Source organism: Zingiber officinale, chromosome 8B, assembly GCF_018446385.1.
Source record: "Zingiber officinale cultivar Zhangliang chromosome 8B, Zo_v1.1, whole genome shotgun sequence".
Taxonomy (NCBI): domain Eukaryota; kingdom Viridiplantae; phylum Streptophyta; class Magnoliopsida; order Zingiberales; family Zingiberaceae; genus Zingiber; species Zingiber officinale.
Window position 1 is genome coordinate 31,918,742 of NC_056001.1, and position 72,089 is coordinate 31,990,830.

At 36.4% G+C, this 72,089-nt stretch overlaps 5 protein-coding genes across 5 annotated transcripts; 2 read left to right on the top strand and 3 right to left on the bottom strand.

Annotated features, from left to right (window-relative positions):
• Window positions 1–22,299: 22,299 nt before the first annotated feature.
• On the top strand, window positions 22,300–30,917 carry LOC122015485 (pyruvate kinase 1, cytosolic-like). Its single transcript, XM_042572394.1, has 16 exons — window positions 22,300–22,522; window positions 24,862–24,958; window positions 25,070–25,167; window positions 26,441–26,596; window positions 27,343–27,420; window positions 27,510–27,641; window positions 28,196–28,276; window positions 28,589–28,657; window positions 28,736–28,825; window positions 29,545–29,689; window positions 29,771–29,859; window positions 29,963–30,058; window positions 30,158–30,225; window positions 30,304–30,403; window positions 30,481–30,537; window positions 30,625–30,917. Exons 1-16 carry the CDS (start codon window positions 22,454–22,456, stop codon window positions 30,775–30,777), a joined length of 1,578 nt encoding a protein of 525 aa, XP_042428328.1. The 5' UTR covers window positions 22,300–22,453; the 3' UTR covers window positions 30,778–30,917.
• Window positions 30,861–31,790, bottom strand: LOC122015486 (NAD(P)H-quinone oxidoreductase subunit T, chloroplastic-like). The gene is made up of 2 exons (XM_042572395.1): window positions 31,449–31,790; window positions 30,861–31,351 (listed from the first exon to the last, which is right to left on the bottom strand). The coding sequence occupies exons 1-2, from the start codon at window positions 31,757–31,759 to the stop codon at window positions 30,931–30,933; spliced, it is 732 nt and encodes a 243-aa protein (XP_042428329.1). The 5' UTR covers window positions 31,760–31,790; the 3' UTR covers window positions 30,861–30,930.
• Window positions 31,791–34,804: 3,014 nt separating this feature from the next.
• On the bottom strand, window positions 34,805–53,801 carry LOC122014740 (ran-binding protein M homolog). Its single transcript, XM_042571135.1, has 10 exons — window positions 53,154–53,801; window positions 51,427–51,573; window positions 51,026–51,112; window positions 48,514–48,559; window positions 45,554–45,630; window positions 40,506–40,665; window positions 39,597–39,665; window positions 38,584–38,643; window positions 35,687–35,773; window positions 34,805–35,225 (listed from the first exon to the last, which is right to left on the bottom strand). Exons 1-10 carry the CDS (start codon window positions 53,516–53,518, stop codon window positions 34,941–34,943), a joined length of 1,383 nt encoding a protein of 460 aa, XP_042427069.1. The 5' UTR covers window positions 53,519–53,801; the 3' UTR covers window positions 34,805–34,940.
• A 7,402-nt stretch (window positions 53,802–61,203) lies between these two features.
• LOC122016017 (auxin-responsive protein IAA25-like) lies at window positions 61,204–63,278 on the top strand. The gene is made up of 5 exons (XM_042573145.1): window positions 61,204–61,699; window positions 61,938–62,227; window positions 62,327–62,441; window positions 62,526–62,590; window positions 62,659–63,278. The coding sequence occupies exons 1-5, from the start codon at window positions 61,326–61,328 to the stop codon at window positions 62,679–62,681; spliced, it is 867 nt and encodes a 288-aa protein (XP_042429079.1). The 5' UTR covers window positions 61,204–61,325; the 3' UTR covers window positions 62,682–63,278.
• LOC122016016 (far upstream element-binding protein 1-like) lies at window positions 63,148–70,225 on the bottom strand. Its single transcript, XM_042573144.1, has 8 exons — window positions 69,849–70,225; window positions 69,627–69,740; window positions 69,145–69,302; window positions 67,870–68,055; window positions 67,653–67,748; window positions 67,511–67,582; window positions 67,286–67,402; window positions 63,148–64,438 (listed from the first exon to the last, which is right to left on the bottom strand). The coding sequence occupies exons 1-8, from the start codon at window positions 70,111–70,113 to the stop codon at window positions 63,347–63,349; spliced, it is 2,100 nt and encodes a 699-aa protein (XP_042429078.1). The 5' UTR covers window positions 70,114–70,225; the 3' UTR covers window positions 63,148–63,346.
• Window positions 70,226–72,089: the final 1,864 nt, after the last annotated feature.

A 72,089-nucleotide genomic window follows, 5' to 3' on the forward strand; every position in this document is an offset into this window, starting at 1 on the left:
ACCCTCATCCCTAGGTAACTCAAGCATTTTAGTTTCAAATAAATTACATATATTATGCTTTGAGTGTAGGGAGTATGGACATTACAAGAGCAAATGTCCAAAGAGAGTTAGGAAGACTCCACCGGCGCCAAAGGTCAAGGTAGCCGGAGTCCCGACACGCAAGGGCAAGGAGCACGTGGTGTGCTTCCAATGCAAGCGAAGGGGACATTATCGGAGTCATTGTCCGAGGGGGAGGCAACCTCACAAGGGCAAGAGACCGAGCACATCGATAGGGGGAGCTAAGGCAAACCCTAAGGTAACCTCTAAGGTTCATTTTTGCAACTCTAATAAAATGCATGCTAGGAATTTTATTGCACTTGTCGATAATAACAAGCATGATAACCTTAGGAATCAATACATGTGCTTAGGAGCCAAGCATGTTAGCCTAGATAAGAACAATTCTAGAAATGCTAACCCTAGAATTAACTCATCTAAGGCTAAGGAGAACCTAGGTAGAAACCCCAAAACAACTAGACACATGCCTAAGAATACCTCAAAGAAAAATGACAAATCAAAAATTGAGGTATTAGAGAAGGAGAATCAAGTCTTGAGGTCAAGACTTGATACTTTGGAAAAGGCTCTTAAGAACTTGGAGAAGTCATCTCTAGGGTTTAAGGGTCAAAAACCAAAGCCCAAGGACAAGAAAGGTTTGGGTCACAAACCTAAGTCCCAAGTGGTCAAGCCCACTTACCACAATGTTCCATTCGATTATGGAATAAAACCTAGGGCTAGGAAGACCATTACCAAGGTTACAAGGGGAGTCACCCCTATAGTTGACCTTGATGAGACCCAAATGACCAAGGCTTCAAAGCCTAAGAGGGTCATTAGGAGGGTTGCTAGGAAGTCATCCCTAGTGAATATTTAGTGAACCCAATGAGCTCAAGTAGGTATTGGGTTCCTAGGAGAATCTTCTCTACCCCATAGATGGGTTAGAGAGTGTCAACTCCAATAAGAAGGGTAGTTAACCCAACTTTGAAATTGACACTCAGGAGCATTTTCAAGGGTTTTGGGAACCTTTGAAAATGAAATGGAATAATCTTTATCATTCACTCCTTGGAAGAGTAAAGTGTGCCAAAGTGAGAATATATTAATCTTACTTTAAATTGACACAATTTGGAAAAACCTAGAGAAATATCAAATTGGGATTTTGATATTCTCTTAGGTAATCAAGGCAATCCGGGCCTTAATTTAGAAATGCTACTCTTGTAGAATTTTAAATGGTATAAATCAAACAAGAGATCAAGAAATGCCAATTTGGGTTTTGACATTTTCTTGGAGCACTTTTGGCAATCTAGGATTAGAATTTAAGTTAGCTAAGTGATTAAGGATACTTAGATAGGTAATCTAGGTATTTTATTTGTGTTAACTTACCATGGTTGTTTGCCATATGCCATGTCATGACATCATATTTAATTTATGATCATTTGAAATGTCATGATAATGCTTAGGTAATTATATGTCATGCTCTAGTTAAGTTTCATACTTTATGCCATGACATCATGACATTGACACATGTTTTCCATTTATGATATCATTTTATGTCATGTCATCATCTCTTGCATTAATAATCAATTGAATTGATTTAAGGATGAAAAACACATTTTGATATTGAGATCAAATTTGTGTTTAGAAAATGCATGAGACCTTAGTCTAAGATACCTAAACCCATATCTCACATCAAAATTGACATGGATGTGTTTGATACACTTTAGATGTGTGTGAGATATTAGGATCATGAGTTAGGATCAAGGTGCATAGTTCTTGTACCTAGATGAGCCTAATTCAAGAAATGGAGGATCATAGGGAAAGCTTGTGTACAAGTCATGTACATTTAGCCCTAAGATTATGGTCCTAAATTAAAAGGTTTAAAATCATTTTGAAATTGATTTGTAAAACCTTGATGAAGCCATCTTAGTGATAGCATTCATCATTGAACATTGTGATACAAAGTTGAGTTAAACTTGAACTATTTCAAAGTTTTTGAACTTTGTATCAAGATTAAAAAATGGAAACTATTTTCATAGAAAACTATTTTTCCTTGATAGTGTATGACATGAGGAATGTATCCTCAAAGTTTCATAATTTTTAGAATTTTCTGTAATTTTCTATGAGTTTCTGAACTTCTTCCGGGGAGAAAATCAGAAATCTCTGATTTCAGAGGCTGGATCGGCCACCAGACCGATCCAGGGAAGGCCTGATCGGTCTGGTGACCGATCAGTGACGATCCAGTGCGATCGGTGAAGCGTGGATCGGTCTGGGGACCGATCCAGGGGGCTTCTGATCGGTCTGGGGACCGATCAGGGCGTGCCGAATTTCTGATTGTTCAGCTGTTGGTCTGAAATTTCAGCTGGAAGTTGGGTTTTGTGGATTTCTAAAGGTTTGAAACTCTCCAAGACTTTGTTGGTGCAATGGTCGAGGGGGAGTTGACTTTTAGGGGGAGTTTTTACTCCTTGAGGATTAGTGATATGGGATTATCACTAAGTTGGTTGTTGAGTTTAGTATCAAGGGGAAATTAAGAGTTTCAATGAAAGGTATGTGACTTTCATTAGGAAGAAACTCTTGACCTTGATACCCTCCTTTTCTTTTTGATGTGTGTCAAAAAGGGGAGAGCGTTCATTGGAGAATTATTGGAGAACCCAAGTTAGGTTATCGGGTTAACCTAAGCTAGGGGAAGAATGTCAAGGAATGTTCGAGGAAGAACATTGGAATACTTTTTGATGTGTGTCAAAAAGGGGGAGAATTATTGGAGAACCCAAGTTAGGTTATCGGGTTAACCTAAGGGGAGAATATCCGGAGAATGTTCAAGAAAAGAACATTGGACATTGGAAGATGGTTGGAAAACCTAAGTTAGGTTATCGAGTTAACCTAACTTGATTTTGGATTTTGTCAAACATCAAAAAGGGGGAGATTGTTGGTGCAACCTTAGGTCAAGGTTGACTTGGTTGACCTGACTCGAGTTGACCTGACTCGAGTTGTGTTTTGATGTTTGACGATGTTTGACGAGAAGAGAGTTGTATTCTTGATGTTTGACAAGAATAGGTGTTCGGGAGATTGTAGGTGCAACCTTAGGTCAAGGTTGACCTGGTTGACCTGATTCGGGAAAAGTCCAAGCAGGGAGCTTGGCACGCGAAAAGTCCAAGCAAGGAGCTTGGCATTGGAAAAGTCCAAGTATGGAGACTTGCATGGAAAAGTCCAAGCAGGGAGCTTAGCACAAAGTCCAAGCAGGAGCTTGGCATTGGAAAAGTCCAAGTATGGAGACTTGCATGGAAAAGTCCAAAGGGAGCTTGCACGCGAAAAGTCCAAGTATGGAGACTTGGCATCGAAAGTCCTAAGTGGGATGTTAGGCGGTTGGAAAGTCCGGTAAGTGAAGCGAGCGGTGGAAAGTCCTAAGCGGGATGTTAGGCGGTGTGGAAAGTCGTGAGTGAAGCGGTGGGAAAGTCGTGAGTGAAGCGGCGGTGAGAAAGTCCTAACGGATGTTAGGCGTGTGGAAATCTGGTGAGTGAAGCCGGTGAAAGTCCCAGTGAGTGAAGCTAGGCAAGGAAAATCCGGATGGATCGGGATGATCGGACTTGGTGTTGGAAAGTCCAAGTAGGTCAAAGGATTGACGGACACTTGGCAGGAGTTCTAGCAGTCAAGGAGTGACCGGATGCTAGGATGAAGTACCAATAGGTCAAGGTTGACCGGATATTGGTTTGAAGTCTTGGGACTTGGTTTGGGCAAAACCAAGCTCGGATCGATCACCGACCGATCCGGTGATACCTGTTTGCTCGATCGGTCCGTGACCGATCGATATCAGCTCTCTGTTGATTCTTATCGATCGGTGACCCATCGGCAACAGAGGCGAAAAGAAGACAGCCGATCGGTCCACGCATCGATCTGATCGATCGGGGACCGATCGGAGACGATGTCACCGAATGAAAGCTAAGAGTAGGGATCGGTCCGTGGACCGATACCATCTGTGGCCCTGATCGGTCCACGCATCGATCGCCTGAAGGTTACGTACCGATCGATGCGGGGACCGATCGAGGGCCTGATCGGTCCCTAGACCGATCGGTGACAACAAAGCTTCACGCGCCTAGGGCGATCGGTGCGGGCCGATCAGAGTTCTAGCCGTTGCGACGCAGCTAGTTTCTTCACCGCCTTCTTCGCGGTATAAAAGGGTCGACGCTACTTCTTCTTCCTCTTCTCTTCAGCTACAGAGCTGCTGTTCTGGTGTTGAGCTCTGTTGAGTTCCTTCCTCGCAAGCTTCGCGTGAGCTTCCCCGACTGGAACAGCTGCTGCTGTTAGGGTTTTTGAAGCTGCTGCTTCATCCGGACTCCAGTCGACGAGAAAGCAAGATTGGTAGAGTGCTTGTGTATTCTTACTGTATTTCTTGCTTATTCTTTGTACTTGTACTCTTTGTTTGCTGTTGCAAACGTTTGTGGCGAGGTTTCTCCACCCACAAGGAGTTGATATTAGCCGGTTCTCCGAGGACTCATCCACCGACGGATTGATAGGGCTCGTCCACCTTACGGACACGCCGAGGAGTAGGAGTATCATCTCCGAACCTCGTTACATCGCTGCGTGTTGAGGTTTGATTTCTTCTTCTGTTTTCTTTCTACGTTGTATTTCCGTTGCACTAACGAATTGTAGGAAGAAACGCGAGCGATTTGGGGTCGGCTATTCACACCCCCCTCTCTAGCCGTACGAAGGATCCTAACACATACTTGGACTTTTCCCGAATCAGGTCAACTCAAGTCAGGTCAACCTTGACTAAAGGTTGCACCCACAATCCCCCAAGTTTCTATTCTTGTCAAACATCAAAATATAACTTCTCCATTCTTGTTAAACATCAAAATATACCTCGAGTCAGGTCAACTCGAGTCGGGTCACCCAAGTCAACCTTGACCTAAGGTTGCACCAACAATCTCCCCCTTTTTGATGTTTGACAAAAACCATAATAAAGTTAGGTTAACCCGATAACCTAACTTAGGTTTTCCAATAGTTCTCCAATGTTCTTCCTTGAACATTCTCTGAACATTCTCCCCAAACTCCAATGTTCTTCCTTGAACATTCTCTGGACATTATCTTCCTTTTTGACACACATCAAAAGGAGTGAATCAAGGTCAAGAGTTTCTTCCTAATGAAAGTCCCATACCTTTCATTGAAACCCTTAATTTCCCCCTTGATACTAAAATCAACAGTCAACTTAGTGATAATCACTTATAAAAAAAAACTTAATGAGCAAAAATTCCCCCTAAAAGTCAACTCCCCCTTGACCATTAGGTAAAACTCCCCCTAAAGGTCAACTCCTCCTTGACCATTGCACCAACAATGTCTTGGAGAGTTTCAACCCTTTAGAAATCTAAAGCACCAACTTCCATAGCTGAAATTTCAGACAACAGTCGAAAATCAACATTTTGGCACGCTCTGATCGGTCACCAGACCGATCAGGACTCCACTGGATCGGTCACCAGACCGATCCACACTACCCTGGATCGGTCTAGTGACCGATCCAGACTTCCCTGGACCGATCAGAATCTTCTCTGATCGGTCCACAATTCTCTGATAAGAATTTCTGATTTTTCTCCCGAAATTCAGAAACCCCTAAAAAATTACAGAAAATTTAAAAAATTGTAAAATTTTGAGGATACATTCCTCATAACATATATTATCATGGAAAAATAGTTTTCTATGAAAATAACTCCCATTTTTTAATCTTGATACAAAGTTCGAAAGACTTTGAAATAGCTCAAGGTTAATCCATCTTTGTATTAACTTGCTCAATGATGAATGCTATCACTAGAAAAGCTTCATCAAGGTTTTTCAAATCAATTTTGAAATGATCTTAAACCATTCAATTTAGGACCACAATCTTAGGGCTAAATGTACATGCCTTGTACACAAGTTTTCCCTATGATCCTCAAATTCGAATTAGGCTCATCTAGGTACAAGAACTATGCACCTTGATCCTAACTCATAATCCTAATATCTCACATACATCTAAGGTGTATCAAACACATCCAAGTCAATTTTGATGTGAGATATGGGTTTAGGTCATCTTAAGCTAAGTTTTCATGCATTTTCTAAACAACAATTTGATCTCCATATCAAATTGTGTTTCTATCCTTAAATCAAATTAATTGATCATAAATGCAAGAGATGATGACATGGCATAAAATAATATCATAAGTGGAAACATGTGCCAATGTCATGATGTCATGTCATCAAGTATGAAACTTAAATAAGGCATGACATATAACTAACCTAAGCATTATCATGACATTTCAAATGATAATAAAATAAATATGATGTCATGGCATGACATATGACAAATAATGTATGGCAAATAACATATAAAGGTATAGAAAATACCTAATTCTAGCCTTAGTTGCCATTTTTGATAATTTTGATCATTTTACCATAAATTCTATATTCCTAAGTGTAATAGACCTAAAATCATATACTAAAGATTTTTAGATCACTATATGCCAATTAGATTGATCCTAGAAAACTCCTCAAATGTGGTTAGCACATCCTAATCACTTTAGGAATAATTTTTAATTTCATTTTCAAGGCTTGAACACACCTTGAAAATTCCTAAAATGCCACCTTTTGCCATGAGTAGGTTAACTACCTATCCAATTAAGGTTGGCACACCCTAAACCATCTAGCGTGAAGGAATCACGCTCCTAGGAACCCAATACCTATTTGAGCTCATTGGGTTCACTAAATATTCACTAGGGATGACTTCCCTAGCAACCCTCCTAATGACCCTCCTAGGCTTTAAAGCCTTGGTCATTTGGGACTCATCAAGATCAACTCTAGGGGTGACTCCCCTTGTGACCTTGGAGATGGTCTTCTTAGCCCTAGGTCTTGTTCCATAATCGAATGGAACATTATGATAAGCGGGCTTGACCACTTGAGACTTAGGTTTGTGACCCGAACCTCTCATGTCCTTGGACTTTGATTTTTGACCCTTAGACCCTAGAGTTGACTTCTCCAAATTCTTAAGAGCCTTTTCTAAAGTGTCAAGTCTTGACCTCAAGACTTGATTTTCCTTCTTTAATACCTCAAGCTTTAATTTTCTATTTTTCTTTAAGGTATTCCTAGGCATATGTCTAGTTGTTTTAGGATTTCTATCTAGGTTTTCCTTAACCTTAGATGAGTTAACTCTAGGGCTGGCATTTCTAACATTGTCCTTATCTAGGCTAACATGTTTGGCACCTAAGCACATGTATCAGTTTCTATGGTTATCATGCTTATCATTATTGACAATTGCAATAAAACTACTAGCATGTGTCTTATTAGAATTGCAAGAATGTGCCTTAAAGGATACCTTAGGGTTTGCCTTAGCTCCCCCCATAGATAGGCTTGGTCTCTTGTCCTTGTGAGGTTGCCTCCCCCTTGGACATTGACTCCTATAATGTCTCCTTTGCTTGCATTGGAAGCACACCACGTGCTCCTTGCCCTTGCGTATCGGGACTCCGGCTTCCTTGACTTTTGGTGCCGGTGGAGTCTTCCTAATCCTCTTTGGACATTTACTTTTGTAATGTCCATATTCCCTACACTCAAAGCACATTATATGTAATTTACTTGAAATTAAGTTGCTTGAGTTACCTAGGGTTGAGGATGGATATAAGCTCTCTCCTTCACCCCTTCCGGAGGTAGAGACTTCTTCTTCTTGCTCCAGTCTTGAAGAAGAACTCTCCTCCTCTTCTTCCTTAGATGTTGAGTAGCCCTCAACTTCTAATTCCATACCTCCATGATGTGAGCTACTTGGCTCACTTGACTCCTCTTCATGACTTGAATTGGAGCTCTCCTCATGGAACTTAGCCAAGTTGTTCCACAACTCCTTGGCATTGTTATATCCACCTATCTTACACAAGATATCATTAGGTAATGAAAATTCAAAGATTTTCGTTACCTCGTCGTTGATTATGGATTGGTGGATTTGTTCCTTCGTCCACTTCTTCTTCTCGAGAGGTTCTCCTTTTTTATTCACTGGAGGAATAAAACCTACTTGTACACAATTCCAATTTACTAGGTTAGTCATAAGAAAATACTTCATTCTTACCTTCCAATACGCGAAGTCGTCGCGATAGTAGAAGGGTGGAATCGTGACATCTTCTCCAAGTTGATCCATTCTCTAGCTCGTGCTCCCCCGGGTGTTAATCTGACGAAGAGCGACCTAGCTCTGATACTACTTGTTAGGACCTTCGGACGCGGCTAGAGAGGGGGGGTGTGAATAGCCGACCCCAAATTCACGTTTCTTTCTACAATTTTAGTTAGCGCAACGGAAATAAAAGATAGAAACGAAACAGGAGAATATCAAACCTCAAACGCGACGATATAACGAGGTTCGGAGATGATACTCCTACTCCTCGGCGTGTCCGTAAGGTGGACGAATCCTATCAATCCGTCGGTGGATGAGACCCCGGAAAACCGACTAATAAAAACTCCTTCTGGGTGGAGAAACCTCGCCACAATCTCTCTTGCAACAGCAAGATCGGAGTACAAAGATAAAGCAAGAAGCCAAGAACAATATAAATGTAAAAACACTAGTTTGCTTGCCTTCTCGTCGACTGGTGATGAAGCAACCACTTCACGGATGCCAACAACAGCAGCAACTGATCAGTTGGAGTCCAGCCGAGGGAAGCTCACACGAAACTTCAGCAGTGGAGAGCTCAACAAAGCTCAGATCGCAGGAGCAAGAAGAAGTCCACACCCTATAGAGGCCCTCCACCTCTTGATTTATATGAACCTGCGAAGAAGAAGACACAGACACAGAAATCTAGTCGTTGTGACTCAACGGCTAGACCTGGACCGATCAGGCTCCACCCTGATCGATCCAGGACGAATCTGATCGGTCAGGGGACCGATCAGGCCCTAAACTAATCGGTCCCCAGACCGATCCCAACTCTCACAGAGAGTTGGTTGCAGAGCCCTGATCGGTCTGTGGACCGATCAGGCCATAGGTGGATCGGTCCACAGACCGATCCCTCCTATTCCTTCTCCCAATCTGTTTGGTTACTGATCGGTCATCAGACCGATCAGATGACCCACAGTGAGAATCAGTGCATCACTGGATCGGTCAGCAGACCGATCCAATTTCCCAGCCTTAAACCCTAAAGCCTTCCTGATCTAGAGAACGAGCTACCGAGCCCTCTCTGACCTAGTCCTGAGAACGAGCTACCGAGCCCTCTCCGACTTCCACGTCCGGTCCAGAGAACGAGCTACCAAGCCCTCTTTGACCTAGTCCGGAGAACGAGCTACCGAGCCCTCTCCGACTTCCACGTCCGGTCCAGAGAACGAGCTACCGAGCCCTCTCTGACCTAGTCCAGAGAACGAGCTACCGAGCCCTCTCTGACCTAGTCCGGAGAATGAGCTACCGAGCCCTCTCCCACTTCCACGTCCGGTCTAGAGAACGAGCTACCGAGCCCTCTCTGACCTAGTCCAGAGAACGAGCTACCGAGCCCTCTCCAACTTCGTCCGGTCCAGAGAACGAGCTACTGAGCCTTCTCTGACCTAGTCCGGAGAACTAGCTACCGAGCCCTCTCCGACTCCATCCAGTCCAGAGAACGAGCTACCGAGCCCTCTCTGACCTAGTCCGGAGAACGAGCTACCGAGCCTCTCCGACTTCCACGTCCAGTCCAGAGAACGAGCTACCGATCCCTCTCCGACCTAGTCCAGAGAACGAGCTACCGAGCCTTCTCCAACTTCGTCCGGTCCAGAGAACGAGCTACCGAGCCCTCTCTGACCTAGTCCGGAGAACTAGCTACCGAGCCCTCTCCGACTCCATCCAGTCCAGAGAACGAGCTACCGAGTCCTCTCTGACCTCCCATGCCAAGCTCCCATACTTGGACTTTTTCCCGTGCCCAGCTCCCTGCTTGGACTTTTCCCGTGCCAAGCTCCCTGCTTGGACTTTTCCGTGCCAAGTCTTCATACTTGGACTTTTCCCGAATCAGGTCAACTCAAGTCGGGTCAACCAGGTCAACCTTGACCAAAGGTTGCACCCACAATCCCCTAAGTTCCTATTCTTGTCAAACATCAAAATATAACTTCTCCATTCTTGTCAAACATCAAAATATACCTCGAGTCAGGTCAACTCGAGTCGGGTCACCCAGGTCAACCTTGACCTAAGGTTGCACCAACACATAATTCTATTATGAAAACTCATAATATAATTCTGTTTTATAAAATCGTAATAGAATTTTATTATGAAAAATCTTAATATATTTTTCTTCTATAATATCCATCACATTGGCCTTCGTCCAAATATGAGCTACCTATCAATAATCTTCACCTTGGCTAATATTCATACATTTGAAGAATACAATTATCTGAACAAAACTCCACCTAGATCTCTGAATCTGAGCTTCCTTCCTCTAGCATCTAGATATATGGATTAAGTTCAAACAATGCTTGAACTTTTCTGTGGTCACTGACTTTGTTAGCATGTCTGCATTGTGAATCTTCTCGAGTTGAATTTCTATGGAAGCAATCAACTCTCTAATCTTGTAAAACCTCACATCAATATGATTAGTTCTCATATGATACACCTGATTCTTTGTCAAATAGATAACACTATGACTAGCACATAACAATTTGATTCCAGCTTACTGAATGCCCAGTTCTCTAGCCAACCCTATAAGCCATAAAGTTTCCTTCGCTACTTCAGCTACTGCCATGTACTCCACTCTGTAGTAGACAATGCAACAATAGATTATATAATAGATTTCCAACAGATATGTCCTCCTACCACAATCAACATATATCCTATCACTATAAGAAAACATGGCTTCAGAAACGGATTTTTGAAACAGAATTAAAATTTGTTTTAGATTTAAGTAAATTAGAGATTGATTTGCTACAAAATTACTAATTCATTTCACTTTAATAAAATATAATATTTGAAAAGAAATTAGAGACGAAATTTAAAATGAAATTGAAATGAAACTCTAAATAAATATTTATAAACAAAAATAAATATAGATTATAAACAGAATTTGAAACATATAATTTTGATTAAAAATTTTGTTTAAAATTTAATGAAAATTTTAAGACAGAAATAAAATCTGTTTAAGATTTATATAAATCATAAATAGATTTGATACAAAATTTTTAATTTGTTTCACTATAATAAAAAGATGAATTAATAGATAAAAAAATAAAAGTTTTATCAAGATTTCTATTAAAATAAATTGATTAATCCAAATTAATTAATTAATTCATCAAACATAATTTAATTAGTCAATAAAAAAATGATGATATTTTGTTCCCTTAGGTTTTTAATTAAACCTAGATTTTGTTTTTTTTTACCGTTCCTTTCCCTTTCCATGCTCCTGCCTCCCTATTCCCCGCCGCCTGCTGTCTTCCCTATTCCTTGGCGCGAGCCCTCCGTCGCCTGCCTCCTCACCACCACCTAGATCAATCCGATTAGACGAGGAAGCAATTTCTATCCTCTCCTGCCTCCTCCCGACTTCCGAGCCCTCTTCCCACAGAATCCTAGTCGCTTGTACCCACGCCCCACCCCACCCTAATCCTTTTCCTTGCTTCAAGTCCACCCCTTACCACCGTCGACCTCTTCCCCATCTTCCTCCCCACATCAACCGAGCTATTGGTACAAGCTCATCTCCGATCGAGATCTCTTCCCTTGGTTATTTGAATTCAAGGTTTTGGGAGAGCTCTCACACCTCCAAAGTTCCCTTTTTTTTTGTCTATTGTTTAGGTTTTTGGGTTGTTGAATGGCGATGGAGGATGCAACCGAGAGTTGTGACAGTTGGGATGTGGTGGATTTGGCTTGCATATATACTCGGCAGAAACTGCAACACTATTTATAACCAGTTCCTTAGCTACCACCATCTTTACTCCGATGCATGCGCCACCTTCACGTTGCGTTGTTGCCATTCCACGAAGTACCTACACCACAGGTGTCTGTGCTATTGCAGCCTATAGTCACATAAGTTTAGTATATGGAAGATTCCTATGAGTGATTCTTCTATAGAACTTCCTAAAGGTAAAACTGCACTAAATTTTTTAGTCTCCATTTTATCTCACTGCATTAGGAAGCATGCTAGATGGAAATTGTATAACTTTTTTTGGTTATCATTTTTTTTGGCTTGTCAGAGATTGGGGCAATGACTTTTTTTTGTTAAGTAATAATTTCCTTAGACATAAAGTTGATATTTGTTCTTGTTCTTGATCGTGCTAATGGATTACCTATATATATCTAAGGATTTTGAGCATGTTATCTATTTAGAATTGCTAAAGTCAAATTATATAACTATGCACCAAACTATTCATCTTTTTATTGACATATTTTCAATTAGAAAAATTTCACAAAATTATTGTTAGAAGGATATGGATGCATTATGATACTGTACGTCTGAAATAATTTTAGTATAGTTTTTTAAGGCTTGGAATAATTGTAGTATGATCATTAAATATATTTTTTTAAGGGTATGGTGCAATATATAAGTTATAATTTAATAGTCATTCTCAAATCTTAATTTATTTCATATTTTTATTTTAGATGGCATCCACATTATTGCATAGAGGAGGTAAGTGGATGAGGATACTTATGCAGGAGCAATATGTAAGTCATAAATTATTTTATTTTATTTTACATTTTGGAATGATATGTTTTTTTATCAAATGCACTAAATACTATGATTATTTAAGTAGCTACTTTTGATTCTAAAAAATTGATTATTTGTGTTTTCTTTCTGCTTTTAGTTGTGACTATTGTCTTATATTCTATTTTGTTATTCACACTAACCTAATGTTCATAGTTTTGTGATCTTTATTATTTTAGAGCCAAAATAGTCTTCATGAATAGATTTATTGATTCTTAGCATTGACATCTAACTATGAACTAATCAGTGGATTAACAATGATGTTAATTATGATTTTTGTATAATCTCAATTTATTTGTATTGAAAATTTGGGATTGCAAGACTTACTGGTTTTATATTTTGATTTGCTAGATTGTCTCAACAGACTTGGTTGGTTTGTTACTTTATACAAGAGAAACAATTCATCTCATGGAGTTCAAAGACATGCTACTAGCAAGAGGATGGAGGAAGAAATTATTGAATGAATAAATTTGAAGCTCGTTATCACAAAAAGTAGGAGAGGGTGGAAAAGCTTATCAAGGAAGGTAGACAAAGAAAAGAAAATCTCAAGAAGATGGTTCATAAAATGATTCAAAAGGTAGAATATACAAATCAATTTTATCTAGGAGGATCTGGTCCCATGGGCATCATGATCGACAATGTAAAAATTAAATTATTTATGGTGAGATTTAAAATCTATACAGTTACTTATTGTTTGAGTATTAATTAAATTTGCTTGGATGATGTAAATTTTTTATTTATCAATGTTAATTGTATGATGATTTTAGATTTAAAAATTAGTTTTTTAATATTTTTAATTAGCAATAAATTTAAAAAATAAAATTATATATGGATTTATATAATTAAATTTATAAATTGATTAAAATTATATTTGACATGTTATTTAAGACGATTTAAAGCAAAATTTAGAGACAAAATTTATGTTTTAAACTAATTTCATTGGTCAATTTAAAACAGATTTATAAATGATTTTCTAATTGATTTTTAAATTAGAGACGGAATAATTTTGTCTCCTAAATTAGCAACGGGGTTTTCAATAACGGATTTTAGAGACGGAATATTTCGTCTCAAACTTTTTTTAAAAACAAAAAAATGATTTTTAGAGACGAATTTTTTCGTCTCTAAAGCCTTGTTTTCTTGTAGTGTATAGTAGACCTCCTGTCATCTAAATCTCTTGTATAATCTTCATCTACGTACTGAGCAATTAAAAGATCTCCTGGTTGTCTACTGAATATGATATCATAATCAACTATATTTTTCAAGTATCTGAAAATCCACTTCACTGCATCCCAATGTGGTCAGTCAGGATTTGAGAGAAACTTGCTCACCATACTAACTGCTTGGGCCAAATATGGTCTCGTGCAAACCATGGCATACATCAGACAACCAACTACACTGGCATAAGGAACCTTTGACATCTCTTGGATCTCATCATTCGTCTTTGGACACTGTGTACTGGATAACTTGAAGTGATGCGCTAGGGGTTGCTTACCGACTTTGCATTCTTCATGTTGAATCTATCCAACACCTTCTCAACATAGCTATGTTGAGACAACTCTGTGAATCTCCATCCCAAGAATCTTCTTGGTCTCTCCCAAATCTTTCATGTCAAATTCCTTACTCAGTAGTCTCTTCAATTTGTTGACATATTTTATCTTATTCGTAACAATGAGCATGTCATCTACGTATAATAGTAAGAAAATTAGTGATTCATCTTCAATACTCTTCACATATATGCAGTAATCATACTCACATCTGCTATATCCGTTTGAATTATGTATAAATTAAAATGTTTGTACCATTGCTTAGGAGATTGTTTCAATCCATAGAGCAATTTCTTTAACTTACAAACCACCACTCTTGTCCAGACTAACTAAATCTCTCAGGTTGTGATATAAAAATTGGCTCCTCAAAATTTTCATGAAGAAATATCGTTTTAACATTCATTTGCTCCAGCTGCAAATTGTGATGTGCTACCAAAGCCAACACCGTTTTAATTGACGTATTTCTTACTACTGGTGAGAAAATTTCTTCATAGTCAATCTCCTTTCTCTATGAATACCCCTTTGCTACCAATCGAGCTTTGAACTTCACTTTCTCTCTAACATTGCTTCTTTCTTCTTGAATATCCACTTGCACCCTATAGTTTTCTTTCCTTCAGGAAGTTCCACTAGATCCCATGTTTGATTTTTATGCAACGACTCCATCTCCTCTGTCATAGCAGTCGTCCACTTATCCTTCTAAGAGTTGTGTATCGCCTCTTAAAAAGACATAGGGTCTCTGTTATTAGTGATAAGTGCATAAAATACTAAGTCTTTAAATCTGTATCTCGTGGGTGGTTTTACGACTTGTCTCGTTCGACTACTAGCTATAGTGCGATGCTCCGTGTACTCTGAGCTAGAATCATTTGAATCAATAGTCTCTAGCTCCACCTGCACAATATTTTTCTCCATGCTGCTATGTAGTGTTTCCTTTCCTTCTTCTTGAGTACGTTGTAGCATAGCCTTCTTATCAAACACCACATCTCTACTGATCACCACCTTTTTTGCCTTAGGATCACAAAGTTTGAAGTCTTTAACTCCTTTCTAATACCCTATAAAAATGCACTGCTTTGACTTCACATCCAGCTTTGATATTTCTTCACTAGATATGCGCATATAAGCTAGACATCTAAAAACTCGAACATGAGAGTAATCTACTTGATTTCTTGTCCATACTTCCTATGATACTTTGCCTTCTTGTGCTACCCTTGGCGATCTATTAATAAGATAACATATCATGTTAACTGCTTCCGTCCAAAAATTCTTTGCTATCCCTGCATTCAGTCTGAGACATCTTACCTTAGCAATGATTGTCTTGTTCAACCTTTTTGCTACCCCATTCTGCTAAGGTGCCTTACATGTTGTGCCCAAAAGAATGTCCAAATATCTCTATAATGACATGATATTATTCACTTTGGGCCTAGTCCCTCATGACTTTACTTTTGGGCTCTCCCAAAAAGACCTCATGCCAATGAAGATATCCTACATCCTAATTTTAACCCTACAATTTTTCTTAAATCTTTCCAATGTGGGACTTTAATTGAACCCCAACATTCCTCCCCTCAAACAAAGGACCATGTAGAGTACCCAACAATCCTCCCCTCAACAAAGGATCATAATTACTCTCATGGTCCAGGCCTTTCCGTGAGTATTTAGTCACCTTGACATGTTCCAAGCCTCCTCGCAAGCAGTTGGATCCGGTCAATCTTGACTTGCTTCGGGCCTCCTTGCAAGCATCCAGTAACCCTGACCTACTTGTCTCCCCGCAAGTATCTGATCACTCTGACCTACTCTAGGCCTCCCCGCAAGCATCTGGTCACCTTGACCTACTCTGGGTTCCCCGCGAACATCCGATCACCTTGACATACTTTGAACCTCCTCGCGAGCATTCAGTCACCCTGACCTGCTCCGGACCTCATCGCAAGCATCTAATCACCCTGACCTACTCCGGGCCTATTCTCAACTTCGTTCAAGGTCACCCCACATTGCATCTGGTATGAGCCATGACTATGATGTCATTTATTATGCCCAAAATGATGTCCACATATCTCCACAATGTCATGATATTATCTACTTTGGGCCTAGGCCCTCATGACTTTGCTCTTGGGTTCTCCCTAAAAGGCCTCATGCCAATGGAGATATCCTACATCTTTTTAACTACATGATCTTTCCTAAACCTTTCCAATGCGGAACTTTGATTGAACCCCAACACTATGAACCAAGAAATGCCTCATTATCCCATGTTGTTCACAAAATTTCTGAAAGTTTGAATCTGTGTACTTAGTCCCATTGTCTGACCTAAGGCATTTGATCTTCCTTCTGGTTTGGTTCTCCACTTCAATTTTTCAAAATTTAAAGTTTGTAAAAGTTACTGACTTGTGACACATAAAATGTACCCAGACCGTTCGTGAGTAATCATCAGTAAAACTCACAAAATATAAGTGTCCTCCATGTGATGCTACACTGGTTGATTCATAGAGATCCATATATACGTAGTCCATAATCTCCTTCATCTTGTTTGTTGCCATCTTGAATTGCACTTTGCTCTGTTTTCCAAGAATATAGAATTTGTAGAATTCAAGCTTGCACGTGTTGATACCCTTCAACAAATCTCTTATGTGAAATTCTAACATTCCACGTTCATCCATGTGCCTAGTGAGATCAAGTTCTTCCTTAACTCTGGTATATGTCTAATATCATATAGTGTTCTAATCACACCATCAAACATCTTGATTTTGGCATTCCCTATACTGATAATTATGCATGATGTATTGTTTCCCATCAACATTGAACTAGAATCCACTGCCGTATGGTGTCAAACCACTCCTTGTTTATAGTCATGTTATATGAATATGAAGAGTCTAAGATTCATGCATCCATCAGCTGCTCTGAACTTGAGATAACTGATAACATATCTCCATCACCTTTCTCTAAATTTTCCTCTTCAACTATGTTTGCAGACTTCGTCGAACTACTTTTGTTCCCTGTTTCTTTATCTTTGGGCAATCTCTCTTCATATTGTTGGTTGCTACTCGGAAAACCTAAATGTTCCACTGTACAAAACTTTTGTACAAAGGTCTGAACCTTTTCCTAGCTACCATGTGTTCTTTTAAATTAAATTTTGGATCGCCTGCGGAACTTAACACGTTTGATCCAAAACTTAATCTATTTGTTCTTTTAGGTTTTGACTTGGATCTCCTGCAGAACTTAACACGTTCGACCCAAGTCACCTTAAGTTATTAATTCCATTAAATATTAATTTCCATAATTGGTTCCCAGTACTGACGTGGCGAGGCACATGACCTTCTTGGATATGGGCGCAACCACCACCGACTAGACAAAACCTTTTATAGAAAGCTAATATTTAATTTCCTAAAATAACTTTAGGTTAACCGAAAAGAACAATCAAATCACAAGGAAAAGAAAAAACAAAAGAACACAACATCGAAAAACATATTCGAAATTCTAGAATCGCAAGCCTCTTGTATTTGGTATTATTTCCATAAATAACTAGTATGATGCGGAAAGAAAAATTACTAGTTATACCTTGTAGAAAAACCTCTTGATCTTCTACCATATTCCTCTTCTAACCTCGGACGTTGTGTGGGCAACGATCTTTCGAGATGAGAAACCACCAACCACCTTCTTCTCCTCCTAGCTAGGTTCGGCCACAAAAAGCTTAACCAAGGATGAAGAACAAAACACCAACCAAGCTCCAAGAGATGCTAGCTTTCTCTCCTTCTTCTTCTTCTTCTTCTCCAAGTAGTATCCGGTCGCCACAAGAGCTCCAAGCCTTTGAGAGATTCGGCCACCACAAAGAGGGAGAGAGGAAGAGGATGGCCGGCCATTCCAAGGAATAAAAGAGGGAGAGAAATAATAGAGGTTGTGTCTCATGAAGGCACCCTCACCCCTTCTTTTATATTCCTTGGCCTAGGCAAATTAGGAAATTTAATTACAATAAAATTTCCTTAATTCCCTTGACATGATTTAATTGAGAAAAATAAAATAAAATTTCCCCAATTAATCTCTAATGGCCGGTCACATTAAAAGAGATAAATTAGACAAGTTTTAATCAACAATTAAAACTTCCTAATTTGTTTCCGGAAATTTTAAAAATTAAAATTTCTCTTTAAAAATATCTTCATGGTTGATAAAAAAAAATTTCTATAATTTTAATTTTATCAACATGTGGATAATTTTAAAGAGAAAATAAAATATCTCACCAATCTACAAATAAGGAAAAAGATCTAATCTCTTTCTTTAATCTTTTATAGATATTTTACAAGAGAGATATTTTAATTGTAATTCTCTTTAATAAATTATTTCTTCCACATAATAAAAATTAAAATTAAAATTCTTTTTTAATTTAATTTGGCCGGCCCCCACTAGCTTGGGTTCAAGCTAGGGCCGGCCACCCCAATTTGTACCTAGGCCGGCCCTAGCTTGGTTCCCAAGCTAGCTTGACCGGCCCCCTATTGGTGGGTATAGAAGGTGGGTATAGGTGGGTATAGTACTCTATAAATAAGAGGCTACGATAGAGACCGAGAGGAGGAATTGGTTTTGGTCTCCCGATAAAATTAAGCATCCCGTGTTCGCCCCGAACACACAACTTAATTTTATCAATAATAATTCATTCACTAGAGAACTATTATTGAACTACCGCACCAATCCCAAATTACATTTTTGGGCTCCTTCTTATTATGAGTGTGTTAGTCTCCCCGTGTTTAAGATATCGAATGTCCACTAATTAAGTGAGTTACTGACAACTCATTTAATTAATATCTTAGTCCAAGAGTAGTACCACTCAACCTTATCATCATGTCGGACTAAGTCCACCTGCAGGGTTTAACATGACAATCCTTATGAGCTCCTCTTGAGGACATTATCAACCTAGTATCTCTAGGACACAGTTTCCTTCTATAATCAACAACACACACTATAAGTGATACCATTTCCCAACTTATCGGGTTTATTGATTCATCGAACTAAATCTCACCCATTGATAAATTAAAGAAATAAATATCAAATATATGTGCTTGTTATTATATTAGGATTAAGAGCACACACTTCCATAATAACTGAGGTCTTTGTTCCTTTATAAAGTCAGTATAAAAGAAACGACCTCAAATGGTTCTACTCAATACACTCTGAGTGTACTAGTGTAATTATATAGTCAAGATAAACTAATACCTAATTACACTACGACCTTCTAATGGTTTGTTCCTTTCCATTTTGGTCGTGAGCTACTGTTTATAATTTATAAGGTACTGATAGCATTATCTTCTGCATGTGACACCACATACTATGTTATCTACAATATAAATTAATTGAACAACTACAACTAAATGTAGACAATTTGACCAAATGTGATTCTTTATTCATAATGAATGTTTACAAAGCTTAGGCTTTCAGTATACACTCCAACACATATGACCTTTGCCTCCACACTTGTAGCACGTGATCACCTTCCTCCTTCTCGACTGAGAACGAGTCTTGTTGTCGTTACCTGATTCATATCGAGATTTGCTTCTACCACACTCTTGGTTACTATTTACCACAAGTTCTTCTCCATGAGAAACTTCATCACTTATTTTTTTCCTTTGGTGAAACCCTAGCAATGTGTAAGTCCCTTAACGGCGGCTAAAAGGGGGTGAATAACCTGAAATAAAAATAAAACCTTTCTCATATATTCAAGCTAAATTAAGAAACACTCGAAAAAAAGGAAACTTAATTAAAGAAAGAAAGAGACAGATCATTTACTTGGTTACAACTTAGGTAGTTGTTAATCTAAGGCAAGTAAAGTTCACTAAAAGTCTCCTTCAAGCAGAGAAGCCTCTTACAGCAGTTGAAGCACTCAATTACAAAGCTAAATGGAAAGAGAATTGATTACAAGTGTTGTTCAATATTTCTTAGGTCCAGGTATCTTTTTATATCCCTTGGAAAATCTTATCCGAGGTTGGAAGGTGCCTCCAACAAGGTGGAAAGAGCCTCTAGCGAGGCAAACGAAGATAAGGTTTTATCTTCGCTAACGGTTAATTTTGCCCAGTCTAAGGTACCTCAACCCTTTGAAGGCGCCTTTCATGGGTGGTTGAAGGCGCCTTCCTACAGAAAGGCGCAGAGGCACCTCCAACCACATTGAGGGTGCCTCCAGCAACTCCATAGTTACCCGTTGGCTCTTCTTCTGCGTCGGTCGCCTGAGTGATTTAGTCCATCCGGAATTGGGCTCACCCGGACCCATCTTCCAGCCTTCTCCTCGAGCAAGCTTTCACTCCGGCTTCTCGTCCCTGAAAACTCCCTACGTTCCCTTCTCGTCTGCCAGCTTACTCTTCCGCAGCACTTCGTCCCTAGGATGCACTGAGCCCGTCGACTCTCTCCTGCGTCGTCCTTCTCGCTAACTGCGTCTTTCGCTCAACTTCCTGTGCTCCTAAGTTCCAGCACACTTAGACATAGGGAATCAAACATAACAGAACCTAACCTGACTTGGTTGATTATATTAAAACTACCATTGGGTACTTACACAATACACCTGTGATCTCCTCTAATTTAAGAGTTTCCTTACCTCACATCAAAGTAGTAACCAAATTTTCATATGTAGGAGATGAAGACAAAGAATTCAACAACATATCATATTGTCTTCATCTTCGATCTTCATATCAACCCGCTTCAGATCACTCACAATCTGGTTAAATAATCTTTCCTAAATCTTTTCAATGTGAAATTTTGATTAAATCTCAACAAAAATATAGATATATATCGATAATTCTCTTGACTCACTATATGTGTTTGTTATGCAGATGTACGAAGAAATGAACCTTACATATAGGCTAGATAATTTCACTTTAGTTAAACTAGTTATTACCGTTCATTATCTTTATTATTTATATAGAACTAGATAATTTCGGTTCACATAGTTGGAAACTATACGAATAATTATTTCTATAAATTTTTGGATTATTTTTGTAATGAATACAAAATATCTCATTGGATATCTGACATTTCTATATAAAGAGTGATTATATGATACTATAAAATGTCCCTCGTTATGAGTGATAATTCTATTTTAAGTATAATTTCATTATTTACTAAACTTTATTAACCTAATCTATCTTAAGCAAGTTGGGCATATCCATTTTGCGTTGATTAAGTTATTATCCAAATTAATTTTTATATATCGGCAAAATTAATCTGACCTTGATCTCCATAGACCAAGATTGAGTCTAGGTGCAATTTCAAAAGAAAAATTAAGATGTATTATTTCGATATTTTTGACATCCTTTTTGAGATAATATAAATTTTTTTTTTTATTTTTTTGTCAAATTATAAATAAAAAATATTCTTATTGCAATTAATTTTTTTCTTCATTTTATACTATAATATATATATATATTTTACATTTGAATATCATTTTAAAATTCTTAACAAACATTTCAAAATATTAAAAAACTATAGCATATAAAAAAAAAGTCAAAATGCATGGTCAAATTTGTAATATGTTTAAAAGTTAAGGTAATATTGACTAATCGTCTATGGAAGAAATATGCAATTGTAAGGTAGAAAAGATAAAAAAAAACATTTTTTTTTTAAAATTTATATCGTGAAAAAGGACACTCTTTTATAAAATTTATTAAAGTTTTGTAGAATACTCTTTTGATATTTTTTAAAAGATGGGTACATTTTTTTAACAATATTTTTTTTTAAAAAAAAATTAAAAAGTCGGCCTTTTCTTTTCTAATATCCAAAGAGTGACGCATCCAGTCAGTATAAGTATTTAACTCTCCTATAATACTTGTTTATTATTATATCACGTCCATATTTTCCATCTAAATCTTAAATAGGTTGAAAATATCATAACAATTAAAAAATTATAACAGTTACCTATGTTAATAACTATAATTTTATAATTATTACTATAAATTTTAAATGAATAGGTCAAATTCACATTTCCGATCTATATATACTCTAAAAGATCAATTTCCGATCCATATATACTCTATAAAAACAACCCTTGGATAGTCACTGATTATGTAATTTATATAATCTGGACACCCGTGAGGAGACTTGTGATCACCTTTTTAGAAAGTGTTAACAATGCAGGTCCAAAATGAAATTTGCAGTCGTTGATAAATAAAAAGTAAACCCCGGTACTTTATTCTTCGCCATCGGGCATTTCTTCGCGTCTCTCCGATTTTCACGCCAACCGCTGCTCATCAGAGACGCAAAGTTCGACGATCGGATTCGGAACCCTAACCTGCCACAATGCACACCGGCCAGATGCTGCTTGAGGAACCTGTGCGCCTCGCCTCTGTGCTCGCGCCGCCCAAGATCGTGAGACCTCTCTTTCGATCTCCGTTTATTGGATTCCATCCGCACCTTTTCTGATCCATTTTCAGTTTCCTTGCTCGATCGTCTGATGAATTATATGGTTTTCTTGTGGCCTTTGTGGATCATACATCTGTCGTTGTTTTGTATGTGATTCTGTTGTTTGGTTTAGATTTTGTCTTCTTGTGGGTTTGTCAGTTTTTTTTTTCTTCCTCATTATTTCTTTTTGCCTATGTGTTATGTGCCGTTTAATGCTTGACTTTTAAGATATTGAGGTTTAATTTTCCCTGAGTCTTCGTCTCTATTTATATCCCTACTATAATTGTCGATTTTTTTGTAGTCCTTTTTTGTCCAACTATTGGTGGATTTATGGAGAAGGAAAGATGATAATTTTCGATGAGGAAAGTATATAAATTTGGTCAAGTTTATTCCGACAGGCATGGGAATTCGGATGCAATAAGATCATATGGATCATTAAAAAATTTATTATAGCTTAGAGGTTCCTTTTTTCTTATTGATGTTTATAATACAAGCACTTCACATTAATCAATTAAAGAGAATAGGGGAGGCTAACTGCATCTTAATTCTTATGGACTCGTCAAATTTATCAACCATTTTCTTTCCTAATCCATCTTTGAAGTTGCATAGGTATTGTTTTTTGAAATCAGTAGTTACGATGGAGGTGGAAGCAGACCTCCCAAAAGGCGAGATTTCTTAGTGATTGGATCAGCAGTCTCTTCTTGTGAAATCTCTTGGCTCCGGATCACAGCGGGTACAATAGAAAGTTGTTCCAAATGAAACCATAGGTCTAGTGTTGGAGACATCTTATGCAGTATTTGTGCCAATAATTTATCCTGACCGTTCATCTCTATGTATCTCCCTGCTATCATTTATTTTTTGTAATAGTTTTTTGGCCAACTATTGGTGGACTTTTATGGAGACGGAAAGATGATGATTTTTGATGAAGATAGTCAGTGCATACATGAAAAGTTGGTCATTGATTATTCCGAGAGGCATGGGAGTTTGGATGCTCTATAATCAGATGGGTCATTAAGAAAATTATTATATGTTAGAGGTTTCTCTCTGTTTATTTAGGGGCTGGATTGGTCACCGGATTAGTCCGTCCGAAAAGCTTGATACCTGGATTACCAAAATAAAAATAAAAATATCTTTTGCAATAACAAATTGTAGAGAAGAAGGGAGGCTAATTGCATCATATAGACATGTCAAATCTAACAACCAGTTTCATGAAGGAGGATCAAGGTCACATGGAAAGTGGACTGACTCAGTTATAGAAGTATCTGAAGGCCAACTACAGTGTTCCAGACACTTACTTTAAGTCTATAAAAGGAGAATCAAGGTCACATGGAAAAGAGTGGCTCCGATTGATTCACTGAAGCATTTAAAGACCTGACTTCCTCTTGAAAAATATGAGAAGACCAACTATAGTCCTCTATGAAGCATAGGGTGACAAGTTTGTCTGCCCTATGATCATGGGGATGACAACCAATACCTTCCTTTTTAAGCAGCAAAATCACCATAAAATGTATCAAGTGCTTTATTTACAAAGAATATTTGGGAAATTAGAGTTTATCCACCAACAATAGCCAAGTTGGACTTTTCCCTCTTGTTTTTGATGTATACTTTGCCCACTCATGGTTAATAAAGTTGACACTTTACCCACCTTATTGTCACTTATCTAAATGAGATTATGTTTTCTATTTGTGGTTCTATTTATTACGTTTCCCACTCTTAGTTAAGACCTTTTACTTCTATGTGTGGTATCTTCTATGTTTTTACACTAAATATAGTCATAAAAACGCAGGTGGATAGTGATGCTGATAACCTCATAGATTTATCAATGGTGCTGAAGTGATACATAAAATAAACATTTCTCAAATGGGAATACTATCCCTTTATGGTTTTACACCCAATATACTCCTAAAACACAGGTGGATAGTGATGCTGATGATGCCATAACTTTTAATCAAAGGAGATGGAGTGAAACATAAAATAAACAGTTCCCAAATGGGAATTGCGCTATCCCTCTACGGTTTTATGCCAAAGATACTGATGAAAACATAGATGGATAGCGATGCTGTTGATGTCATAACTTTTATTCAAAAGTGCTGAAGTGATTCATAAAATAAACAGGTCTCAAATGGGAATCGGACTATCTAGAGCTAGTGGCTAAATAGTACATTTCCTAAAAGATTGTTTGGGGACAATGCTTTCTTGGAAATCTAAGTGACAACTTACATGCATGAGTTAAAATTTTGACTAGCTCTACTGCACTTTTCTTAGTTGTTTGTTGTCATTGTATTAATTTTTCAATAAAATGCCAGAAGTTCTTTCCATCATTGACTAAAATTGTTGGGACACTTGGGCCAAGATCACGATCAGTGGAAACACTTGAGGCATGCCTCAAAGCTGGAATGTCAGGTTTGTCCTCTTTTTCTTGTATATATTGATTGGAGTTATGTTTTTATTATGTCTCATGATTCTCTTTCACGTGACTAAATTGTTCATGCTATACCATTTTTGTTTCTCAAGTTGCACGATTCGATTTTTCTGGGTCAAATGCGGAATACCATCAGGAGACTCTTGACAATTTGAGGATTGCTGTGAGCAATATCAAGAAGCCATGCGCTGTAAGTGAATACCCCACATCTTTTTTACATCTTTGGTAAGGCTGTCTAAAATATTGAAACATCTAATATTGAACTTATTAATCAAATCTACTTAAGAATGCTTGAGCAGTGCCTTTGTGGAAGCTTAAACATTAATGTAGAATCACTATGGAAATAAAATCATTTATTAAATTGTTACATATCATAGATTACTCACAGTGAAAAGTTACATCATTTTCTTAGGGAATTGTCTAATCTCCCTCTCTGGTTTATCTAGTTCACTTAATTGTAAAATGTGCAAGTGTAGCTATACTTTTCTAGCTTCGCCGTTTCTTTTGCTTGATTATTGATTCGCATTCTAGAACACACTATAACCTAGAGGCTGGTGGGGTATTCACTATGTATGTTAAAGCAGTTTTAACTCAAGAACCTTTCCCTTGTATTCTTCATTGATGATGGATCTGCAGCTCGAACGATTGTAGCTTATGAAGGCTTGGAGTGCATGGATGCCACGCATATCTATAAATAAACAATTTACTATTTTCTTGCATCAAAAAGTCTGTAGAAACAATCATCTTGCGTATGTTGACCTTCTTTAACTTGTTCACTTTAAGGCGAGATCTCTTATATGTTGTTGTATAGACATCAAATCATTTGAAATTATTTATATATGCCTTATTTAGTTATTTATTAAATGTTTTAGGAAACAACCTAGGTGGCCACAAAGGCATCTGTAGTAGGAAACCACATCCCATATTGCATGTGTGATATATGTGGTTGGCTAATATGCAGTCTTTTTATGATGACATATGCAGCCTACAAATGCAAACATCTAAAAAATATTGAAATTGTTGTTCTTTCAGATCAAATATCCCCTCTCAAATAATCAGAGCTTCTATGGTTCTTTACTCTTTCCTAGAACATTATTTTGTGCGGTCACTTAGCCACATGTGCCAGAAACTACATCAGCTTTATGTACCTATGCTTGAACCTGACTTATGTGGTTTTGTCCATAGGATATAACTCCCTTCTGGAATGCACTCTTAGTTTCAGAATTTTCAAAGCTTCATTTTGTCTTGAGACATGTGCCTTGCCTTGTTCAATCATAGTTCTTTACCTTTTTTGAACACGACAATATAATGTTAACTTTGTCTTGCACTTTACAGCAAGTTGTGCTTTTTTAATCTTCCACTAATGATAATTTTCTTTGCATTTGTTCGTCCTTGCTGCTACTATGATTTTATTGAACTATTTGAAAAGCTGTAACTGATCGTCTTCTGCCCTATCACTGTAGGTTATGCTAGACACTGTGGGTCCTGAACTTCAAGTTTGCAACACATCCGGTGAACCAATTGAGTTAAAATCTGGTAACAACGTCACTTTAACTCCAGATGGTTCTAGAGTTCCGTCAGCTGAAGTTTTGCCCATAAATATCTCTGATCTGGCAAAGGTAAGAATCAATTACTTTTTTGACATTTTATGCCTCGTTACTAGCATCACACATAAGTAGAAGATACTAGAATTTAGCACTTTTCTAAAGCAATTTGTTTCGTCCAACGTGACAAGAAATTGTACCAAGCCGTAAGCTTTTTTAGTAGTTTAGCAGAAAAGAAATTACAGACCTTTTTTCTCCCCCAATTTAGTCGTAGTAAACTATAACCTGGGAACATGCCATGGAAAATGGATTTTTTTTTAAATAATATTTTATAGACACATTTTGCACACTTACAAAAACACAAAGTTTCGCACATAATTTATAGTTATATACTACGACATTTAAATCTTGCACTATTTTAGAAGTATGCTTTGGAGCATTTGAATGAAAGATGCCAAAGGATCAAATTCTCTGAAATCAATTTTTCTTGTGATTAATATCAATTAAATCAAATATCTTGCAAGTGTACCAATTTTTTTTTTTTCAACATTGATAATCGAAGTAAAATACAAATGTTAAGAAGCTAGAGTAGTTTGTGGCATGGAAAATGTTGCTGCCAGAAAATTGATTTAGCACGTGCCATCAAACACCCATTAGAGGCTGGAGGTATGAAAATGAGGAAAACAACTACAGTTAAGCAATAATACTTTTTTAATTGCTACTATTTACATGTGTATAATCATCATTTTTTTGTTTTCCTAGTTTGCAGTGACTTTATATTTCCTTTTTTGGTTAATTGTGACTGTTCCTTGAAACCACAGGCAGTAAAAAAGGGCGATACTGTTTTTATAGGTCAGTATCTTTTCACTGGAAGTGAGTCAACATCTGTATGGCTTGAGGTGATTCTGTTAGGCTTGATTTTCCCGAGCATTTTCTTCTTTTACTTTTAAGAATCCTCCTGTCTAAAGAATGTGTAACTTATCGACAGGTTGTGGATACAGTCGGTGATGATGTAAATTGTCTTGTGAAGAACAGTGCTACACTTGCTGGGTCCATCTTCACCATGCACGTGTCACAAGTTTCTATCAATTTACCAACTCTTGGTAGTAGAGATAAGCAGGTTAGTGTCAGAACACAGAAGTACTGATTGTTCATATTGATAAATTTTCCAGTTTGGCCAGTTCTGCATAGCTTGTTTCTAGATAAATTTGACCAAGGTTGACAGATAATAGTCGACTCCAAATAGTTGAGATTTGAATGGTGTGATGACAAGGATAATGACGAAAATGATGATGACGACAATGCAAGAGAATTCTAATTTTCTTTATAGCCTGCATGGAGTCTATTAAAAAGACAACGCTAGAATAATTGCAAGTTCATGGTGGTTAGCTTAAAATACCATGAATTTAGATATTTGAAGTTTTTTTTTTTTACAAATGAAGTAACTTAATGTTTTCCAGTTTATCAAATCTGTTCAAAAGTCAATCCACTAGTTATGTTTATTCTTAAGATGGCATTGCCTCTGAAATCTTATCTAAGATGGTTGTGGTAACTGTTTTCTTTCATCGTGCATCATCAGATAGACAAACCTCCCTGTAAACCACTTTCATTCCTTTTTGTTTCCTGTAGCAATTTTTGATTGATTATTCAACAACTGATCTGGTACCATTTTAGGTGATTTCATCTTGGGCTTTACAAAACAATGTTGACATCATTTCCCTATCTTACACTCGTCATGCAGAGGATGTGCGTGAGGTGAGCTTCTTTAATCGCTTTGTTTACCCACGCTTTACAAGCATGGCACCAGAAATAATTGGAAATGCTGAGTCATTTTAAAAATCCTCTAAATTATGTCAGAATATATATATATATATATATAGTAGGGATTTTAATATGTATTTCAATCAGTGGACTATCTCAACAATTCATCCACAGATTTAAGTAGTTTTTTGTTGTTTACAGTTGATAGTTACATGGTTTTAACTGAAGATTGTAATGATTAGTGTTGCTTTGATGATTTTTTAATACCATTGTTATCTGAGCACCAGCTTTATCTGTTATTTGCAGCTTAGAGAATTTCTTAGATCTCAAAATCTCCACTACACACAGATTTATGCCAAAATTGAGAATTTTGAGGTAGTCACTTTTACCTTATAGTTTTTTTTATTCTTCTTTCATCTCTAATCTCTCTTATGTTTTTATTCCCTTCTTTAGGGTTTTGAACATTTTGATGAGATTCTCCAAGAAGCAGATGGTATAATTCTTTCGCGAGGGAACCTGGGGATAGATCTTCCTCCAGAAAAGGTTTTTCCATCACAAATGCAGCTGTTAATAGTATCTTAACTAAATAGCTGCATGATTACTCATCATTAGCACTATTTAAAAGATGATCTATATTGCTGATTGAATATGTGCATTGAAGGACCACATAATTTTTTCTTCAGGGAAACTGGAGCTAGATCTCCCTCCCAATATTTTGCGTTGTCCACATATCTATTTAATTGTAATGCTTTACATGTAGCCAAGTATTAGATATGCAAGGTACATATAATGTCTGTCAGCCAGCATACTGTTTAGGTAGGACTAACACGAGGTTGCTGATTACAGTCGAGTTCATGGACGATAATCAAAATAAGTCATGCCAGTTAATTAATTAATTAATCAAACTAGTCCTTTAAAAAAAGAAAATTATATATTCTGAAAAGGAGAAGAATATGATCATAACAAATTTAATGAATATTTAGTATATATATTGATATGTTATATAATTCACTCTTAGAGGAATCGGTACTTGTGAATATTTTTTGCACACAATCTATGCTTTGGTGTTGTGAGTGCTAAACACTTGTTGATTAGTACTAAACAATTTATTGTTTATATAGACTTTCCTTATATTATGCAACACAAAACTTTAGTATATGGATTGTTAGGTTGATTAAATTGACATGCTATGTGATAAATGTAGATCTATCCTTTTATGCTTGTACTAGATGAGTGCTCCAATTGCTTAAATATGTGTTCAGGTGTTTATTTATCAGAAGACTGCTGTTAAAAAGTGCAACATGGCTGGAAAGCCTGCGATAATCACTAGAGTGGTTGACAGTATGGTTGACAATTTGCGCCCAACTCGTGCAGAGGCGACTGACGTAGCAAACGCAGTTTTGGATGGTTTGTTACTATTTCTGATCAAATAAAGTTTGTTTGGTATCATTTTCAACTTCGATGAAATGGCAACATTTTCAAATCCAGGTACCGATGGTATACTATTAGGTGCAGAGACTCTGCGAGGTCTCTATCCTGTTGAAACCATAAGGACTGTTGGCCAGATCTGCTCAGAAGTATGTTCAGTATTACAAATCAGAATTGTGGCGACAGCAATTTCATAGCGCTATCTATTCCTTTATTTTATAAATTATAAGCAAACATCATCCTTTTTTGTAGGCTGAGAGTGTATACAACCAAGCTCATCAGTTTAAAAAGATAATACAATATGTTGGAGAACCAATGTCGCATGAAGAATCTGTTGCATCATCAGCAGTAAGTACATCTGAAATGCTGTTATTTAAAACTTGTAACTTGTAACCAATGTCAAAGTGCTAATGGATTCTTTCGCCTTTTGTTATCATTATAATCAAGGTGCGTGCGGCAGTTAAAGTCAAAGCGTCTGTGATTATCGCGTTTACTACCACAGGAACTGCTCCCAGGTAATTTGATCTTAGCAAGCTGCGATGCTGCAGTGACAATCTTTCGTATACCTGAATTCAAACGTTGCGCTGTTGCAGATTGGTAGCTAAGTATAGACCTCCAATGCCTGTTTTGGCTCTCGTCTTTCCGCAAGAAAAAATCGACTCGTTGAACTCAAATGCTCTAAGCACCATAAAGGTACTAAAGTTTTTTTTTTTTTTTTCTCTTTGAGCAAACAAGTTTCAGATCGTGTTGTTTCGAATTATTGTTTCCAGGCTAGGCAGTGTCAAGCATTAAGAGGCATCTATCCGATTCTGGCCATTTCTAGCTCGGTAAGTTATCGAGTGTTTCGATACATGGAAGGTGTAATAAGAGATCCATGAGCAAGGATCATAATGTTCTTGCTACTACGGTTGCAGGGGGAGATCAACCTCAAGGAGGAGGTCGCTCTGAAACTTGCTCTGGACTATGGCAGATCGGTGGGCATTCTGAAGCCTTACGATCGGGCAGTTATCTTCGAGAAGATCGGCGACTCTGCCGTCGTCAAGATCGTCGAGTTTGAAGATTCTTGAACAATTTCTGAACAATTTCACTCATCATCAACTACATTTTATGCTATGATTGCTCTTTAACAATAATGAGCTCACAATAAAAGTGAATGAAAAAGGACAAATTATTCACTTGGATTTACTGGATTTTACAGATTCATGTCTCTTTTTATGTTATTAATATGATTCCTTGAATAGAACAACAAAGATGATGCTGCAGATGGAGATGAGAATGATTACTACGTCGACGGTGAGCGCCGTCAAGGCCTGGTCGCTGAGCTTCATGTTCTTGCCGCCGAGGCGGTCGACGGTGTCGGGGATGGAGACCCAGTCGCGGACGTCTTGCTCGTAGGGGTCCTCCAGCTCCATCCTCATCTGGCGCAGGCGGCGGCTCTCCGCCTCCTGCGCCAGCGTCCAGTCGTAGAACCGCCGGCGCTCCTCGTCGCTCAGCACGTTGTAGGCCTCCCGTAGCTGGACGAACTTCTCCGACGCCGACTTCAGCGGAAGCGCCGTCGTGTCCGGGTGGTACTCTTTCGACAGCCGCCGGTACGCCGCCTTGATCTCCTCCATGTCCGCCTCCGCCGACACCCCCAGAAACCTGACGGCACGCCGTCGTCGTGTTTTCTTAGCCATGCTATCGAGGTGTTCGACAAATCGAAAGGAATAAGAGAGGAAGCGGCGTCGCGCCGACTTACTGATAGTGGGAGGTGGTCGCTGTGTTGATGAGGTCGGCGAATCTTTCTCCGAGGCGTTCCTCTTCTTTCTTAGTTGCAGTAGCATCGTTATCGCCGTCCGGCTTCTTGGTTTTGCCGCCGACCCAGCCTTCGTCGGGGCTGGACCAGTGGATTCTGGTGTCGACGCGGCGCTTGCGTGGGGGTTCGCCGGAGGAGGAGCCGGGGGAGTCGGAGGAGACGGCGTAGATGGGGCGGAGAGCAGGAGGAGTTGCGCGTGTAGCTCGACGGCAGAAGAGCGGGGGAAAGGAAGGCGACGCAGTGGATGCCGCCATTGAGAAAGGCCAATGGATTGTCGCTTGGGGGCGGCTGGGACCGGAATAAAATGACTTATTTTATTTATTTTTTAAAAATAAGATAAATAAAGGCAGATCGAATTGGATATATTGTGTGATGGATATCAAAGCGTGGGATCCGTACTCTGCATTTAGGACCATAAATATATAATCAACCAAAATTTCTATTTGTTTATATTATAGCTAAAATATTACTTTAAAGTTCACAATGTAGGATAGGTTCAGAGGTGTTAATTCGCCTGCCATGAGTTGAGTGAGTGAGTGAGTGAGTGTATGTGTGTGTGTATATATATATATATAGGAATGATCATAGTTTACAAAATCGCGATCCGGATCGTAGGATCGTACGATCCTAAGACCCAAAATCGATCCAGAATCGTGCAGAATCGAGTTTTGCAGCAGGATCGCAGCAGGATCGGTAGGATCGGAACAGGATCGGTAGGATCGTAACAGGATCGAAGCAGAATCGGAGCAGGATCGGTGGAAGCTTTGAGAGGTCATAACTTTTGACTCGGATTGAACCACGGGGCCTATAATATATCAAATCAAAGCTTGTTCAGAGATCTTTAATAAATTTCAAAGTTTATCATTAACCACCCTATTTCAAACCCAAAAAATATTATTTAAATCCTTTTCGGATGTCTAGAAGATTTTATCTTTTTTTATTATATTTTTTTCATCTTGTTAGGGTTTTAAATTATTTAAACATATATTTAATTATTTTTGAGTTAGTTTTTTATCAATAATATTATGTCATTTTCCCCCAAAAATAATGAATTTTTGGATGTCTATTGTCTAGTATTGTGTAACATCAATCAATTTTTAGAAGATTATTTTCGACGTTCATATTTGAATCAATGGATCCAATAACTTTTGCTATGTACGTTAGGTGCTTTATTGGCCTTTAAATTGGATCATCTTATAAACCAAGGAAATATTTTTGACGTTGAATGTGTTATTATTATTGTGTTAATAGAAATTTTATATTCTTTCATTTTATGATATGAAAATATAAATATTATTACTATGTGAGAATAGTAGTTAAATTACTAGTTAATTTAAATTTGTACATGTAGTAATGTAATCTAAGGTGTTGAGTGTAAATGATTGCATATATATGCAAAATTAGTTATCTATTTATATGTAAATGAGTTTTTAAAGTATTTTTTCTAATTATTAATCATGTATGATAAGATTTTAAGGGTTTTTGGTAGGATCGTACGATTCTACGATCCGATCCTGACCGATCCGATCCTGACCCTAAATCGATTCTACGTAGGATCGCGATTCTACAAACTATGGGAATGATATTTGCCGCGATAACTCGCCGCGATACATATCCGCGACATTGTTGGCAGCCCTCGTGGCCACCTCCACCTTAGCGCTCTCTCTCCGCGACGCGAATGAAATCCACTCGGGCCAAAACTTGTTCCTCGCGTGCCCTAACAAGCTCTCCCCTGCCGTTTTCTCTTCTCCCTCCCCAGCCCTAACTTCTTCGAAATCGCCGCAGCCCATTCTCCCTCCTCGCTGAAGCAGCAACGGCACCCTCCCCAGCCCCAACTCCTTCGAAAGCGTCGCAACCCCTTCTTCCCCCTCGCTGAAGCAGCAACGGCACCCTCCCCAGCCCCTTCTTCCCCTTCGCTGAAGCAACAACTGTTCTTCCTCAACGAGGCTCGTCTCCCTCAGCGTTCGGGAGAAAGGATAGGGGATCAGTCTGTGGACCGATCCACCTATAGCCTGATCGGTCCATAGACCGATCAGGCTATAGGTGGATCGGTCCACAGACCGATCAGTAATTCCCGTTTCCTCCTGATCGGTCCACAGACCGATCATTCGCGTCGCGGAGAGAGAGCGCTGAGGTGGAGGTGGCCACGAGGGCTGCCAACAGTGTCGCGGATATGTATCGCGGCGAGTTGTCGCAGCAAATATCATTCCTCATATATATATATATATATATATATAGTCTTGATGTCCTGCGCGATGTGCACAGTGCGCGAAAAACAATACTGTACGTGTCGTGTAGGAGATCAAGCTTTGTTTTTTTTTTTAATATTTTAAATTTAAAAAATTAATTAAAAAAATTAATATTTCCTTATATAAATTTCTAATATATTAATATATCCCCTCAACATATTACACTACTCAATAAATACTTAAATTAATTTTATTAAAAACCAAACACTATAATCTAATTGGGAAACCTGAACTCAAGAGGTAAAATCTAAAAAACAAAATAGCTTTGATACTATAACCCAAAACATGAATCTTAAATAGCTTTGATAATATAACCCAAAGTCTAAACCCTAGAAGTAAAATCTAAAAAAAAAAAAAAACTTTGAAACTATAACCCAAAGACTGAACCCTAAAAATAAAATTTAAAAAATTATTTTAATTCAAAAATTAAAAACAAATAATTAAAAAACAAATAATTATTTATTTTAATATTTTAAATTAAAAAATTAATTAAAAAAATTAAAAACAAATTAAAAAAAAAACTAAAACCAGTTGAATCCTGCGCGCGCAGTCGCGCACTGTGCGAGAGCGCAGGATATCAAATATATATATATATTTTAATAAAATTTAAAATTGAATTATATTAAGTTATTTTATTTCACATTAAAATTAATATATTTTAAAATTGACAACACCTTGAATGAAAAATTCTATAAATACTTTGAAGCAACAATATTAGAAAATATATTTTTTTCAATATTTTAGATAAAATTAAATGTAATATCTATTTTTATCAATTTAATATCTAATATAAAAAATTAAATTAATTTTATATGACAGAACCTTACTAAGTCCAATTAATCAATTATATTATACATGATCGACGACCTGACTTCTTATTCTGTCAACCAAGTAAATCAAAAAGTAATCATAGCGGTTAGCTTCTTAAGTTTGTCAACAAAAAAACAAAAAAACAAAAACAAAAAAAAATTGTCTTACAGTCTGGTTAAAATTCAAACCGTGGATTTAACTTAAAATAAATATAGATAACATTTTCTACGCTTTACCAAATTAGGAAGAGTTCCAACACAAGTTTTCATCATAGCTACCAGATATTGTACTTATTTACAATGTAATGTACATTGAATGAAATACAACTATGTATTCTTTTTCCTAGAGAATTGGCCAGATATTGTAACAGTGTGCCCTAACAGCGCTTGGATTTTCCAGCACTTTGTAGTTCAAAGTGAAGATAAAATGCCTCCCCTTGACCCTCCATCGCCGCCCTTCTCTCTAGACTGCACAGCGTGAGTTGTTTCAGGAGCTTCTCCAGGCATGAGTACATGCACCTGTTTGGATCCTTCAAGGCAGGGTTTGTGGATAAAACTGCAGCGTTTACTGCATCAGCTACGAACTCGCGCTGTGGCACATCAAGTAGATATCCAAGGCTTGATGCTGCTGGAACTTTATAGGCCAGCAATCCAACAATGTCCTGCCAGGACATGAAAAGAGACGTCGATGGCACACGCGTTAATGATATGAACTTTTGGAGTTAAAATGAAGCAGCAAATACCAAACACTGATTGTACAATCAGAAAATTTTATTGCTCAGCCTTTGTTTGTGTAAATATTATATCTTTTCACTATGGTCATATCTTAGTGTGTGTGTGTTTTAGTTTGAGGATCGTTAAGAGCATTAGATTAATAGGATATTAAATAGTGAGTTTAGTCCACATGGTTGCATCCAGGTTTATATATAGTCTCTTCTATGAGACTGCAAGAGATTATTTCCTTTCATCAAACTTAATAACTTAAATATCATTCTTGACTTTGTCAAACTCTGATTCATGATAAAGATAAATGTACAAATGGCATATATATATATGACCGAAACTATCAAAAGAATTATCAAATGAAAGGAACATCAACCTTTTAAAATTATGAGTAAGATACCTCAAGCAGATCAGCATAACTCTTTACTTCATAGAACTTGGTTATCGCAGAGCTACCATAACTTACTGCATCTTCTGACTGCCCTACCTACAAAGCAAACAAGCATATGTTAGTATCTCTACCAGCAAGGTAACTTCACATTTTTTGTTTGTGAACTATCTTTTTTCTACATACAAAGATGCCCAATCACCCAATGTAATGGTCAAGGTAATAGTATGGAATTAGGAAAGGGTCTAATCCGGTTTGACTAAAAAACTGAACCAAACTAAACCAAAATTATCAGTTGGTTTGGTTTTTATTGAAAATATTTAATTCAGTTTGAGAAACACCATCAAAAATTTTGATTTGACTTATTTCCTTAATTCAAACAAAACAACCAAAAGTTAAAGATATAATATTTTAAATTAGAATTTTAGTATTTGTCTAAAATTCAAAATTCAGTAATATGTCAATTTAAAGTTATAATTATGATATTTGGTTCAATATGATACTGTGTCAGGTAGAATCATACTGAAGAGGTTTGATTTAGTTTGTTCCAGTTTCTAAAAGAATTTGATTCATGTACTATGTGAAAAAAAAAAAACAGTAGTACGAGTTACCTGAGTAGGGTATGATTTGGCTCGAGCGAAATGAACATCCAGATGAGACACATTTATCAAAGAGTTTTAATTTTACCAAAAAATGCATATTCCACAGAAAATATACGAAACATAGTCCTGCACTTGCCCAAACACTCCTAAAACTTTTAAAAACACACTAAAAGCGAGAATAAGCTCCTGAGAGTATCATGAATGTAATGAGATCTCATGTTGTCATTCTCTGACCACAAGAAAAAAAAACACTATTTGAGGTACCATCAAAGTGTTTGTGTTTTTTATCCAAATTAAGAAGCATATAATTGAATTTTTGGAAGCACTGTGAATACAACAGTGGTCTCATAGTCATTTTTGACCAGTAGAATGTCATCAAGTTGAGCTTCTACTGGTCAAAATCAAGAAAAATTCGCTTAGATTCCTCAAAATACCACTAATGTAATACTGATGTCTTAGTATCATTTAAACTACCAGAAGACCATTGAAAAAAATATATTAATGGTGTTTCAGTCCTGAACATCAAAAAGTAAGGGCTTGAATAGATTCCTGGGAGCACAAGCACCGTAAATAGAATGATGTTCTTATATCGTTATTTTGATCATTTAAAGTTCATCAAAGAGTTTTTGAAAAATCACCACCATCAAGCTTGATGGCCTTCCTGTCCAAGAACTTTGCACATGATACACTGGTGGCCTTTCAGTTGTCAAAATGACAATATAATGTCACTATTACGTTCAAGGTGTTCCTACAAATCCATTCATCTATTTCTTGATTTTGATTACTAAAAGGCGATGGAGTGTTTTACCAAATTCACCTTGATGGTTTTTTATGATCAAAATGACAATATGAGAATACTATGACAATCACAATGCTCCCCAAAATAAACTAATATCCCAAATTTTGAACATTAGAACTTCTAATTAACACAATAACAGACCATTATCATATTCACAGTGCTCCCACAGGAATCAATTCATTTCCTTCTTGATTTTGATGACTAGAAGTTCATCAAAGTGTTTTCCAAAAGCACCTCCAAGGATCAAAATAACAATACAAGGTTCCCGTTGTTTTCACATTGATCATATGAATTCATTCATGTCGGTATATCTTGATTCAAACCATTGAAATGCTTCCAAGATTGTTTTGAAAAAAAACACGTGGTGACCTTTCAACAATTAAAGTGACAATGTGTCCACCATTATGCTCCCAAGAATCAAGTCAAATAACAAAGTATAGTGATCCTATTGACCAATACCCAACTTTAGATAAGCCTATACATAACATAATAATTTTTTTAAAAACAATTATTTTCTCCAACTTCTTTCAGTCTCTCTCCCCTTCCACAACAGGTAAGGTAGGTTTCAAAGTCACCGTGCAAAAGTTTAAAAAAGTATACAACCTAGCCAAAAAAAAAACATATTCAAAATATGACATCGACTATAGATTAACATTCTCTTCAATAATATAAAAACCAATTTAATGTATGCATGATAAAGAGGATAACCATAAAACTTTGTGGCATCTATATAACCTTATCAAAGCACTATGAATGAATAACTAAAAGTTGTAAATTCATGCTTAAGATTGTTTACCCAATGTAGAATATTCTTTAAGTCATTTTAGATTGCTTTCATGAAGCATCTTCTGCAGTGTTAATGGAAGCTACTAAGAAAATGCTTTAATTCTACTAGTCAATGTTTTTATACATCAGTTGACTATTATTAACAGCATGTTGAAAAAAAATGCTTATATTGATATTAACATGATAAGTAAAGAACATTTTTCATAAATACATTTTAAACCCCTTAATCCCAATGAACCCTACTACATAAGCATAAGAAAGTAAGAGGGAGCCTTTCAAAAATTGACTTCTGGATAATAGTGGCAATGGAAAATATTATGAATAAATCATCATACTACAATATTTGATGTTATATATAAGTATTATAAACAGTAATAACTGAAAGTATGTTGAATAAAAAATATTATATGTACTAATAGTGAGAAACACGATAATCCAAATACAATTGGAAAAAACAAAAACAGGCTTAATTATAGAAGATATCTTGAACAAAAAATAAGATCAACCTATGTTAGTAATTATATTGATTAGCTAAATACTAAATCAATACAACATATGAAGTAAAATATAAGAATAATATTGACTAGAAAGCCAATATGATTTTTCTTAAGAATTATCTAATGGAATAACCCCGGTATCTGAAAAAACATCAATGCTGACAGATTCTACAAAAAAATCTGGAACAAAACAGAACTATAGTAGAATATCCAGAATGAACTTACCTTAATATACTCAATGAACCTTTGAGAGCAAAGTAGAAAACAGATAACGGACAACTCATCCTGCCAAAAACAAGCTGGTAAATTTCATTTGCAAACTTATACTCAAATTACAGAGCTGCTAAATTCTACATCAACTAAATATGAGAAAGCTCCAATAAATAAACTCAAGATGATAAATCATGAACACAAAAAGTGGTAATTTGAATGAGCACCTAAGTAGATATCCAAATATGAACTTATAGCATAACAGAGTGTCTAATTATCATCACTTACTCCTTTATGAGGAATGTGGAATCCTGTAAAATAATGATTTTGCACCCTCCAAACTGTTTGTGCCAGCATACCAAGGATTAGCACAACTGTTTTAACCATTACTTTTAAACACTTATCCAAACTGGCTGATCCAACAAGTCTCCCAACCAGAGTAACTTTAGACTTGCAAATTGATTAAAGTGAATATTTAAACAGAAAAAAACCTGAATCCCACAACTATTTTCAGAAGCTTCATGCGAGCTTATTCCCCATCAGATTATAATTTTTTAATCTTCCTAATGAATCTCTTTACAGATGGTTTTATTGTAAGTAGTTGTCTCTCCACAGTTTTTTTTTTCTCGATCTCATTCATGTGTAAATAACCTATTAGGTTTGGTGTGAATGGATGACCAGTGGCTACAAGGAGGGAATAGCCTAAATCCCACAAATATAAATTTCAATTTCTCTTGAACATGCAAGGTCAAATAAAGTTGTTAGCTCATGCATCATGCTAACATGTGGATTTTGTCATGTTGACGAAAAAATAATAATAAATGAAAGTAACTCTAACACAAGTATTTTGCGTGGTTTGAACCTAGGTACTATTCCACCACCAACTGATTCGTAAGCTAAATCACTCCTGAGATTGATTGAGTAATTCCTTTTCAAGAGGTAGAAGACAAAGAATGTATCTTCTTTATAATTATAAACAATGAATCAAAGAAAGAAGATCGATGATATCAGAACTATCAATAGCATACCTGCACAACCTGAGGATACCATTCTTGAAGTTTTTGAAATGCAGAATCAATATTTCCATTCATGATTAGCTTCACAACCAAAATTATTGATTAGATAGAGAAACATAGATACACACTGCTCAAAAGAAATAAGAGCTTATCATTCAGTGCTCATTAGTTCTTTCTTGCAAAGAAACAAATCATTAATTCAGTGTTCTGTTTCATCCGTCATGAAAACTAAAAATAGCCAGCGCTTTAAAGGTAAAATATGGTGCCACAGCTTCTCAGAATAAAAAAAATCCAAATTAGGTCTTAATTGATGGCCTAATATATATTTGGTAGGGATTACATCATTTGGAAGGTTTTGTCCGTTCCCCCTTAATGAGTTTTACTACAAGACTACTTGTATAGAAAAATTCAAGGCACATAAACCTTGCTGGCTTCATCACTAAAACTTCTGTAGTATCATGTTTAAGAGATCAACATGGCAGACACTGTTAAAAGTTTACAGTGCAAAGAAGCAGAAATGACGGTGAGAATGCAGTAAACATGAATTGGTAGAGTTGATTAATAATGTCAGCGACATGGGAATAGAATAAAACCTTCATGAGAGTAGATTGATCCAAAGGATTTAAATATTGGTCATATGAAAATAACATTCATAGTTCAAGCCAGCATTGTATTGAGAATCAATATCACAAAAAAAGAAAAGAAAAAAAATGCAATCAGACATTACCAGAATACTCGAATATGGTGCTTCGCAGAAAAGGTAAATAACAATATCGTTTACCAATTTGAGCAATACTCTGAACCATGAAGTGGTAAATCATCCTAATATCACTCTATAGCAAGGAAACTAACAAGAAATAAAAACCATATATAATAAATAAAACCATAGAATATAATATTTTCCTATTACAAAGCAACTACCTGACGTAGTATATTTCTACGATTAAGTGCATAGATATCTTGATCACTAAAGCCATTCTCTGTGCTTGAGGACACTGAAGAATAGGTACTTTCACTTGCAAGGTCAAATGACTTCAATGTATCTTGGTAACCATAGTGTAACAAATAGGAACGAACAATCCTGACAAAGATCTCAATATTAGAATTGTGCTTGACGACACAGCTCAGTGTAAAAAGTAAGGGGTATAATATCCATATTGCATAAAGGAAAATTGAAGTTTTAAAATCTTTGGGGTATAAATCTACTACATATTTCAATAGCTAAATATTAGAAAATTATTTCAGAAGATGAACAATAAACCTATACAACAACAACAACAACAATCCACTAGGTGGGGTCGGCTATATGGATCATTTTACACCATTGAACTCTATCTCCTACTATATCATCTATACTTAAATAAATTTTATCTTGTTTTATTGTTACTAATCATGTCTTTTTTGGTCTTCCTCTTCCTAAGTGGAGCATTTATTGGTCATCTAAATATATGTCTGTACCATCTTAAATGTGTCTCTCGAAGTTTTCCCTCAATATATGCAACTTTGATGTTCTCGCTAATGTTCTCATTTCTTATTCTGTCCAACCTCGTATGTCCACACATGCACCTTAACATCTTTATCTCTGCAATACTCATCTCCTGCTCATATGCTTGAGTCATAGCCCAACATCTAGCTCTATATAACATAGCAGGTCTAATTGCGGTTTTATAGAACTTTATTTTAAGTTTTAGAGGTACTTTACATTCATATAAAACACCCGACGCTCTCCTCCATTTCAACCATCTTGCTTGTATTCTACGTAAGACATCTCTCTCAATCCCTTCATCGTTTTGCAAAAATAATCCTAAATATTAAAGCTCTCGATTTCGGACAAATCATCATCTCATATCTTAACAATTGTCTCATTAGGTCTAATATTACTAAACTTAAATTCCATATATTCTATCTTTATTCTATTAAACCTAAAACTTTTCCCTAGTGTTTCCCGCAAATATTCTAGTTTAGCATTTACTCCTAAACGTGTTTCATCTACCACAACAATATCATATGCAAACAATATGCACCACGGTACTGTATCTTAAATGTGTGTAGTCAGTTTGTCCATAATTAGTATAAAAAGATAGGAATTTAGAACAAATCTTTGATCTAACCCTATTTTTATTGGAAATGCTTCAGTTACTTCGCCTGAAGTCTTTACTCTAGTATTACATCCTCATACATATCCTTAATTAGTTCAATATATATTACGCTAACACCTCTCTTTTCTAGAATCGTCCATATAGACTCTATCATAAGCTTTTTCTAAGTCAATGAATATCATATGTAGATCTTGTTTTTGCTCCTGATATTTTTTAACTAGTTGTCTAAGAAGATGTATAACTTTTATTGTTGACATTCCACACATGAACCCAAATTGATTTTCGATCACTTTAGTTTCCTTCCTTAATCTTTTTTCTATTACTTTTTCCCAAAGTTTCATGGTATGACTCATTAGTTTAATATTCCTATAGTTTGCACAATTTTGTACGTCTCCCTTATTCTTATATATGGGAACTAGAGTACTTACCCTCCATTGATCAAATATTTTTTTCATTTTCAAAATCATGTTAAATAATTTTATAAGTTATTCAATACCTTGTTTCCCTAAGCACTTCCATATCTCTATCAGAATATCATCTGATCCAACGGTTTTTCCATTGTGCATTCCATTTAAAACTTGTTCTAAAAGTTTGAATTTTATGATAAAAATATAAATTTCTATACTCAATTGGCCTACTTAAACTATCTAAATTAAGTTAGTCACTTAAACCTTCATTAAAAAGGTGATGAAAAAACCTCTTCCATTGCTCTTTTATTTCTCTATTATTACTAGTACTTTATTACATTCATCCTTAATACATTTTATTTGGATAAGATCTCTTGTCTTCTCTTCTCTCACTTTAGTTATTCTATAAATGTTTCTTTCCCTTTTTTTATCTAATTTTGATATAATCGTTCAAAAGTTTCATTCTTTACTTCTAACACTACTTTTTTAGCCTCTTTGTTGGCTATTGTATATTGTTTAAATTTTCCTCGTTCTTACAAATATATAATTCCTTATAAGCTATTTATTTTTCCTTTACTTTCTCTTGTATTTTCTCATTCCACCACCAAGATTCCTTATTTAGTGGTGTATGTCCCTTTGACTCACCGAGTACACTCTTAGCTACTATTTTCAATTTTGATACATCTTATCCTATGTAGTATTAGAGTCACCATATATTTCACCAAATACTTGTACTCCTATATTTTCCTTAAATATATTTTGCTCCCCATCCTTTAATTTCCACCACTTAATTCTGGGAGTCATATATATTTTCTTTCTATTGATATTATGCTTGAGGCGTATATTCAACACTGCTAACGTATGTTGGGTAGTTAAGCTTTCTCTAAGGATGCCCTTGCAAGCTTTATAAATCTTTCTATCCTTCTTCCTAACCATAAGAAAGTCAATTTGCGATTTATTATTCCCACTTTTGAACGTGACTAAGTGTTCTTTTCTTTTCTTAAAAAAATATATTAGCTAATATAAGGTCATACGCTATCACAAAATCCAATATAGTTTTCCCTTCATTTCTCGTTCCAAACCCAAAACCCTCATGTACCCTATCATATTCCTTATTTTTCACTTTGACATGCCCATTTAAATCATCTTCTATTAAAATTATTTCATTTGGCGAAATAGTTTGTAATACTTCATTTAAATCGTCCCAAAACCTTGATTTGGTAGCTTCATCTAATCCTACTTATGATGCATATACACTAATTATGTTCATAGTTTCTTTCGTCACTATTATCTTAAGGGCTATAATTTGATCCCCTTTTCTAACTACTCCTACAACTTCATCCTTTAACGAACTATTTACAACAATATCCACTCCATTTCTTGCTTTATTCTTTCCTGTGTACCATAACTTAAAACCTGAGTTCTCTATTATCTTTACCTTCTCGTCTACCCATTTTGTCTCTTGTACATATAAAATACTAATTCTTCTCCTAATCATTGTATCTACTACCTCCATTGATTTACCAGTAAGGGTTCCTATGCTCCATGTTCTAAATATTAGACGATTAGTTTTCCTATCATATTTGTTATTATCCAACCTATGGTGTGAGAACTCTTACCTATTTAACACTACACCCAAGTTCTCACAGTGATGTAGTGGTCCTTGTCGATACATTACAGTCGGATCCTGCAACGCGAAACTCTTGCATATTTAGCATTACACCCGAGTTCTAAAGATGCAGCGGTCCTTGCCGAGACGTTACAATCGAACCTGCAACACGTTCCGTCTGGGGAACAACCTAGCATTAGCACAATAGTTTAATGGATCTATTCATTGAACATTTGTCATGGTTTTAACGTTGGCTGATAACCTAACGCAAATATCCTCCTTTATCCGAGCTCGGGACCGACCATGACTAGTTTGTCATGGGCGAAGTTATGAACAATGAACCTATGAGCTATGTTAATCAAACTACACAGGAAAGGATACAGGGGTACTGCACATCATTTTCTTTAAGATTGTACGCATCGGTATCAAGTGTTTGGCACTGATACAAATAGTCAACTCTCAATTATGGAAACTATGTGTTTAGAACTTAAATAAGCATGGAATAAATTGCCAGCAATATGATTTCACTTGGCTTTCTTGAAAGCCAGATCAGAAAACCTAAGACATTCCTAAAGGACATATGAAACACTGAGTTTAAACATTACTTATACATGAGTTCATCAGGTTCATGTTGCCAGAGTGGAGTATGGAGTTACATCTGATGCTATCATCGTGAATGTATCAGAAGAGGCATGGCAAAGAATCTGAAGTAGTCAAATGTGTTTACCATGCCAAGGTTAAATGTTTATACAGACTTGTACTATGATCGCTAAATCAAGGTAATCACAATGAAGCCTTGGAATCGTTGGATGGCACTAACTATTTTCAGTTAAACAAGTATGAAAGCTATTGGACAAAACACCTTTTGTCAGGCTGCATCTTAGGCAGTTTAGCTCCCATCAGTGACCATTCAAATCCTCCTACAACTTCAACTACAGATTAGCAATGTCAAATTTCAAAAAACAAGAACCCCATGACACTTCAGAAGCATATTGAACATTTGATTGTTGTACTAGTAGAATCATTCTTAAAAGGAACCAAAGAGGGTGAAGCTGGTTGCTCCATTGAGACTTCAAAGGGCTTTGTGTTAAATGAAACTCCTTGTGCAAGGTAAGGTACTCCATTTTAACACTCAGACTCTGCTTCCAGGAGCTGGTGAACTCAAATCCCCATTCAAAACATGTTATCAAATCTTTCCATAGTCTATGACAGGTAAGCAGATAGTGCATGTGGAAGAACTTCCAAAAAAGTTGTGCTTGTGATTGATTGTACCCAGAATGAACTTCAAATTATAAATAGAAGTTGTGATTTCATTCAGCCTTGGAACATTATCTAGCCTAATTTCCTTTTTGGTAGGTTTGCATATGTTAGCTATTGCTCTATGCTGAAATGGACATTAAATTTTACAAAAAAGAATAAAATCGAGAGACCATTTGTTTACATACATCCCATTCAGAAACCACATAAAAGATTATAAAATATCTGAATGGAGCAGCGAAGAAGGTTGTTGATGATGCCACACATTTAACAAATCAGATATCAGATTGGTGCTACAATGATAAATTTAAACAGATGAACAAATATATTCACAACCACAGAACAAGGACATCTATGCAGAAATAAAAGGAAAGAAGTAAAATAAATAGTAGAATGATTATTAAATGAATTCTTAAGGAGAATCAGAATTGCAGAGACAACTCTGGGGTTCTAAGATATAGAAGATATTTCAAAGACTACAATGACTAACACAAAGTTCACCGGCAAAAGTTTTTCACAATTGAAAGTAAATGTATCTCCTAATTACCTGTGCAAGCAACTACTTATCAGAAATGATTTCCTGTTACACTAACATACCAGTGGCTAATATTTGGTTGTAAGGAATGCTTTTCAATCACTGTCTGCTGTTTTAATCTCTCTTCCATTATATAGCCCTGTCCAGGAAAAAAACAACCTTAAGAAGATTAAGTCATAACAAAATGAAAGAATGAAGATGATCATTGCTAAAACAAGACAGGACTCCAATATAAACTACTGCAGTCATAAGAAATTTTGGAAGACAAGTTGCAGAATAAATTACTACATGTAACCTCACATATGCCCTAAAAGATCTCTAAACAAGCTGACTTAGTCATCTTATAATTGAATTCAGAGACTGGGTAGTATCAAACACAACCCAAATTGGCGTTGGCCCTCTATTGCCCTTAGCCAAACCCGGACCTAATCATAGGGTCCAAAATTAATAATAAAATGATATAAGATATTATAAAAATAAAAATATGAAATGTGAAAATATAAATATTTAAATACTAGTTGAAAATGACAAGACTGATTTATTTGATGTTCAAATTATCTCAAGGATAGAATTATAATTTTTCTATAAAAGAATAACTTAGTGGTTGCGCTCAGCCCCCATGTCATGTCGGATGAGAAATTTGGTCAAGAATGGCTCATGAGCCCAGCAAGCAAAACAACTCAGGCATGGCAAAACCCACGGCCCAATGAGCATGACCGAACTTTGTGTTGGGCTGACATATTGAGGCATGGTACAAGGTTCATGCCTGGCTTAGTTGACACACCTAACTGTATCTTCTCCATGATCGCCCCTAGAATCTTCTCCATGTGAAGGTGAATCCTAGTCGCAGGATCCTCTTCCAAGTGGCGTTCCAATAGGCAAATTCTCCAGGCAACATGATTCTTATTGTTAGCGTCTCCAAGCAATGGCTTGTCCAATTGACATGATTCCACTTTCCTTTGTCAGCAGAGCACTTGCTTCTCTGTGGTCTGATTCTTGTTCTTCGCAATAGAGTTTTGAACTCCTCACAAATCTTGAGCACCACCTATTATCAAGATCTCTTCAATAGACCATGCCGATCTGCTCTCCAAGCATCAGCCCAATCAATAGCGAAGCTTCATCAACTCACAAATCTGGCATCTCTGCTCTACCTGCTCAACTTTGTCATCCTAAGGATCTGCTAGATCTGCCCTATCTTCTTCTCCACACAATCACCTTCTTCCTGGTTCTTCCTGGATAAATTCACAAAGCAGATTATTTCCAGCATCCTCTGGCAACTTCAGTTCTGTTTTAATATTTTCTGTGCTGACAATCTGGTGATTCATTCACTCCTGTTCTGTTCTGCAGTAGAACTCTTTTAGTTCTATTTAAGACTAGATTTAGTGTGTGTTTCCTATGAAGGAAGGAAAGGTGGACAGAAATAAGGAGAAGAATGTTGGAGCAATCCCAATGGTTCGTGGGACCATGTGTTTTGGTGTTTGGGCAAAGGGTTTAAGTTAGGTTTACCCTTGTTATTTGATATGTGTACTTGAGTTGTGCAGGACTGCAGGTGACACATGTGACTCAGGTTGACAGCTTCGGGTCCGGTGAAGGATGGAGCATCCGAGGGACCATGGACAAGGCAGCAAGGACAATGGCCGAGGGAAGCGACTTCGAGGCATACGCGAAGGATGGCATTGGAGACAAGCCGTGGGCTTGGATGCATCAGAGGGACGAGAGCCAAAGAAAGTAGGCTTGAAGGCAAGAGGTCAAGGCTGCAAAGAAGAGTCAAATGAGTCGTGAGGGTACGAGTGCATGAGAGATTGTACTCGGAGTAAAATCCTAGTTTTAGGGTTTTACTGTAGCGGCACTGTAGCAGTTGCTGTAGCCTACTATAGCAGTCGACTGGTGTATGGACCAGTCGACTGATGCACTGTAGCAGATAACCGTTGAGAGAGCCGTTGGGCTGGCATCAGTCGACTGGTGCAAGGACTAGTCGACTGGTAACGGGCAAATCAGGTTCTGATTTATTCCAAGCTCTATAAGAAGGAGCTTGTTATGGCCGGCCAAGGCGACGAAATTAGACTTGGTTAAAGCCTAATTAGTAGTCACCAAAGTGCTCAAGGTCTCTTGTGTCCAAGTGTTCTTGGTTGGTGTTGTGGTGAGGTTTCTCCACCCACAAGGAGTTGCTTGAGTAGCCGGAGTTTGCCGGGGGCTAATCCACCGAAGGATCGGGATCGTCCACCTTACGGATAGCCGCGGAGTAGGAGCATCATCTCCGAACCACGTTACATCGATGTGCATTGGTTTGCTTGTTCTTTTCTTTGTCATTAACTTTTGTATTCGTTATTAGTATTTGTATTTCCGCTTGCGCACTAACGAATACGTAGGAAGCGAGTATTTGGGGGTGCCGTCCATTCAACCCCCCTTCTAGCCGGCCACCGATCCCCCTACAAAGAAGAATTTCTTTAATTGCACTTTCCCTCCATTTCCTTGTTTCCTTTGGTGGAAATAGAGGGGCGGAAGGAAATGACAAGGAAAATCTTTCCCTAGTTTTCTGAAATTTGGCTTCTGTCTTATTTGGGCAGTGTGCAATGGAGCTCAAAAATCTAACTATAACAAATTCAAAATTGTTTTTTAAATATACTTTTGATTTATGTTTTTTTAATCTTTTTAACAAATAAAATTTTAAGTTTTCCTCCCTCCTCCTTCCAACAAAACTCTTCTTCTTTCCTCTTTTCTGCAAAAGGTCATACGCTGACCCGGGCGGCCCCACACGTTCAACCTCATAGCCATCTGTAGAGAGGTAAACCAGGAAACTGAGCAGGTCACCACATAAGAAGGTATTTCCTCTCTAAGGATACCAAAACTAGGAAATATTTCCTAATCCAGTTTTTTACCCTATCTTCTTCTTTAGTTGTTTCCTTCCTTGTAGGAAGCAAGACGAAACAACAGACAACTTCAACAAGTTTTCATATAATAAACGGCCTCTATGATTAAACATTAGATTTAGCAAAAACTACAGAGAAATGTTTGCTTGTACCTCGATGTCAAAATAGAATGGTGTCCTCCCCAAGTTCACAGTTACCCTGCACGATGCAGGTAATACAATAGAAAAATTAAAAAAAAATTGGAATACATTACTCTGCAAGTTAAGAAAAAGAACCAGATATCAGACTAAAATAAGATGATGACAAGTCATACAAAATAAAGTTAGAAAGGAATATTTCCTAAAGTTAAGGATAGTTATCACCAAATATTTTTTTGGATTAATACAAAATAATCAGTTATAGAAGCATCATATGAGAAGTCAAACATTTTTTTAGGCAAAACACCTAAACAGTTTTGGAAAGGTTGGCTATTACATATCATTTCCTTCGTCCTTCATTATGGATCAGTAATCTCAGTTCAGCCCAAGTAAACTCCTGCAGGTGCAAGTAATCCCTCTTCTCCTGCTCATGCATGGGACTAGAAGATTTCGGAAACCAAGATCTAAAAGATCATTGCAATATAATTTCATAAAAGATGCTTCCCTAGATAGAATTTGGCCAATCTGTTCAATATGTGGCAAAAATCTTGGCTTTTAGAATTTTTGAAAAAGAGAATCCTATACACAAACCAAAAGTACTATGGATCTTTAAGTATTTCCTTTTCTTGTTCATATTCCTGAAGCTTATTCACACTGTAAAAGTACAACCCATATATGTCCAATTTTTAAGTGGTCCAGACAGATGTATGCCATGTTACTATTACCCAATCTAATTCATACTGGAAAAAAGAGAAATCCCATATACATTCATGTTCTAAAAGTAGTCAGGATCACCACATATGGGGTCACCTATGCATGAGACCACATTGATACAACATTTACAAATGTTGTCGTCGTCTTAAGTAGATGGGATCAGGCAATCTATGCAGAATATATGTTAACACCAAATAACCAAAATTGGGGTTGATCCAGACAAGTTTTGATTGAACCAAATCAAATAAAAGCCACATTCTTACTTGCACTGGTCCCGTCTTAAACAATGACTTTTATGATGCTTTTTTACTCCGAGAAGGATTAGTTCCTGTGATTATGAAACAATTATATAAACTATTTGTCTCGGTTTGATAAAATGTTAATATAAACACTTCTTTTGTACAAGTACACAGTTCTAATTTTTAAAAAAGAGATCCAAGTGGTCTTAATCGATGTTAGTATTCCCTGAATTTTATTTATAGCAGAAAAGGTGATCTCCCAATATATCAATGTTCTAAAAGGTAATATATCCAGCCACCTATCAATATGAAGCAGGGGACTGCAACACATATAACAAATCCAAGCTGTATTTAACTAGGTTTAAAATCATGAGCCATGCCAAAATTTCAATCTTTGACCCGACGATACAATTTTAGTACCATATCGTGCTGTGTTAGTATGATTTAAAAATTAATTAAATTAAATTATTAATAATCTGATGATTAATTTTCCTTAGTATAAGTTATAACTTTTAATTTTATCTTTATTTAATTAATCGTTTGCTTAATAAATAAATTAGATTCCTAATACACATTTGTTCTTCTATATATATTTGTTGATGAATTTGATCACCTCAAGCCTCAAAGTTAAAAATGCTTGCAACTAATTAAGTTTTAACCATAATACATAATAAATATTAATTAATGGTAATAATTAAATTATATAATTTTTATCAAACCAATACCTATGTTTTTGGAATGTCCATACCAAACACCAATACCAATATTGACGGCCATGCTTCCATGAATTTTATTAGTTAATTAGGGACTTTAGATTGCTTATCTCACTATTACCAAACTAGACTCTCCTTTACCCTCTGCTTGGAGGTGCGGAAGGGAAGGATGGTCTATTTACCTATTGTAAACTAATGAGCGGACAGATTAATAAATGCATCCACGGATAATTTTTTTGGGGTATTTTTTCATCTGCCCGAATCAAGCGGAATGAAACTTCCTTCCCGTCCTCGTCAAGCTAGATAGTGATGTAGCACAATGGACGAACAAAACACCCTCACCAAAAGGGGTAAACTCTCACACAAAGAAGACAAGTGAAAATTCAATTAATTCAAAATGATTAAACTACACAACTCTAGACTCCTTTTATAGCTTTGACTCAACAATAAATATGGATATAAATATGCTAAATAAGGAAAAAATTATAATTTAGTAGGGATTATAATGAATTCCCTATTTATAGAAATACTAGTTACCAAATAACAAATAAATCAAATCTCCCACTTTATTCTTCAATTTGTTTCCTTTTATTGCTGAAGTGCTAATTTGGAATTATCTTCAGTTTCTTTTCCTTCAAGTGTTGCCTATTATGATGATTTATTTCCTTCTTTGCATAAATAGAGGATTGAACAATATGCTACATGCCTATGAAGGAAATTATAGAACATTCATTAGTCCAGGGGTTTCACATGAATGTATGTGGATTAGGTATGTAGCTAGGAAAACCTAGTGACAGAAAAGAAGCAATGAATATCAGCAATTTTCATGTTTTAAATTGAAAGCACAAATGTACAGCATACTCTTCATTCTTGCTGTGAACAGCTATTGTTGGATAAAGGGGTCCTTTTATATTCTTTGCAACTGTTCCAATAAGCTTTGCATTCTTCCTGCACAAGAAGAAAGTTGTCGTCATAGCCAAGCCACTAATCCTCAAGAAGGCAGATGACAAATTGACATAATAGATGAAAAATTAGTTGGATAAATTATAATAAAAAAGATCAGAGAAAAAATGGCTCTGGCATGCCAAAGTATCTCTACTGCTATTAACAAAAAATTATTAAAGGCCATATGTATTCAAACAATGCATGAAAATCAACGAAATATTAATGAAATCATAGCTGAAAGAGGAATTTGCAAATTGAGAAATTATGTATTGGATAATGAAATGAATTTCCATGTTCTATACAACTTGTCGACTCACGTGAAGAAGAACTCGTGTGTTGCATAATTAATGCCAGCACCGACAATATCATTTGTCGTAAATGTTGGCCCAAAAGATTCTCCTTTTCCTTGTCCATGGTAGAGATATCCATCATCCCCATGGTAACCACAACTATTGGCTTCCCAGCTGCAGATGAAGTAATAGTTTATGAGAATCCAAAATGCACAATGGATATCACAAAAAGACTTATTTTCAGCAATACTAAACAAGCAAGGATTTCAACGAAATCACCCAAAAAGAAGTAAAAGTTCATTATGCCATAATAGGAAAAAAGAATAGGAGGTCATATAAAACACAGATGAAAATCAATAAGAATATGGTTGCAACTTGAACCTGTAGCAGACTGGTTATTATAAGAATTTTATGGATTACATATTCGTATTTGACACCTCGACCAGAATTTTAGCTATCTTCTTTGAATTTTCTCTCACACACTCTTTCACAAATTGACTTCCTTACTGGTGACTAAGAAGTAGATTAGTAAACAAGGCAACAAATTAAGGGAAAGTTGTCAAATCTATTAAATAAATGTAGGTTTTCCATGAGATATGGCCAAAACATTTAGAAAACAAGATGAACCAAAGGGCAACGTGTAGCTGTCATAAGATTAACTTTTTAGCCTTTTATACAATAGTCACACTCAGTATCTGATCCAAATGATAATAGTGGATGTTTCATTGCTTGCATCAGCAAAATAGTGTTCTCAACACCTATCAGGACATGTAGATGCATCTAGAACATTTGGGGGTCCTTTATTGAATGCAATATTTTTCTCATAATTTATTAAAACACTCAACATAAATCAGTTTGGTATATTTCTGGCTTTAAGATTAAAGAAGTCACTTTATATTATCAAGTTTCAATTTGCAAGACAAAGATGCTTGTTCATAGTCAACTCAATATTAAGGCTCATATAAAAATATAAAATTGAATAAAGATTATGGCATCCTAAATTGTGATTTTTTTTCTACACAAAAATTCAAGTTTATTTTGGTAACACTCTTATCAATTAGCACAAAAATCATTTACAAAGAATGTACACTGAGAAAACTTATCTTGAATATGACTAGTAAATTAATCTAGTACTAACGCTAAAAAAGATTGAGACTTAGATCAGAAATTTAATGTAAACTAGCAGCCATAAGCATTCATTACACTCTCAGTAACTCAACAAAAATAAAAATGTTATCTAACATGTCCTTTCTTTCATAAATATAATTATACATTATTTTCATTCTTTACAGTTTAGCAACGGTAACTGCCTGTGGATTTTTTCACAAGTCTTTTGTTCAGTATCAAAAACAATCATGGGCCCTGAGTCTATTGATTTTTCAGAGTTCTCTTACAAACACACTGAATGCAACTGAGGGGTGATGACTCTATAAGGTCTTGACCAGACGACTACAAAAAAAATCCTACGTGTTGGTTCTTTAATGTGATTCAAATCGTCATAAAATCTCTAGAATTGTTGACCATATTGCACTACCAGAAAGGTTTTCAACTGACATCTATAAAGTTTATTTGAAAAGGCCAAACAAGGAAGTTGGATAAGGTTCCAAATTCTATAATTGCTTTGTCATCTCGATAATAATTTGACTCGTTATGGAATTGTCAGAGTTTGAAGCTGCGTGATCCAGAAGATCTTAAAGATAAACTATCAGTGGTCAAATTAAACATAACAACAGTCGATAAAGTTAAGTTGATACCCAGGCTGCCGCCGCATCTTGAAGTGCTGCATAGTGAAGCCAATCGCGACCTGCCCCTTCTGCCCCGCATTCTTCACCGTCATCTCGAAATAGTAAGCCAACCTCCTCGTCGGCGCCGGACAGTCAGCCTGCACGACGCCAACGTCATGCCCGTGCTGTGGGATCTCGTTGTAGAGGACCGACATCTTGTCGGTGGATACAATGTGGAACAGGCCAGAGCTGTTGATCGTGTTCAAATGCGATGGCATCGGCTCCGCCGAATCCATCTCCTCGACCATCTTCCCCCACTCGTCGCTCGATCGCCAGCGAGACGCCAACCGGGAGAGATCAATGGGGTTGTTCATCGGTTCTTGATCGATCAACATCAGCAATTGTCCAACAAATCAATGATTTAATGCTTCCGATCAAATTTTCCGGGAAATACAGCAGCACAAACACGCGGCCACACCCGAATGCACAACCCTAGGGCCGATCGGGTGTTTGTCGATTGCTTTCCGGAGGCCTAGATGGATCGCCGGCGTTCGCCCTCTCGAAGTGGAAACCCTAATCTCGACGAGAGAGAGAGAGAGAGGGGCGGAGAAGGACGAACCAAGGCGGAGTGTGGAGCAGTAGACGTTGACGAAGGAGCCGTTCGCCACTAATAAATCGTTTGTTTGTTTAGTGACGGGAATGCCCTTATGCGTCCGGAGACGATGATTTTAACAACAACAAAAAAGCAATTTGTCGCTACAATTTATCGATTTTTTTTTTTGCAAAATAAATTTTGCTCTTTTAATTTAAGAGATGGATTATCTATTATAAAATAATAGCCGAATGAATTTAGAAAAATATCAATTAGATGTGAGATATTAAGAGGTTGTTCTAAGTGGAAATCGACTAAGTGATCTCGAACAAATTCAATCAATTGAAAAAGTATTTTCTATCAACTAGATAGTTAATCGACAAAGGAGTTGATTTATAAAATTTTGCTCAAAAACTAAAAGTCAATTAAATTCCCAAAGAGCTACGAGTCAACTGACCGGTCGTCTAGTTGAAATAGAACAATTGTTGTAGAGTTTGAAAATAAGACCATCCAATGGATCCTATCCACTTGAGTCAACTAAATGGTGTTAAGGGTACTCAAACAGATTTTAGTCAATTGGATATACATTGAGTCGATTGGGTAAAAATAGTTTTTGGAATTCCTATCGATTGGAATAGATTTCAATCGATTAGAGAAGTTCAAATAATATTTGTTGGAGCCTTGTTTCCATAAGATTTGATGGATGAATAATGGTAATTTCTTGAGGTACACTAAACCTTATCATAATTTTAAAAGGTATTAAAAATATATAATTGAATTTTTTTAATGATTTCCCTTGAAATTATATTTAGGACTGTTTAAACGCACTAGATGGCACCTACATTCCAATTAGAGTGCTCACTTTAAATACGACTCGATATAAAAATCGAAAAGGAGATATTGTCTTAGGCATATGCACACCTGATGCTTAATTCGTGTGTGTGTCTTCTTTAGCCGTGATGGTTTACTAATAGATAATACAGTCGATCGGAGATGCCATGAATAGGTGTTACGGGATAAAAGGGTTTGTAAGTTGCACTCGTTTGATTTAAGCCATACTCTATCAGTCAAAGTAGTTCTCAATATATCTCAGTGACTCAGTCCATGCATCAAAACTAGGTTTGGGTCCGGCCAACCATCAAAACTAGGTGAACCTAATTTGACATAGTGGGTAGTATTTATTTTTGATCTAGTTCGTCAGCTAATAAAGGACACAAATCGTCAGTCGGCATGTCCCATATCACCCGGGCATCAGTCATTTCGGGACCATAAATTAGTCATCGACGAAGGAGACCAATTCCGAGGCACCCAAACCCGACCTAGGTCACGTTATACATTTCAGGCTGGTTTAAATATGAATCGCTTGAGCCTTTATTGTCTAAATACCTGTTATCTGACAATTGTTGGTTGAACTTCGGACTGATCGGAAAGATTGGAGATTGCCTTTCAGCCAGAGGCACCAGCACAATGAGTCAAGGAGCAACAGTAATAGAACAGAATCAGAGAATGAGGTGTGGACAACATCCATACATCAAAGTTGCTAGTTGGGTCTCTTCCTCGAGATGGTATGATGGTTGAGACATGAGATATTATTATAAGATTTTAGGATCAAAACTTAATACGTCCGAGCATATCTTCTTTTATGTTTTGACCATTTGTATTAATGGCTAGTAGTCATTCGTATTTTACCTCCTCTGTGTTAGTCTAGAGACGGGTTGTCGGGGACGCTGGAAGCGAGCAAATCGCCTTTTTACCATAGAACTTGCTAGTTTGGACCTCGGGATTATAGTGCAACAGTAAAGGTACTTGGTTGTCTCTCAGATATCCATGAATCGATTCCCAGTTACGATATATTTATTAGGATTTTTTTCAAAATACGATGAATCGTTTGTACTTTTAGATTTATCTTAGTGACTAGTGAAACCTTACATGGGGCTAAATTAGTCATTGAAGAGCTAAATGACTGGATTAAAAAAAATTTATTAGTTTGGAGTGACGAATATAGTTTGATTTGGAAAAGCAATAAACTATGGAAGAATCATTTGTCATTCAGCCAAATCAGGGGATGGGCTGACTTCTCAATGTGTCCGCAATCGAGTTATTTTGATAGGTCGGGTGTGTATCAAGTCGGCTCATATCGGGTTGGCTCCTCTCGAGTAGGTAGTTATCAAGTTGATCAACACAAGGACTTCGGGACACCTGGTGAGAAATTGTTGGCCTCCGGTGAAGATCTCTAGGTATGGTGAACTGATAAGGAAAATTGAAAGGATTGAAAAAAAAAAATTAGAAGAGACATCAAGATGAATCTTGACGAGACTCCTTCAAGTTAAATTTTGAAGACGAGTTTGAAGGAGATAATTGTAAAGAAGTGAACGGTATCTTCCCATGTCCCTCTTGACTATCATTATTATCTTGTATAGGGAGCGAAAGTTGGAGAGGATTCTCAAATGACGTACCTCTTTCATCTTCACCGAAGAGTGTACCCTTCCATAACTAATGTCATCTTGTCCGTCCGTCGTGTCACATCCAAGCTTGGGAGTGGCTTGACCGGAGCTTAGTCTTAGGTTTGGTTGGTTGGACTTAGATGTGACTTGGATTGACTTGAATCGAGCTCGGTCATGAGATGACTGACTCGACCCGAGCTCAATCTGGAGTCGAACCGCCTTAGTTCTGCATTGACCAAGTGAGTCTACCACGTGGTCTCCGTGCGAGTCAACTTTGATTCAATCAAGAGCTGCCTGCTGTTGTTCAGATTTATCTTTGGTTCCTGTTTAACTTGACGCTTTGCAACTTCCTTACAAAGCTTGAAATCCATGCAAGAACAGATGCAGCAAATTACAAGTCAAAAATGCATAGGGCCCCTTCTTAGTGCACAAAGTAGAACATGGTCTACTTATAAGCTACTACACTGCATGAGATTAAAGCTCATATTCCTCATCCTTTTTCCCAAGTGCATGTAGTGTGTGCTTGAAATGATTGGCCAACATGGTGTTTTCCTTTTTGCTTCACTTCTTTCTCTTCTTTTCGATAGGAGGTGGCACTCATACTTCATGATGATGATCGAAGGCCTTTGTTTGCCCCCCATTTGGTGGTGTGCGATCCCCTTATGTTTGTTTAGCTTCAAATCTAAACTTATCTAGTCTGGGCGGAGAGGGAGGTTTTGAGAACATGGGCTTGGACTAGAGAGATCCAGAAGTCGAGTCACACAGGAGGTAGTCAGGAGACCGAAGTCGAATCAAATTAAGTTAATTAAACATAATTTTCTTAAAATAGATTTATGCCGACGATGTTTAGAGATTCAAGAACTAAACGCTTACTCAAATGCGGAGAACATGAAGGTGGAGGAATTACTTTGCTATCAAGGAAGAGCAAATCCCAATCGTAACATGTGCAATTGATGCGCTTAAGTACATTTACACACGAGTCAACTGAGTTTAGTACAATCTGAATTGTGGATTTGCACCTCCTTCTTCCATTCATATCCGAGCCTATTTCATTAGTGTTTCATTCATTTTTCCAACATGGAGCAACCCTATTCTGAACAAATTAAACTCGTGTTCCACCGAGTAGGTAAAGTGAAACATGCAATATATTCCATTTAGCCTTTAATTATGAGTGAGTACTTTAGTTTCTCCATTCACTCTTTTACTTTGTTTTGTTTAGTGTCTTTATCCACCATCCTGCAACTTTCTTCCTCGCCGGGTGAGCAAAAAACGGGAGAAGAAAGGATAGGACCAAACACTACACGTAAAGTGTTCAGCATCTCTGACTTAGTCGAAAACTTTCTGCCATTCATGCAGTATGTTTTATTTGTATGCTTAGAGCAGTAAACAAGTCAAGATTTATATGGTTTGATAAGATAATCTTTTGAAATAGTTATTCAAAACTTTTTTTTTTTTATAAAAAATTGGTTCATTTAAACATTATCGAGCTCTCATTTGAGTTTTTTTTATTATTCGAATTTTTTTATATTTTTAAACTTGTTTGGTTGACTAGTAAACTTGATATTAAAAGTTTATTTGTTCATTTGAGAGTTTGTTTATATATTTATAAGTTTTACAAGAACTTTATTAATGAACATGGTACATAAATTTTATTAATGAATATTATTTATAAATATTGTCATGAATATTAATAAACTGAACGCATATATATTCAAATTTATTCATATAATTGACCTTATGTATATTGAATAAATATAAATAAATTTTTACCAAGTCAAATATCAAATCCGCACACGAACTTTTTCAATCCTAATTATCTAGACTCATTATGTGATTTCAAAGAGAGAAACCTTGCTAGATTGGATAATTACTCGAAAAGATGAACAGTTCTATATATGCTTGGCAAATTAAAAGGTTGAGTGTGATGATGGTTGTAGGGCAGTTTAGACGACACCCCCTATTGGTGGGTGATCATTACTCTCATCACCTTTGCACTTTGCCACTCTTTATCTCATCATCACCTTCAACCTCATCTCATCTGTGATCCACACACAACAAGGAATATCTCTTTTCATTGTGCTTGAAGTGATTCATTCATTAGTTTTGTCATTTCAATTTACATGACAAGCCAAAGCTAAAGGAGGAGAAGACAAAAGGAAAAGGTAACTTCATCTTAGACTTATGGGGTTTTGTTTAAAGGGATGTACATGCACACTATAAAAGAATATACATACGAGGAACTAAGGACAAGATGCATACAATTGTGTGATGATGATCGTTTGTTGCATCTAGTTTTTTTTGTTAAGTGTATATCACATCATAGTCCTACTATTTTTTTTTTCTTTGGAAAGAAGGTGATATATAATAGTCAACATGCTAAGCCTTGTTCAAATATCAAAATTTATGGTACAAATAACTATCCCTAAGTGCTTAGGGTTATTGACCATCATCTCTCAAAATACAATGACCTTTAATTCAGTATTGGAACACCTTAAATTTCAAGCCCTAGTAAATTTTCAAAGTCCTTGAACTCTTTAGAGAGGAAAGGAGGAGAATTAAGATGAGAATTGGAAAATAGATATGGAGTGAGATGAAAGGATAGAATTGTTTATAGGGATGATGAGATGTCCCTAAGGTGTGTATAAATATTTTTGAATCTTTTTTATGTAAAATTTTCACAATTAATTGGGAATGCATAGTAGTACCTTAGGAACTATTCCTTTGGTTGATATGCATATGTAGTTCCAAATTGGTTGATCATGTGGATGTTGTTTAATGCTCTACTCCTTTGCTATCGGATAGTCAAATATCGTTTTCTTTGGATGATCTCGAGCATTGAGATTGTGTGTTAGCATTGTATGCAACCACTTTTGATTCAAAAATATCCCCACGAGTATCTAGTTGGTTAGAGGGTAACAGATTTACTACAATGAGACAGAGATCAAATCCCGACGGACACATAAGACAAGAATGAGATATAGTTTTGAAGAGTTAGCAATTGGTAAATGTACAAAGAAGAAATTAGTTTACAACAATTTACTCACAAAATGATCCATTTATATCTTTATACGACCAATTAATTAGGAAAACTAATTTCCAACAAGTGTTTACTTTACAATTTTAATCTAGAAAAATATTGGTGACAATAATTTTGTAGATCCTTTTAAGAACATAAAGATATTTTAGTTAGTCGGTGATCCATTAAGTTGTATGAGTGACAAAACAATGACAAATCATCCATACCCAACACTTAGATTATATTCTCAAAGGATCAAATTTGAAATCTAGTTCTCCCAAAAAATATTAGGTTTGATACTTTTCAATAAATACATGAAAGTAAATGCAATTTCATGGTATTACATGTTCATACTTTGGTTGCTCTTTCTCCATGCTTTGTTGACATTGTTTTGTTGCTCGACTAATGTAAGCAGCATTCATTTACTTTGCATTTGGAATGTGTCTGTGGAATTGAATGAATTACAAATCACTGTTGGAATTGGTGGAAATTAGCACTTATTGTTGATGATCTTCTCAGTTGACATAGGGTTTCCTCAATTTCCATTCTAAGCATGAGTTGACATAGGGTTTCCTTATTGTTAATCACTGTTGGAGAACCAAAGACTTTCCATAAACCACAAATCAAACATCTCAAAATGAAAAAAAACAGTCCATAAGAAACGATATTGATGTATGGAAATAGTCTCTTACAATATAAGATAAAACTACATATAATAATGGATACTTCTCCGAGATTCTTGTATTGACAAGAGATTCATGCATTGCTTTTTTTATTCTATCAAGTGATAGTTTGATCAATCACCAACATCTATCTTCTAAGTAGGAGATTTGTAACAGTGCATGAAGGATATCCATCATAATGAAGCTGAAAAGGCTTGTCGGTAGCATTCACGTGGGTTATTTAAACACATAAACAAAAAGGACCATACACACTAACACAATCAGACTGCTTTTGAGAATAAGAATTTAATCAAGATTTAAACCACTGCAAGTGTTGGATTCTCTGCATCATTAGCAAGCACACACACACATGCTTATCTCATGATTCTAACTTAACCACCACAATCAAAGCAGAGACACACCAGATACCATCCAAGATCTGTTCATCACTGCACAACAACATGCAGCAACAGTGTCTTCTTATAAATAAAAAAGAAGAGAGAGAGTGAATCATTAACTGTCATCAACAAGCTTGCAGTAATCCATCCATTCATCATCATGAAACAATCTGAGAACGCTTAAAAATGGCGAGGATTCAGAGATTAGCATTTCTGAAAAAAAAGTGTTTTCAGTGCTAAGTGTGTTCTTTTTTGGTTTTGAGGAAAAGTGGTGCAGACACAAGTACCAGCACGCTTCACCCTCTTGACCGAGCAAGTTTTGGTCTGTAGCAGCAATGATTAGTGCAAAAGATGAACTCTTCTTGTGTTCTTAACCCAACTTAATTTTAGAGCTTTTTTTGGGAGGAAAGGGAAGGTGAAGGTGATGATAACCGACAAATAGCAAGTGCTTTGGCTTGCGTAGATACTATCTCAATAGGAATTTACTTTTACTGCTATATTGGGAATTACTTTACATATTTAAAATAGATAGTGAATTTATTTCTATCTTTTGTTGAATTTTTTTCTTGGCTAGATAGAAAATTTGATAAGCAATGATTTTTTATTCCGATACAAAAATGTAGAATTCTTATACTCTTAAACTTTTTTTTCTCTACCTTTCCACCCAAGTAAACCTAAATCTTCATATCTTTTACCCAAGAAAGACAAATTTATATATATGAGGTTCAGGGGTTATTGGTTAATCTTAGTAGGTGTGGTGTCAGATGTTTTTTAGGGAAAATAATTCGAATATCCGGTCAAATCAAATATTTGATCAATTTAATCAACAAAGTTTGTGCTTATGGAATGGGAATCCTATAGAGGGGCCTCCATAGAATTTATGTAGGCTTCTTTTTCGACTAGTCTAATATATGTAGGACCACTTATAGGATTCCCCCTTCATGCTTGTGTGCATCCAACAATATCCAACTTTGCCTCTCTCCCTCCTCCTATCTTTCTCAAGTCGATATATATCGTAAACCCTAGTGAAGTCCTCACATCTTATATATATCTAGATAGCCATTTCTTTAGCTCTTCCCAAAACTTGGCAATGAGATCTACCATGAAGTCTAGTACCCAATTCAAACTTGATCACCCTCCGAGGCAAGAGGAGGGAAGCTTAAAATTTGAACTTCTCCCTTCTCAAGCCGATCTCTCATTGGCAAACCATGGCCTCGAACTCAGCCTAGGCATCACTAGTTCTACTACTGCTTCAGGCACAACTACAACCAGCAGCAAAGCTACTTGCAAGACATGGGCGATCTCCCCGTTACCTGAAACACTACTCCACAATGGATTCATTCATCCATGGAGCCTTGCCGCTCGCCAACACAAGGCAGTCTTGGAGCAATTAGCCCACCGAAAGCACGACCGCACTACGACCAGTTCTCCACCCTCATCGTCGTCGTCTTCCCTCTTACCAAGGTATACTAGTTAACTAATGTTATTAACAAGAGGAATTTAGATTGTTGATTAACAATAGGCAATTGTTAGTAGGGTTTTAAATATAATTAAGTGAAGGATTCTTTGGAGCAATCGGCCACCACATGAATATGCATGTAATCATTGCCAACTTCTTCCTAGATATATCCCAATCAATAATTTTTGAGATCATGCATGCAAATATTATGATTGTGTATTTTTCAAATTGTGTACATAATAGGGTTGATGGATCATTGTTGCTTCCGGTTGTCGGTTGGCCGCCGGTAAAAGCTCATCGAAAGAACAATGTAGACACTCTAAACCTGTGGAAGTTTGATCATGAGATGAAAGAAAGCAAAAGTGACCCGAAAAGACTGAAGTTGAAGGAGATGAATGACAAGGCTCAATCAGTGTTTGTGAAAGTGAAGATGGAAGGATACAGTGTCGGTCGAAAGGTCAACATTAAGGCTCACGATGGCTATCGATCGCTTTTGCGTGCCCTCAGTAAATTGTTTCATAACTTCCTCTCTGGTAAATATGTGAGATTAATGAGCATTTGAAGTTCAAGTGCATACATAAACTGACTTATGTATATGCACTGTAAGTAATCAAAAACATTTTTGTTTTCAGTCAATTATTCAAAAAAGTTTGAGGATCAAAGTGAAGAGGATTTCAGTGATGACTTCATTCTTCTCTACGAGGATAATGAGGGGGATCAGATGCTTGTTGGTGATATCCCTTGGGAGTATGCATATGTTGAAATAGCTTAATCATTTACAGATAACATGAAGTAATGCATGCTTGAATTTTGTTTTTTTTGTTTTTGCAGGTTGTTTATCACTTCAGTTAAAAAACTTTTTATTGTTCAAAATTCAAACAAGGCAGTTCATGCAGGTGTATATCGAACTTTAAAGATTGCATTTAAGTAATGTATGGATGACTGCATATGCTAATTGTTGCAGGAGAGCCAAAGGAACCCACTTGAAGCAACTGTTGATGATCGTACTGATCTATATGGAGTTTGCAAAGAGGTTTTGATGAAGACTGATGGTCGAAAATCAATTTGTATCGTTGGTTAATCAATGTTCAAAGTTATCTGCGCTGCTTGTTCAATTGTTTGATCAAATAAAATTAGATAGAATGGATATACCTATGAAGTGTATCTATTGTAGGCATCATTAGTTCTACTAAACATCATCTATCATAAACTTGAAAAGACAAGTAAAAAAAAAAAGTAAACACTGCAAGGTCGACAACGAGTAGAAACGTTTACCCTCAGTACACACCAAAGGAGATAAGTTTACCCAGAATAGGGAGAAGAAGCAACGCTTGTCCTCAGTACACACCAAAGTAAACTACATTTGTTCACAAACAAGTGGAAAAAGGCACAAACCTGATAAGCTCTATTTGGCATGTTACAAAGTCCAACTGCCATTGTAAAAAAGATAGGCTAATGTCCAAGGCAATAGTTTTCATACTGAGTATTTAGCACAGACAAAATGATCTACTCTGAGCAATAGTTAACAAGGGAATAGCCTGGAGCCGCTTGGCACAGATGCCAAAAAGCTGAAATCATTTCCCAGCACAGATGTTGAAAAGTTTAAAATCATATATATGGTAACTAAAGATTAGCAGTATTATATAACTGCATCAGTGATGAGCATATGGAGCAGTAGAATCGTACTGATACCCAGGTGGATTTGCTGGCTGCTGAGCGTAACCTGGCTGGCTGCCTGCATCTGGTGGAGCACCATAACCTGAAGCTGGGGCGTTACTGCTGTAAGCTGCTTCTGCAGAACCACCATGATACCCATAATTAGTATTACCTGCAGCAGGGTCGCTGTAACCTGGTTGGGGTGTGGGGTACTGTCCATAACCAGAAGGTTGTGAGGCTGTTGGTTGAGGGTATCCCGGTGCTTGTCCAAAAGTTGCCGATGTTGTCTGAGCGTACCCATCTACAGCACCAGATACAGGTCCATAAGTCTGATTGTAAGCAGGCACTGATTGAGAAGCTGCATTGGATCCATAAGGATATTGCTGAGGAGCAGATCCATATGATGGTGCATGACCCTGATAAGTTGGATCTCCAAGTTGGTTTCCTCGTGGTGGCATACCATAAGTAGGTCCCTCCTGAGGTGCACCATAAGCTTGCTTGTTATATGATGGTTGTTGGCTGTAACCAGACTGGGGAGCAGTTCCTTGGCCATAGATATTTGATTGAGATCCCATAGTCTGCTGGTTATAAAATTGCTGACCTGGTGCTTGAGTATCATATCGGGGGTCATTATATCCTTGACCATAGTTTTGTTGTGTAGGAGTTGGATGCCCATAGGGAGCAGAATGCCCATAATTTGGAGGTTGAGACTGCCCATAGTTCATAGGTGCAGGAGATGGCCCAGACATCGGATTGGCCATCGGTGTTTGTGTTCTTGAAGGAAAACCACTGTGGCCATAATAATCATATCCGCTACTTGGAGCATTATGAGCAGAGGCTGATGATCTCTGGTCCCAACCAGCATTATTGCTAAAGCCACCTTGTGGAGCAAACTGCTGCGAGTAGCCACCATAAGGTTGAGGGTACTGAACTGACTGTGATGGTGGGTATGTACCTCGTTGCTGGTACTCAAAGCCTGCAGGTTGTGCTGGAGAATTTGCCTGAGCTCCCCAATGGGGCTGAGAATTTGAACCGCGATGACGATAACTTTGTTGGTTGTAACCTGATAGAGGTGATGGTCTAGGTGCCTGCTGACATCGTACTCAGTTAAGATATAAATATTAACAAAAACAAGGTGCAATCCCAATTACCACCAATTTGTATCAGCATTAAAAAAAAAATTGCTACTGAAGTACCAACAATGTAGGCATTAGGACAATGAGTTTACAGACAGTATAGTGCAGATATAATACAGTGAATCAATCTTAAACACTATCAATATAATATAGGATAATGCAATAAGGTGCAGACATAATGGTCAGAGTAAAGTTCTCCACAATTATAAATCAACTGAAAATTCATGAATAAGAAGAGATTGATTAAACAAATATTTAATCTAACAAATAAACAATTTTTGTGCACTGCACCATCCAGCATACTGAAGATGGTACAGCATAAGCAGCAAGCACTCTGAAATATCTATTTGTGGATACATTGGAGTTGACCACAAAAATAAAACACAGATGTAGCTCGGCAAACCATACTGCAACTATAAAAAAGTATCTAAACTAATTAGTGGTGATTTCTGTTAATGCTCAGTAAAAATTGAATCAATTAGTAAGATAGAGGGATAACTCACTCATTTTGGATCAAATTACAGATCAATGCCAAAATAAATCTGATATAGAGGAAAAGTATGAATTGAGATAAATAACTCCTCTCAACCCAAGGCATGAACACATGGAAGCTGTTGCAAGCTATAAACTACTTGAATTGTCACTAGAAGGATTGCTATTGTTGACAACATAAACGGTTGTGAGAAACTATAAGCTTAAGAACAATATGAGAAACAAATTTCTTCAAGGTAAATTAGCTATCCTTTCTGCAGCGAACATCCATTATCACTTTCTTAGTAAACTATTGTTGAGTGTAGTAATAAGTTTTTTATGGTACTATACACGATAGATAGGCACACATGAATTATAAATGAGCATAAGCAAACTAATACACCAAGACAATACCTTCGCCAAGTCATAATGTGGAGTAGAAAATACAGCTCCGAAAAAACTGCTAAAAATGATTCAATAAAATAGGTTAAACAATATTCCGTGTAATTTGCAGTCTACTTCTGTCAATCCAGACTAGTAAAATTTCAAGTTCTATCTGGCCATCAGACTTTGTTCATGAAGTCAACAACTTGGAAGATTATGCAAACAATAGCTTAATTCCTTAAACAAGATTGACTTTGTATTAAATATAACACACTGTAATACAATAGCTTAATCTCTCATGGAATTTGAGAGATTGAAAAGATTATTAGATTTTGTAGAATACACAAGACACTTCGAATGTTTAACAATTACACAAAAGCAAGTATTAAAAGTAAAAAAAAAATGATCATAACTTTAGTTTAGAGTCTTCGGAGACAAAATGACAGAATAACACTCTGTCTAAAGGATCTCATTGTCCGTGACTTCCAATCAAAACTATATTTTCATATGAAAAGGAAAATGTACCATAGCCCTCAATAATCTCAACTGCTAACAACTAAAACATGGCAAGGCATACTATGCATAGGATTTATCATTAAAAAAGAAAACTATAAACTCTGACTTAATGCACAAAAATAGTTAAATAGAATTAGTGTACCATATTGCACATTCCAGTAAATCATCTGAATATGGTCACTGGACAATGTTGATGTTCACGGAGCAAGATGTGGGTTTCATGTGACCAGGAGAACAAGATTCTACAACTTTTTCGTGTAATGGACACACATATTCTGCATATTGACCACCATTCTACCACTTATGACTAATAAGTTATGAAGACTTTCATGTTTCTTTGTACACGGTAAATGTGGGAGCATCCATGGTACTAAATAACACCAACATTACGATGATGCTTCTACAATATAAACTTGATCTCAAGTCCAAGCAATCTTACCAACTATAAAGCTTCTTCAATGGAAAGATTAAAGCCACTTATCTCTCTTCAGTGGATGACAGTGAGAAATGGAAGTTTTTTCTCTACACCAAGAGAGCAATGTAGACCTCAATTGAAAAGCATAGCGAAATCTGCATTATGAAAGCCAACCAATTCCAAATTGGCATCTTCAGCACAATTAAACCATTGCAATTGGCAGCAAGCAGGCTTTACATTGATCATGTAACTGTTAAGACTTTTCGACAAAAAACTCTCATTTCTCAAATTTCTCAATTAGAGTATAGTTCCAATCTCCATGAAAACGGAAAGTCGTTCTAAAGAGGTAGAGATGATCAAATAGAATAGCATTTACTTACAAAAGGTAACAACCAAGGGAAAGATAATACTTCTGGGCTATTATAAGAAAAAGGCTTTGCATGGATCTCATGCCTAATATTCATAACATAAAACTACAAAAAAAAAAACATAAGGGTAAAAGAGCTTGAGCTTCAATTCAGCAGACCTGAAGGGTACTTGCAAGATTAAGACATTTTCCTAAAGCACTCGATGGCCATTATATGTTTCATTGAACTGCAGTTCTGAATTAATTCCTTATAGTATATTCTAGCAATTCATACTTTTCTTACTGATATACAAGTCCAGACAAACAATGATTCCCAAGATAATAAAGTAAGAATTTATGTAAAATCCTCAACAATTATTCCAATTGAAGTCAAATGGATATATACTCTGGAACATAAGAAATATCTTAGAAAATAAATAACCACTATCACCAATCCCCGACTTAGAGGGGAAGCCCACCAAATATAAGTGCAATATAGCTAAATGTATAATAGTCTAGCAAATCAACTGATAGAGGAGAGAATAACGCATAGAAGATTTGATTCATTACTTGATCATTTCTTTGGCAGATTTAATACAGGTGAAATATAACTAGCGTATAATAGTCTAGTAAATCAACTAAAAGGAGAGAATACTGCATAGCAGACCTGATTCATTACTTCCTTGATCATTTGTTTGGCAGATTCAATTTGTCTTTGGTCTCCAGTTACACGAACAATTCTTTCTTTTGATGCATCACCCTCAGGTAGATGTTGTGGAATTAACTAACAGCAGAAGTAATAAGGTAGAAACAAACCAAGCAATTGGTTATCAATGTGTTAAAATTAACCACTATTAAATTCAAGGGAAATGATTTATTTTAATATCACTACCTGTATTCGAGCACCAGATCTAGTTTGTAGATTTTTAATAGTCTCACCACCCTTGCCTATGATTATACCTACCTATACCAAGGAAAACACAAACTAATCAAGAAAAGTTATCTAAAAATAAATGCATATGGACTACGTGTACCTTCTCATTTGGCACTGTAATTTCAAACTGTTCTCCACCAGATTGTAAAGTACCAAAACCTCTGGCCACAAGGGATGGTGAACCACCAGCCTCAGCCTAAGAAGAAAAAGATGTGGGATGCAATTAGGAAGCAATTCAAGAGTTAGGCATGTAGCTAAATTTATCATGATAATAGAACATAAGCCAAGATGGATTTGCAAATAATCACCACACAGACCTCAGCAATGACATCCTTTACGAGTTTCTCAGCCCTGTTAACGCTGTCCAGGGACCCAATTAGTTCCACTGGCCGACAATTAGAGCTTGGATCAGCTTCAGCATCTCTTGTTATCTGAATTTTAGCACCTGAGTTGTATTGCAGGTATCTTATTGTCTCACCAGATTTCCCAATAAGAACACCAACCTGTATATGATGTTTCATCAATAAATCTCATTCTCAAATGAGCACAATTAGAGAAACTCAATGTCTTTTTCCATGCCAAATCTCCAACTTGATGAAACTGATTGTTATGTAGTATATTATTATGGAGTAAAAAAAAGAACACATGTTGCTTTGCAAACCACTAATCTGCTATAATTGGACAAGCATCCATGTTATGTAGCACATTCAACCTGTCGACTATAAAAAATTGCTAAGATAAATCAAAAGAAAATGGAAATAATGCCACTCCATATCAGATTCCAATCAATCTATGAATGCATAACATAATGTTTAACATGGGCACATGATAAAGAGAAAAAAAGCAGTTACTTTCTGTGTTTGCCACAAAATGCAATCAGCTTGACAGTAATAATGTTATGCAAAGAAAATTTATCTTCACAAATTCATATTAAATATATGTAAAAAAAATAACCAACAGATGAATAAAGTTACTGCCAGGCATCACACAGCCCAATACAGATAGAAAACAAGAGGTTATTTTCCACTATGTCTGCCACAAATGCAATCAGCTTGACAGACAATGATGCCATATTTGATTCTAACTAAAATTAGCCAACATAGGGATAAAGTTAATATGGATCTCTCTTTCAGATTCATTATTGTAATGTTGGAGGTAGATAAATTAATTATTAGATTGTTTAGTATAGCAACATGTTCCATTGTTCTTATGAATGTCCTTGGATTGCCTCACTGCTGTTCCATTCTAGTTTATCCTGAATCCATTATTGTTCATTTAACTTTTCCTTTTACAAGCAACATGGTGTGATAACAACACTGATATCAACCATCTCAACTTATCAAAGAATATTGCAGGACACCCAAACCTAACCATCCATTCATATTACAAATGAGATGAAAAGCTAGGTCATTCCAAAACATAAGATGAAGTTATCTAAATTGACATAACATGCAAATTGAAGCTCTTGAACAAATTCAAATACACAAGAATAAACTAAGAGACATGTATTGAAAACATTTGAGATTCAGGACATTAATTGAAAAAAACACAATTTATAGGAAGATATCAAAAAAATACTAGGAAGGAAGTACCTTATTGTTAGGCACTTCAATTTTACGAGTTGTTATGACTGCATCTGCTGAAGGTGCATCGACACTCTCGACATTTTCTTCAGGCAGAACCTTACCATTTTCTTCTGGTTTAGTTTCCAATTCTTGTAACTCTTTGCCGGTGTCAGAAGCAACGGCATCTGTTAACAAGTGCCACCAGTTTGATCTTAAAATCAAACAAAGCTAAAAACAAACAAAGGAAATCCACCCTCCAATAAATGGAAGAATGTAGAAAGAGACTAAACAACCACAAGCAACCATGTCATTAACTCATCTATCAATCCACGTCACACTCCATGTTAGTAGTGTATATATCCATGATTTCATTATTTGAAAGTATACAGTTAAAAAAAAAAATCCAGGCCAATACAGATTCATGGAACCATTTCATTAAAATATCAAACAACCAGCCATAGAAGTCACTCAAAATTCAAAAACTACCAAAAGAAAAGAGGCAAACGAACCATTGACTTCTGCATCTTCACGTTGCATCTGGTTATCGGTTTTCACTTCAGCGGCCTCAGACACCTCTACCTTATGGTTGTCATTTTCTGTATCGTCCGTTTGTACGACATCCGCTGCACAATTAGTGTACCAATGAGATACAACCCGAAAAGAAGAACCACTAAGTAATCAAATCACGAAAGATCCAAAAAAACAGAATCCAGAGCCATCCACCGACACACCTTCGGGGATATCTCCCTCGCCCGATCTAGGGTCGTCGGCGGCAGCTAGGGCGGGGAAATCGGTTGCGACTTCTTGCTTCTTGAGCGGCGTCTCTTCACCGACGTCACGGAACTCCGGATCCTCAATTTTCCGCTTGTGGCTTTCGCCGACAGTTACGGTCTCGTCGGCTGCGGCGCTGTATCCGTCGACTTTCACTCCTGGCGAAGACTTGACTTCTTCTGCGGCGGCCTGATCAACAGCCAACTGCACTTCGGAATCCGCCATGGTAAGAGACGACTAATAGAGGCGGAGATCGAGCAGCGAAACGGTCAAACGGGAGAAGGTACGGAGAGGAACAGCGAATAGGGTTTTTGATCAGATTGGAAGGGGGAACTGCTCTCTGCGTTTTTATAGTACGGCGGGCTGGACCGGCTGGTTGATGGGCTTGGGAGCACACTAGTAAGATGAGCTTTTCACCATCACACAAAATTAAAAATTATTATAATTATTAAAAAGGCATCTTTTATTTAAAAAATTAAAATTACATCTTAATATATTATTTATTCCAAAAAATATTCTTATTTCTACATTATTATAATAACTATACAGTAATTGTTATAATATTTAATAATAATGGTGCTAAAATAAATTGATTCAACTTATTTAAAAATATTATAGATAGTACACTATTATATATATAAAAAAGATTTACTAACTTAGTCTAATTACTTAAACTTGATTGAAATGTGACAATGATTTTATCCAAAATCGTTTTAAAATGACTATTAATATCGTGTAGTAGTCATTTAGTGGATATTCATTTTGACCTTTCTAAATTGACGTTGATCGATTTTATACAAGGTTAACCAAGTGAGTAAATAATTTTTATATAGAAATGTTTTATTTATAATATTTGAAGATACCTGATAAAAGAGAGACGTTAGTCTGGGACCTTGACTATGCCTTGGACGGGACTTGAATACTGACTGATGAGTGTATTTGTACTCAAAGGACTACCACATGAATATAAGTCTTTTCATCATAAATGAGGAGTCTAGTTTATTAGAGAAGTGATAAATTTATAATAATATTGCAAGAGGTAATAATCTATCATTTTTATCCAAAACTTCCATCTATTAAGGTTTATTATTTTCTTCCAAAAGGGAAATATATTGATTAGGAATTTATTTCTCCTAATGCAGTGTAGAAGCTAAACCATGTAAATTTATCTAGATATTACAATTCCACTAATCCATAAATAGTTCGGTCTCATATGTTACCTATTAAATAAATTTAAAAAGCGTAGCGATGTAAATTCTTAATTTTAGATTCAAGGAGAGAGAGAGAAGGGTGAAATTAAGGTTTATTGGAGGATGGGTACTTGAGTAATGAAATTAGATGGCCTCCTAGACAACATTTGAGCTGGGACAATTTTTTTTTTCTTTTAGATCAAATTTTATTTTTGTTTCCTATGATAAACTTTGAGGCATGTGCACATTTAAGGACTTATTTGTTTAGAAAAATGTTGTACTTTTACTTTTTTAAAAGTATAAAGGTTAAAAAACTAAAATTTAAAATAAATATTTAGTATTAGTTTTTTTGTATGTTAAAAATTTCGGCTATAGAATTTTAAAATATTGATATGATTTGAATTGAAGGTATTTTCATTAAAAAAATAAATAGTTTTATTGGTGGAAATTTGTCGTAATTTTGTTGGTATAAGAGTTTAGTAATAGAATTATGATGAAAAATATTTTATCAGGAGATAATCCATTGAGAAATACTTACTGACGGAAAATAAACTCCGTCGGTATTTTTCGATGAAAAAATAATTTCTATAGCAAATATCGCCTATTGCGTCAGTGGTTGTCGATAACCACCAACGGAACGAATAGGTGATTCCGTTGATAAATTATAAAAGGATTACCGACAAAATACAGTATTCCAACAATAATCATTGACGGAATACCGATTCCGTTAGTAAATATCAAAAGATTTATCGACAGACTACGATATTTTGTCAGTAAATCTTTTGATATTTACTATCGGACAGAGGTATTCCGTCGGGATTTCAAAAACAAAATCAATCCAATAAACCTGAATTAGGCTCTATCCTAGTTATAATTTTTATATATAAATAAAATCATCACAAACGATGACATTCATAGTCCACACAAACATATTTTACATTCATCTATACAATCACATTGCACAATCGACACATCAAACATATTTTCACAATACAAGTACATTTTATAATC

Bases quoted from the DNA above. Each gene is read 5' to 3' on its own strand.
- LOC122015485 (XM_042572394.1), top strand. From the start codon at position 22,454: ATGCACACCGGCCAGATGCTGCTTGAGGAACCTGTGCGCCTCGCCTCT. The intron at 27,642-28,195 runs GTTAGTGTCAGA...GTACCATTTTAG, and splicing joins TTGGTAGTAGAGATAAGCAG to GTGATTTCATCTTGGGCTTT. The intron at 28,277-28,588 runs GTGAGCTTCTTT...TGTTATTTGCAG, and splicing joins ATGCAGAGGATGTGCGTGAG to CTTAGAGAATTTCTTAGATC.
- LOC122015486 (XM_042572395.1), bottom strand. From the start codon at position 31,759: ATGGCGGCATCCACTGCGTCGCCTTCCTTTCCCCCGCTCTTCTGCCGT. The intron at 31,352-31,448 runs GTAAGTCGGCGC...GCGTGCCGTCAG, and splicing joins GCGACCACCTCCCACTATCA to GTTTCTGGGGGTGTCGGCGG.
- LOC122014740 (XM_042571135.1), bottom strand. From the start codon at position 53,518: ATGTTGATCGATCAAGAACCGATGAACAACCCCATTGATCTCTCCCGG. The intron at 48,560-51,025 runs GTATGCTGTACA...TGCATCGTGCAG, and splicing joins GTTCACAGCAAGAATGAAGA to GGTAACTGTGAACTTGGGGA. The intron at 39,666-40,505 runs GTAGTTGCTTTG...TTGGTTGTGAAG, and splicing joins GTAGAAATATACTACGTCAG to CTAATCATGAATGGAAATAT.
- LOC122016017 (XM_042573145.1), top strand. From the start codon at position 61,326: ATGAGATCTACCATGAAGTCTAGTACCCAATTCAAACTTGATCACCCT. The intron at 61,700-61,937 runs GTATACTAGTTA...TGTACATAATAG, and splicing joins TCGTCTTCCCTCTTACCAAG to GGTTGATGGATCATTGTTGC. The intron at 62,591-62,658 runs GTGTATATCGAA...TAATTGTTGCAG, and splicing joins AAACAAGGCAGTTCATGCAG to GAGAGCCAAAGGAACCCACT.
- LOC122016016 (XM_042573144.1), bottom strand. From the start codon at position 70,113: ATGGCGGATTCCGAAGTGCAGTTGGCTGTTGATCAGGCCGCCGCAGAA. The intron at 69,303-69,626 runs GTTCGTTTGCCT...ACTTGTTAACAG, and splicing joins TGAAGATGCAGAAGTCAATG to ATGCCGTTGCTTCTGACACC. The intron at 67,403-67,510 runs GTAGTGATATTA...TTCTGCTGTTAG, and splicing joins GATCTGGTGCTCGAATACAG to TTAATTCCACAACATCTACC.